The sequence below is a fragment of the Sorex fumeus genome, unplaced genomic scaffold (assembly GCF_029834395.1).
Source record: "Sorex fumeus unplaced genomic scaffold, SorFum_2.1 ptg000038l, whole genome shotgun sequence".
In the NCBI taxonomy this organism is placed as follows: Eukaryota; Metazoa; Chordata; class Mammalia; order Eulipotyphla; family Soricidae; genus Sorex; species Sorex fumeus.
In genome coordinates, this window is record NW_026606095.1 from 10782265 (window position 1) to 10854353 (window position 72089).

The 72089-nt window shown below is 43.4% G+C and overlaps 1 protein-coding gene across 1 annotated transcript; it reads right to left on the bottom strand.

Moving 5' to 3' along the window:
- Positions 1-1546: 1546 nt before the first annotated feature.
- CUNH9orf85 (chromosome unknown C9orf85 homolog) lies at positions 1547-54034 on the bottom strand. Its single transcript, XM_056118789.1, has 4 exons — positions 53892-54034; positions 30934-31040; positions 2963-3076; positions 1547-2444 (listed from the first exon to the last, which is right to left on the bottom strand). Exons 1-4 carry the CDS (start codon positions 53991-53993, stop codon positions 2294-2296), a joined length of 474 nt encoding a protein of 157 aa, XP_055974764.1. The 5' UTR covers positions 53994-54034; the 3' UTR covers positions 1547-2293.
- Between the last annotated feature and the right edge of the window lie 18055 nt (positions 54035-72089).

Below are 72089 nucleotides of genomic sequence, written 5' to 3' on the forward strand. Positions count from 1 at the left end.
AATACATCTAGGAAGAGATCAACAAGTTAAAGAGATGCATGGGAGATGCATGCTGAAAGTAGACTATAAAGAAAATATAAATATAAATATTTCTGAACCCCAAAGTCACCATCCAGTTAAAAATTTAACTCTAGCCGCATCACACCATTTAAAATTTTAGAATTCCTAGAGCAGCATCTCATACTCTACACCACTGATGTACTAGGAGCAGCACATCACATTGGATGGGATGTAAAGTAGAAGGGAATCAATCTTGTTGAAAAAAAAATATTAGCATAAAACGCTCAACCTGTAGAAATATGTTAGCAATCGCCATACAAGGGTTTAATGGCTCCAGGATGAGATGCGACAATCTTGGCAAAGTTTCTTCTAAGGAAACATTTTTGACTATTTTTAGTGATTTATTCATAATAAAAGGTAAAAGGTAAAGGCCCTCCCGTTGATCGTCAATTTGCTCGAGCGGGCCCAGTAACGTCTCCATTGGAGACTTTGTTGTTACTGTGTCTGGCATATCGAATACTCTCGGTAGCTTGCCGGGCTCTCCGAGGGGCGGAGGAATCGAACTCAGGTCGGCCATGTTGGCCGCTTGTAAGACGAATGCCTTACCGCTGTGCTATAAAATAAATTAGTTAGGGCCTGCTGTTGGGAAGGAGTGGGTGGCTGGAAAAACTCAAAATAATGGTGGTGGGAAGGTGTGATGGTGGTGGGATTGGTGTTGGAACATTGAATGTAATAAATTATTGTGGACAACTTTAAAACAAAAAAATCAAGGGGAAGGAAGAAGAGAAAAGGAAGCAAGGGGAAAACAGGGGGCTGGGGCTTCAGAAAACTTCAGTTACAGGCCATTTATCCAAAACAAAGACTCAACAACACTGGAAACAGAAGATCTAAGCCGCAACCACTGGAACTTTGTAATGTGCCTGTCAAGATGACACATGGGGGATTGGCATTGGGGTAGGTGGGGATGGGATATGGAACACTTGAAGGAGGGAATTTGACACTGGTGGTGGGATTGGTGTTGAAATATTATACACCTAAAACTAAAACTATCGATAACTTTGTAAATCACGGTTCTCAATTAAATAAAAAAATTATTTAAAAATGCTTTCTATACATATGTCATCATAAAAAAAGTTAAGGGATGTTATAGGTACATAAAAATATTTCAATTAATTAATAAAAGGGTCCTTGGGTCATATTTTGAGGTATCGGGGCGCTATTCTCAACTCTGTGCTTGAGGGGAAAGGGGTTATTCGCTGAAGTGGGGATCTACGTGGTGCCAGGGATTGACCCCTTGGATGTTGCAGATCTGGGTTTGATCTCTAGCATCACATATGGTGTCCCGAGCCCACCAGGAGTGACCCCTGAGCACAGAACCAGGAGTAAGTTCTGAGCACTGCAGGTGTGGCCCCCAAATAAAAGAAACAAAACCATTTTAAAGAGAAATTGTTATACATTTGTTGAACATTATTGTACAAAAATAAAAAGCTTTATACAATACATAAGCAATGCAAGTTACTTTTTAAGTTTTTTGCTGTGTGGGGACTTGAGCACAAACTACCAAAACATGTTTACTGATTATCAGTGTTTTTTTTTTTTTTTTCAAACATGGAGTCTTAGCATATGCCTGGCTAATGTTTACTAAGCACCCGAGTTTTTATTCACGGATTTTCCCCCAACTCCTTCCTGCTTCCCTTCATTATCATAACTGGGCATTGCACACATGCCTGTCTGAGGTGATTGCCAGAGTACCAATTGCCTGAGGATAGCAAGATAATAATGCCATCTGACTCTTTTTGTTTGTTTTGTTTTGGGGGTATACTGAGCTATTCTCAGGACTGACTCTTGGTTCTATGCTCTGGAATCCTCCCGGCAGGATTGGGGGAAACTACGTGCTGCCAGAGACATGTCAGCCACATGCAAGCCAAGCACTCTACCTGCTGCACTGTCTCTCCGGCCCAATGTCATCTGATTTTTACATTACATACTTTTAATGCAAGTATCAATCCTATAACTTGGTTAGCTTGATATTAGGAAGCATATTCTTCTGAATAATTCCCCATATTTATTCTGGCAGGCATTCTTGCAAATGCAACAAAATTTTAAAGAAACTCTGTGAAACGTCTATATTCAAATACCACCTGTAACATCCAACATCCTCCATATAAAATGTGCTTGTTTCTAGAGCTTCATCTGATTTCCACATTAGGATTTCACGAAATATTTTTTAGTAAAATACTTAAGAGCAAAACTTGTTCAGAATTTCATGTTTTGGACAGTCAACAGAATGATACTAATCAATCTCATTGCCATCTTCTGAGTCATCTAAATCAATATCAAAATCTAAATCATGACTTTCTTCTTTATTTCTTCTGTGGCTTCTTCTATGATTAGAATGTAGATTATTTTCAAGATCTTCCATCTTTTCTGTTTCTTTATTAAACCTGAAAATGGAAAAAAACAATTTCAATACTTCCTCTGGCTTTCATTATTGAAAAAAACCATTGTACTTTATTTCTTGACTGAAAGAAATTAATACATTAAGGAAAGGTAGGTCCCCCCGCCCCCCTTGGTTTTAGGGCCAACCCTGGCTGTGCTCAGGGTTTACTCCTGGCTGTGTGTTCAGGGATCACTCCTGACAAGCTCAGGGCTCACCTGGGGGCTTGTTGTTGTACTACAGCTCTGATCCCATGGAAAGTTGTTATATTACGGGTAATTCTTTCATAAAAGGCAATAAATGTGAACCTCATGGGTAAATATTCAAATTTCCTAGAAGTGTTTCACTGTAAAACAAAACAGTTTAACAAAAATCAAGACTTTCTTCCTAATTAGGTAGAAAAAAGTCTACATTAGAGAGATCTGTTGCAATTTAAGATTTCCCAAGCTACCGAATGTTTCCGGGAAGGAAATTAATGCACCAGTTACTGAAAGATAAAACCCAAAGATAAAAAGAAATACTCACGGAATAACAATGTCTTCCTTCTTTCCACATTTTGCACAAACCTCAAGCTCACACGCACACGGCCGACACATGATGTGATAAGAATCCTTCACTGTCTTCTGCAAACACTTAACACTAAAAGTGGAAAAGAAAATATTAAGTTTTAGAATGGCCTGATATTTACTTGGCAAAACAAGGATATAGCTAAATGTATAGATAAAATGCCTGAAAATTAAAAATAGTTTGGTTTCAACCTCAGATATTTATTCGTGGCACTTTATCATTATCATTATTATTATTATTAGGGCTGGAGCAATAGCACAGCGGTAGGGCATTTGCCTTGCATGCAGCCGACATGGCTGACCCGAGTTCGATTCCTCTGCCCCTCTCGGAGAGCCCGGCAAGCTACCGGGAGTATCTCGCCTGCACGGCAGAGCCTGGCAAGCTCCCCGTGACGTATTCGATATGCCAAACACAGTAACAACAAAGTCTCCAATGGAGACATTACTGGGCCCGCGTGACAAATCGATGAACAACGGGAGGGCCTTTTATTATTATTATTATTATTATTATTATTATTATTATTATTATTATTGGTTTTGATTTTGGTTTCTGGGCCTTACCCCAGCTTGCTCTTGGCTCTGTGCTTGGGGGATCTCTCCTGGTAGTGCTGAGAGGGAACTTACACAGTCCCAGAGACTAAAATTGGGGATGGCCGTGCGCAATGCAACTGCTTCACCCCTGCATTACCTCTCCAGCCCCGAGTGACAGCACTTTAGATGATGATTTTCACCTTACAGCTACAAAGTAATAACACTGAGGTTTATCTCTTTTTCTTAAGGTTGGGAGGGGGCAATGTCCTGTGGAGGGCCGAGGATGGTTCAGCTGCAACAGCATCCTCCCTGTAAGAATGCAGTAAATCCCATCTCTGCCATTCACCCCGCCTGTGCCAGAAGAGATCTCTCTGCTGCCTGGGACCTGAAGTGCAGCAACCAAGTGTGATCTCTGGTGAAATGCAGTCAGGATGATATGAGTTCTACAACTAAGAGGGCCCCATCCCTGGGAAGCACTGCAACAAAAATGTGTGAGCACCAGAGGCTGTTGAATATATGTGACCATCACAACAAATGATGTGCTCATGACCAAATGTGCAAACATCACAACTACAGTACGTGACGCTGGCAATCGCAGTGCGTGTGTGAGCCCTCCAGCAATCATAATCAAAGGTGAGTACAATCTCTGGTCATCACAAAATCCTACAACAATAGCCAAAAATGGGGAAGGAATTTTTTTTTTCTGTTATTGTTTTTGAGCCATTCCCACTGATACTTAGAGGGACCATACGGGATGTCAGAGATAGAACCCGGTTTGCTGAGTGCAAGGCAAGTACCCTACATTCTGTACTATCTCTCCAGCCAGCGGAAGAACATTTGAAGGTCATATGGGTCCTTGCATGGCACAAACAAGGAATGGACTCTAATCATTTCAGCCACTTTCCCACCGTATTTTGTTACTGTTAGATGCGACAATCTTCCAACATTTGTATAATATTGTTTAATTTTCTATACTACTGAAAGCAATCTACAAATTCAATGTAATCGCTCTCAAAATTCCAAAGACATTTTTCACGAAACAGAATGAACAATCCCAAAATTTGCACGGAACACAAAAGATCCTAAACAAGAGGATGAATCACGAGAAGAAGAATTCTGGTGGTGCTTCAAAACAGATAACAAACTACAGTGATCAAAACAATATGCTCGGGGCTGGAGCGATAGCACAGCGGGTAGGGCGTTTTCCTTGCACGCAGCCAACATGGCTGATACAGGTTCGATTCCCAGCATCCCATATGGTCCCCTGAGCACTGCCAGGAGTGATTCCTGAGTGCATGAGCCAGGAGTAACACCTGAGCATCGCTGGGTGTGACCCCAAAAGCAAAAAAAACAAAAAAAAAACCCAATATGCTCATGTTGTAAGACCAGATCAATGGGGGAAGAATAGAAGAGTCCAGAAAAAAAAAATCATGCATTAAACAGTCAATTAGCTTATGACAAGGAAACACAAATATAGAATGGGAAGCGACATTCTCTTCAGTAAGTGGTGGTGGAAAACGGGCAGTAACATGCAAAAGTATGAAACTATATCACTCCTTTGTACCCCACGAATAAAAGAACTTGAAATAGATCAAAACCTGATATCACAAAACTCCTCCAAGAAAAATAGATGCGAGCTCCCCCTCTATCAGGTTGGCAATACATTTTTGGATATGACAGCAACAGGCAACGAATGCGAAAATAAACAACCGTCGGGACATCGAACTACAAAGCTTCTGTATGCCGAAGGAAATAATTCACCATGCACGAAGGTAACTGAATGAATGAAAATACTTGAAATTCTAAATATAAATTTTACTAGTAATCCTCGGCGGTGCCAGGGCTCGTCCCCCCGAACCGTGCCAAAGTCGTGCGATGGTGAAGGGGCACTGTGGAATCCCGTGGGTTGCCCGCAGGGGTACAGGTCCCCGGGGGAAGTGGGAGAGTTGCATGCTCAGAAACATGGACCCCTTCGTGGTGATCATCCAGATGAGCCGGCCGAGGAAGGGTTGGGGGGGGGGGCACAGCCTGTGCGCGGAGGTGGGCACAGGGGCGGGGTACGGCTTGCCCCTGTGAAACACCCGTGAACCCGACCTACCGGTCACTGAGGATCGACCCCTGAAGGGACCAGGGGACACTCTGGAGGCACAGGAAACCTCCCAGACGGGAGTATAAAATGAGGCTCCCAGAACCATGCCACTGGACTTGGTGCCGGGCTGTGGGGCGGGTGAGAGCCCTCCTCACCCCAAGAGACCCAGCCCCGGCAGACCTCCACTACCCAACAGCCGCCACACACTAGGCTGCTTTCTGGACACATTATAAGACACTTCCTACCCATTTTCTACAATTACTACACCGTATCTGATGGGGTTCAGGCAGTAGGCAACAAATCATAGAGAAAAATATATAAATATATGCCTCTCGGAGAGCCTGGCAAGCTACCGAGAGTATCCCGCCCACATGGACAGAGCCTGCCAAGCTCCCGGTGGCATATTCGATATGCCAAATACAGTAACAAAAACAGGTCTCATTCCCCTGACCCTGTAAGAGCCTCCAATCCTTGGGAAAAGACGAGTAAGCAGAGGCTGCTAAAATCTCAGGGCTGGGAGGAATAGAAACGTTGCCGGTGCCTGCTCGAGTAATTCGACGATCAACGGGATGACGATTCTCAAAAAATTAGAAATTGAGCTCCTATTTGACCCAGCGATACCACTCCTGGGAATATATCCCAGAGAGGCAAAAACGTGTAGCCGAAGTGACATCTGCACTTGTTTGTTCATTGCAGCACTCTTTACAGTAGCCAGAAACTGGAAGAGACCTGAGTGCCCAAGAACAGATGACTGGTTAAAGAAACTTTGGTACATCTACACAATGGAGTACTATGTGGCTCTTAGAAAAGATGAAGTCATGAACTTTACATACAAGTGGTACAATATGGAAAGTATCATGCTAAGCGAAATGAGTCAGAAAGAGAGGGATAGACACAGAAAGATAGCATTCATCTGGGGGATATAAAATAATAAAATATGAGATTAATACCCAAGAATAGCTGAGAGCAACACCAGGAGAATTACTCCATAACTTAGAGGCCAGCTGGGTATTCTAGGGGAAAGGACAATTCAGATAGAAAGGGGAACACCAAGTGGAGGGTGTCTGGAGGATCCTCCCAGGAGGGGAGATGCAGGTTGAAAGTAGACTGGACTGAACATGTTCGCCACTCAATGCCTCTTTGGCTGATCACAGCGCCCAGGAGGAGAGAGAGAACAGGGGGGAATGCCCTGCCACAGTGGCAGGGGGGGATGGGGGGATGGGAGGATGGGGGGGAGGGATATTATCCTGGTGGTGGAAAATGGGCACTGGTGGAGGGATGGGTATTTGATCGTGGTATGACCGAGATCCAAGCACAAAAATTTGTAAATCTACAACTGTACCTCATGTCGTTTCACTAATAAAAAAGAAAAAAAAAAGGATTCTTAAGGTTTAAGCTTGAAGCTCTTTTAAGTCGAACTCGTCGTAGTTGGTACTCAAAGTGTTGGATCTCAATGCCACCCCATGGCTAGCAAAATGTAACACCCCTCCCCCCAAATATGTCCCTTAGACATAAAGATAATTTTGGCCTGTTTATTCTGAAGAAACAGCAGCCCAGCTGAAGCTGGACAAACTAAGTAACAGACATTTACGCTTACTCGGAAACCTCCCATTTGTACTGGTTACTTGCCTTCCCTGTGCCCCCAGGAGGAGGAAGATAAATACAATGAAATCTAGAAATTTCTTCTTAGTGGAAAAGTCACATAGTTCAATTTGTCTGACAATCAAATTCTTGTTTACTGTGTGTCCCAACTTCCCCTTAACCACCAGCCCCAAACATCTTTTGTCTCTACTGGGAAGATGGTGTTTCATGGGAAGTTACCCAGCTTTCCAAGTAGCCCCCCATAACAAACTTCTGTTTTTCTTCTGTGAACCTATCTTCCATTAGAGAGATGAGGGCTATAGGAGTATCTCAGCCGAGGCTCTAGCAGGGTTGAAAGGAAATTCTTCTACATATCAAACGTATTAGTAATCACTATCTGTCACGTTTGTAAGCACCGAAAAACAAAACGGAAAATTCTAGTCTTCTTTAGAGGGGTGGTGATTAGGGGCTTGGGGTCACACCCTGTGGTGCTCAGGGCTTCCTCCTGGATCTCTGCTCAGGTCCCTTCCGGTGGGACAGCACATTCAAGGTGAGTGCCTTACCCACTGTACTATCTCTCTGGCCTGTTGACTTTCGCTGCCATACCTGGCAATACTCGGGGATGAGTCCTGGTCTGGTGCTCAGGGATCACTCCTAGGCCACTGCTGAGTGGTGCTGAACCCCGACTTTCTGACCGTGAGACCCATAGTGCTATTTCTATGAGATGATTAAGACAACAACATCAAAAACAAAAACCATAATTTAAAAATCTCTGGAACCAAAAGAAGAGTAATATTTTCCCAGTGGTGGCCAAAATGTGCTGTGACAACATCTACACGGATCAAAGCTTTTCACTCACATTGCAGGCTTTTAGTGCAAGTGAGTATAAAGGGTTCATTGATGTGGCCTCAGAGTCTACATTGTAAGTAACCTTTCTAACAATTGCCACTTGTTGAGAAAAATGAATTTCATACTATTATCTCAAAAAAGATGATATGGAAGTTTACTTAGGGGTGGAGGGGGGCTCCCAAGGTAGGCCCAGTGCCCTCACTGATGATTCTCTGCCAACAGCGCAGCTAAGGATACAGTGCTGGAGATTACCAGGTCACACAGAGGTCTTGGGGGTGTTCGAGGTACAACTGGCAATGCTCTGGGGACCATGTGATGCCAGAGATCCACCGCTCTATCAACTGGACCCAAAAATTTTCTTCTAAAATTTACCATTTCCTCTTCTATGACTTCAATCTAAAGCAATTTTTCACAGTCCCAGTTTTCATAGCAAATACAACAGATACAATATAAATACAATACAACTACAACAGATCTCACTAGATGTCATAAAAACAACCCACATAAATGAAGCTCCTTGGGATCTTCAGTAATTTTCAGGAGTCTACTGCAGTCCTGAGAAACAGTTTAAGAGTCCCTGATATGGACAATGAGGAACGAAAGTTGATTATTTCTAGCACTTGCTAGAAAGAAAAGCCTTATGTTCCCTGGCCACGATTTTCTGGTGCAGCCTTCCTTTCCTGGTTGTGCTATTATACTTTATTTAACCTTTATCGTAATTCAGCTCTCACATATGTGATGACTACGTACTTTCGTAAACAGTGAGCTGTGGTACTCCACCCTTGGTGTACAAGAAACAGAAACTCAGTATTGACAGAGTTCCTTAAAGTCACATTACCTGCAGTGTGTCTAAGTAAGCTGTGCCTACATTTTTTGGGGAGGGAGCTGCGGGGAGAAACACTTGCTCAGGGCTTGCTCCTGGTGGAGCCCAGAAGACCAAGTACGGTGCAGGGGTTTGAGCCAGGGTTGGCCACACACAAGGCAGGCACCTGATCTATTCCTGGCTCTGAGTTCAGGGATTACTCCTGATGGGGCTCAAGGGACCTTGAACAGTGCTGAGGATTGAACTTGGGACCATGTGAAAGGCAAGCTTCCTATCTGCTGTAGTCGCTCTAGGTCCCTAACATAAACATTCTGAAACCATGCTTGAGCGTTTTATCACATGCTCTCTAGAGAGTGCCTTTTGTTTTTCTTCTTTTAATCAGATTACTGTGCATTACAAAGATCTTTATGATAGAGTTTCAGGCATACAATGTTCCAACCCCAATTCCTACACCGTGCTCACTACCCTCCACCAATGTCCCTAGTTTCCCTCTTGCCCCTAGTCTCTCTCTGTGGCTTTCTGTCCCCCATCGTCCTAGTGTTCCCTTCCCTAGCTTATTCCCTCAGACAGCACTGAGGTAAAGGTGCTTGCCCTACATTGGGTGGATCCCCAGTACCACTAGGTATGTCCTCCATGATCTCCCCCACAAAGAAAGATTCATCATCAAACTTCAGCTACTTTGAGTTTCAAGAAGTTACTGACGCAGGCAGATAGATAGAGGGGGCTCCCTGGCAATGAGTTCCTGGGATATAATGAAAAAACAAGACAGAATTTGAAGAAGTTACTCTGTCGCTCGTCCCAAAGCAGCTGACTGAAAGCACGATTGCCAGACCCACTTTGTGGACACCAGAAGTGGCATCTGGTAAGACTTTAGCTGCTCCTGTGTTCCTACACTCGGTCTTTCAAAGTTGGGATTGAATTGCCTCTTAGGACTGATCTGATTAGAACAATTCTTAAGAGAACAGAAAATACCTTTGACCAAGAATAGCTCAGAAAAAAAAAAAAGAGAGAGAGGAAATAGAAATTCCTAAATACTTCAGAGCTGCGATTTTATACCAAATCTTGCCCAAACCCAATCTCTGCCCAAACCGCACCAACATTAATGCTTAACAGTAGGCCTCATGGCCAAGTAAACAACTGATGGCAATAATGATATTCTATAGCATGCATAGATTTTTGAGCTCAGGCAGTCAAGACTGAAAGGAGAGGATCACAAAAATGAGATGGCTGAGTTTAGTAGACACTTTATTTGAGAAAATGAAGGGAAAGATACAGGAGCTGAGGCATGGGGTATCTTTAAGTAGGAAGCCCTGGAAAGGTGGAAAAACCTCTTTTTAGATTCTTTCGACTTGACGAAGAGGCCAGCACCTTGCACTGAGCTTAAAATATGCAAGATGGGAATAAAAAGAAGCTGGGGGGGGGGGGGAGGGAGAATCAAAGTTTGAAACAATCATCTTCTGTATATCCTGGGTGCATATTACTTGAGCCTTTTCTCAAGAGTTTTTCTTCTAATCTCACCCTGACTATTTCTCTCTCCTCTCTATATTGCTGTATCAGGGAAAGCTCCACTTTTACCTTTAAATATTAAAGATCAAAGTTTGGTTAAGAATTTACCAGGATTGGGGCTGGAGCATAATAGTAAAGCAGGTAGTAAGGCACTCTCCCGGCACACAGCTAGCTGGGGTTCAACCTCCAGCATCCTTCATGGCCTGAGCGCCGTTAGAGCTGATCCCTAAGTAATCAGGAGTACGCCCTGAGCACTGCTAGCAGTGGTTCTCCCAAAAACAAACAAACAAACAAACAAGAATTCACTAGGATTGGGTAGGAGTATAGGAGTTAAGGTGCTTGCTGTTCCTGACCCTGATTAGAATCCCGAGCTCGCAGAGTCTCTGATATGAAAAGTTACCTACACCAAAATTCTAGGGTCTTTTCCTCCGGCTGTGACTTGGTGACACAGCTCTCTGGCCACTGGCTAAACTTTAGAACCTCAACCCAATGCAGAAGGCAGGAACCCTCCACCCTATCCTGATGTCCCCTCTAGTCTGATCTTCAAGTCCATCTATGAAACTCCCAACTGTCTGGTAATCATCGTCATCTAAAGCAAATACTTTGCCACTGGTAGATACAATTTGTTCCCTTGTTCTGTCTCACAGATGAGTTAAGATTATCCAGTATTTCTCCTTTTTTTTCCTCTGGCCTTTTTTATTTAACATGATGCCCTCCAATCCACTCACGGTGTGGTACACTGAAAGAGTTTGTTATTTCTGATAGTCGTATAGTTTTCCATTGTGTTTCCATAGTTTTTGCACTCCATGCAAACAACTTCTTGATCCATTTATCTGTCACTAGATATTTTGGGTTGCTTCCATATCCTGACTGTTGTACTCAGTGATGCAATGAAATAGGTGTACACATATCTTTTCGAATTAATGTTTTTGTGTTTGGGGGACAGATGCAGGAGGTCCAGGGTCAGTCTCCAACACTTCGTGAGCTCCCACCCCCCACCCCCACCCCTGCTACTACCCATGGAAGCAGCCCCCAAGCACCACGGGGTATGGCATCCAAACCGTATTCCTTATTTTCATTGAGCTCTCTCTCTGGACTTGGAGTCCCACTGTTATTTATTAAGGAACCTCTACACTACTTTTTAGTTCCTGCTCCAGTATACCAGACCCTTTCTTCATATCCTCTCGCTGTTTCTAATCTCTCTGATACATGCCATTCTCCTGGGTGAGAGGTCACTGCAGTTTGGATTTGCATTTCTACATAGTCCCCTAATTTTTATTTCAAAAATTTATTTCTATTTAAAATGTTTTTTTATTGTTGTTTACTGGGCCACGTCTGACGGCATTCAGGGCTTCCTCCTGGCAGGGCTCAGGGGAGGACATAGGGTGCTTGGGACCCAAGCTGGGTCGGCTGCATCCAAGATGAGTGCCCTGTCGCCTGTACATCAATCAGTCCGGTGCCAGGTCACCTAATTTTTATAAAGTCACTTTAAAGTCACTTATCTTCTAAAAGATTATGAAAATTTAATATATATATAATATATCTTTGAGAGGGGAGGGGATGATACATTTCAGTATCACTAATTAACCACCTGTTTACAATGCGATCAAGGAGTCCAAGGTATGACTCACGGCTAAGAGCACCTGCCTAGCGAGTGTGAGGCTGCGGGTCTGGTCTCTAGAGTCACCCAGTCCGGTCCCTGGGATTCAGCTCACTGCAACGCCCAACAGCACAATGAGAAAGTGGAACTCCTGCCATGAACAGCAGCGACAGATGTGTGTGCGTTGCAGCCGGAATGTGTGACTCCGGAAAGCATGGTAGCCAAATGTACGAGCAGCACATTCTGTAACCTCTGTTCATCAAGAGAACAGCAGCAGTTAAGAGCAAGACAGGGGGGAAGGGGTCACCAGAAAAAGGAAAAGTTTAGGGGCTGGAGAAAGGAGTTAAGGCACCACCACATCGGGGCACTTGAGCACTGCCAAAAGCAATTTCTGAGCACGGAAATGGGAGTCAGCCCTGCGCACCATCAGGTATGGCCTCAAAACCCACACCCAAATAAAAAAGGGAAAACTCAGGTTCCGAGTTCAAGTCAAATCAAGGATATTCGACCTCCAATAGTAACACTGCCTCTTTTCCCTTTCTAAATCTGTAACAGCTTCCTTAACTTTTTCTGAAGATATTCAGCCACAAATGCTTAACAACTGCCCATCAACAAAACACAAATTCAAATTTTATGGCGTTTATTCCAAAGGAGAAAGAAGAAATCATTTCGTAAGCCAGACAAACTGTATTTGTAAAACATAAGGACGTTTCTATCATAACAAAACAATCTCTACATTCCAGAGTTCTAAAATAATTCATGATCTAAGATATATTCTCTGCAAGGCCACTCCTAGTTTCTATTAATGTACGTTACGTGGCTTTATTAGGAAAAAAGTGTACTCAAAGGCAGGGAAAAGTCGGCTGCTTCGAGCTGATCATTTTAGATTGATGGAGGATGGGAGCGGGAAGGAGGAGGATAAGAAATCTTCACACTGTTACAGAACACTGACCAGAAAACAGACTGGTACTTGAGGTGTAAGAGGGAACTGATAGTTTATTTAGTACGTGTACCCAACCAGACTAATGCCAGAAAGGTGGGTCCTCAGCCTCGTTCCTACAGAGTTTATATATAGTGTTTTCTTAGGGGACATGCAATAATAAACATATTTCATGGGTGCTATGTACTGTCACAAGTCTTATCAGATAATTTCGAAAAAGTTTCTGTAGCCCTTCGATCCCACCTTATCAGGCCCATCTGGTCCCTAGGAGTAATTTACTGCCTGCTTGGACCTGCTCAGCTCCTGGAGTGATTTGCTGCCAAAGAGAGTTGACGTCGAATTCCTACTTCTGCACTGCAGCTGGAAGTCATTACTACCTTTTAATTTTGTTCAAATTCTGATAGCATAATTGTAAAACTGTATTCATGCCAGCCACCTTTGCTATCACAAAATACCTACATTTTCAAATAACCTACAAGTGGGTAAAAACATGTAGAGATGATACCAACGAGGGCTCAAACATTAAATATTAATATCCTTTCTCTTGTTTTTAGGCTCCTTGCCAGCGGTGCTGAGGGCTTACTCTGGCTTTGAGCTCAGGGATCATTTCTGGAAATGCTGGGGGACCATTTGGGGTGCTAGGGATTGAACCTGGGGTGGTCATGTGCAAAGTAAACACCTTATCCACTGTACAATATCTACAGCTGGAATGGCACTTGCCTAGCCCTGAGCCCATCAGGAGTGATCCCTGAGTGCAGAGTCAGGAATAACTCCTCTGAGTATTGCCGAGTGTGGCCCCAAAACCACAATTAATTAATTAATTAATTAATTAAAAAAATAAAAGAATCTATAGACACAGTCTTCAGGCAATAAACATGTAAATGAAATCTCAAATTCCTTTTTCCTAGGCAAGGTTTTTTTGGGGGGAAGGGGCTTCTGAATATCACAAGAGAGACAGTGATACATTCAAAAGAACAAAAGCAACCGTTGCTGGCGCGGATGTGGCGAGAAAGGGACACTCCTTCACTGTTGGTGGGAATGTCCACTGGTTCAGCCCTTCTGGAAAACAGTATGGACGTTCCTCAAAAAATTAGAAATTGAGCTCCCATTTGACCCAGCGATACCACTCCTGGGAATATATCCCAGAGAGGCAAAAATGTGTAGCCGAAGTGACATCTGCACTTGTTTGTTCATTGCAGCACTCTTTACAGTAGCCAGAAACTGGAAGAGACCTGAGTGCCCAAGAACAGATGACTGGTTAAAGAAACTTTGGTACATCTACACAATGGAGTACTATGTGGCTCTTAGAAAAGATGAAGTCATGAACTTTACATACAAGTGGTACAATATGGAAAGTATCATGCTAAGCGAAATGAGTCAGAAAGAGAGGGATAGACATAGAAAGATAGCATTCATCTGGGGGATATAAAATAATAAAATATGAGATTAATACCCAAGAATAGCTGAGAGCAACACCAGGAGAATTACTCCATAACTTAGAGGCCAGCTGGGTATTCTAGGGGAAAGGACAATTCAGATAGAAAGGGGAACACCAAGTGGAGGGTGTTTGGAGGATCCTCCCAGGAGGGGAGATGCAGGTTGAAAGTAGACTGGACTGAACATGTTCGCCACTCAATGCCTCTTTGGCTGATCACAGCGCCCAGGAGGAGAGAGAGAACAGGGGGGAATGCCCTGCCACAGTGGCAGGGGGGGATGGGGGGATGGGAGGATGGGGGGGGGAGGGATATTATCCTGGTGGTGGAAAATGGGCACTGGTGGAGGGATGGGTATTTGATCGTGGTATGACCGAGATCCAAGCACAAAAATTTGTAAATCTACAACTGTACCTCATGTCATTTCACTAATAAAAAAGAAAAAAATATATATATATTTAAACCTTTAAAAAAAAAAGGAAAAAAAAAGAGAGACAGTGATATTTCATGGCTGACTCTAACGTGCAATTTTTATAAAGCTTTCTACCATCTCTGGTGTTTTTTTCTTTGTCAGGAGTCATTCTCAAGTCTAGGGCCCTTTCAGACTAGGATCTTATCATAAAAATTAAATCTAGCATGTGACTTCCTTGGACAGTTGAGCTCCAAATGACTCAGTAATTTTCCCTTCCCTTTTAAATATTTTCCCCTTCCTTCCGTTTTTGGGCCATACGCTGAGCTTGGCGATTGTTCCCAGCTGTGCTCAGCAAACCATGTAGAACAGGGGACTGCACATGCAAGGCAAGCACCTTAAAGCCCCTTCTGTTCTTTCCGTCTTCTTTCTGTGTTTTTATCTATTTATTTATTTTTTAAGCTTTACCCACAAACTTGGGCTGGAGCGATAGCACAGTGGGAAGGGAGTTTACCTTGCAAGCGGCCGACCCGGGTTCGATTCCTCTACCCCTCTCGGAGATCCCAGCAACCTACTGAGAGCATCTGGCCCACATGGCAAAGCCTGGCAAGCTACCTCTGATGCGTTCGATATGCCAAAGACAGTAACACGTCTCATAACAGAGACGTGACTGGTGTCTGCTCGAGCAAATCGATGAGCAACGGGAGGACAGTGCTACAGTGCTACCCACAAACTTGCAGGGAAGCTACTCTTAGCACAGTGCTCTGGGGGGGTTCCACCTGGGGCTAGTTCTTCCACAGGTGCTCTGTGGACTACTCCAAATAAAGTGCTCAGGGGAGTATGTGTTACCAGGGATCAAGCCTATGTCTTTCACATGCGAAGCACGTGCTCCAGCCCTTCAGGTTATCTCTCTGGCCCTGCAACTGTTTACACTTTCTGAACATATGCACTGCATTATAGCTTTATACCGGGGATGACTCAAGAGTCTTATCAGAGGACACTTTATTACAAGGAGCAATGTTTCTGGAATGTGAAGAGCTGGCGAATGTGCCCATTTTTTGTTTTGTTCTGTTCTGGGGTCACACCCGGTTGTGCTCAGGGATCACTCCTGGCTCTGTGTGATTAGGGATAACAACCTACCCGGGCATCAAACCCACACTGACTTGTGTGCAAGGCTACACTGTCTGGACATGCTCATTTTATAACACATTAGAATGGTGGCAAATCAAAGTGCTTCCGACATGTAGATTTTAGAATATAATTTAAATCAAGGATGTATACTTTGATGCTAGAAAACCCTATCACATGGAGAATCAGGGGTCAACCTGAAAATCGATCACTATATTCAGCAAGCATTGTTCTTCATAGCGAGGGATGAAAACTAAAACTCACTACCTGGAGCAAAAGCAACCTGGAGAGTAAGAGGCAGAATTCAGCTGTCGAGAGCATTATTGGGACTGGTTCAAGGAGGTCATGTCAGAGCACTGGCTCAAGGAAGACATTCAAATAACAAATGCCGACAGGTGGACAACCACAACGACCCAGTGGCAACAACAAATACAGGTCGGAAACAAAAGTAATCCTGAGCTGAAGGGTTGTATTTAAAAATGAGCGTCGTAAAGGTACATTTTATTAAGTTCAGAGGTAAAGCACTTTTTAATTTAAAAATAAAGGCATGGGGTGGAGAGACAGAACAGCATGTTAAGTGCTTGCTTTGCACATGGCTGACCCAGGTTCAACCCCTGCAGCTACATAAAGTCCCTCACTGCCGGCCCCCTCCCACCTCACACAGGAGAGATCCCTCTCAGAACCAGGAGAAAGTCCTAACACCACCATGTGGGGCCCAAAAAGAAAAACAACAAAAAATAAAATACAAAAATAAAGGAGTTAACTGCAACGGACCCCAGGGTACGACACGGGGCATATCCCCGAAGCACCCCAGGGGTGGTCTAAAAGCTCCAAAAAAACTGCTAAAATCCCAGATCTCTGTGTTCTAAGGGTTACTTCATCTTCACCCCCTATGCTATGATAGTGGAGAAAGAAAATTAGGTTTCAACAATTAGGCTTCTGGTGATACAGCCTAAATGGAGATACAATCATTAGGAAGATTTCATTACTATATGATTAATAACTGTCTCATGTAAGAGAAAATACATTTTATTTTCTGTATATGAAAATAAGATATTTGCGTAACATGTGGTATTTATGTGGTAGATATATATATATAAAATGTATGTAAAAAACCCACTAATTATGATACTAGAGAGGCAGAGAGTTAATACAAGCAATACTTGGCTTGCATGTAGTAATGTTGGTTAGATTACTGATGCCCTGAGCCCCTCCAGGAGTGATCCTTGGGCACAGAGCCAGGAGTAAGCCCTAAATACTACTTGTGGACCCCAAACAAACACATAAAACTCAATAAAGAAATAAACACATAAAAATTATGCAAGAATATTTGTAAAGAGGATGCACAAAGCTTTCCAGCAGCCCTCACAGGACAGTGTCATTCCTCTCCCATTCACATCTTTCTATGCAATATTCCTGTTGTCATGTTAGTTTGACTGAAGCATATATATTCCATTTTTCAAACTACCAAATAAATAAAATGAAGAAAAAATAAAGCACCACAGAGGATGTGAAGGTATGAGGGGTTGTAAAAGGTGAATTAAGGAAGAAATCAAGCTCTCATTATTCGCAGATGATATACTATACTTAGAGAACCCTAAAACCTCTACCAAGAAACTATTAGAAACAATAGACTTGTATAGTAAAGTTGCAGGCTATAAAATCAATACCCAAAAGTTCATGGCTTTCCTATAAGCAAATAATGAGAGAGAAGAAAGTGACATAAAAAAAAAGCCCATTCACAATCGAGCCCCAGAAAATCAAGTACCTAGGAATCAGCTTAACTAAGGAAGTAAAAGACCTGTACAAAGAAAACTACAAGATGCTACTTCAGGAAATAAAAGAGGACACGAGGAAATGGAAAGATATACCCTGCTCATGGATCGGGACAATTAACATTGTCAAAATGGCAATATTCCCCAAAGCATTGTACAAATTCAATACGATCCCTATAAGGATACCCATGACAGTCTTTAAAGAAATGGAGCAAACACTCCTGAAACTCATATGGAACAATAAACCCCCACTAAGAGCTAAAGCAATTCTTGGGAAAAAGAAAATGGGCGGAATCAACCTCCTCAACCTCAAACTCTACTGCAAAGCCATAATAATGAAAATGGCATGGTACTGGAACAAAGGCAGAGCTGCAGACCAATGGAACAGGGTTGAATATACTGACACTTCCCCCTAAACGTATGATCACCTAATCTTTGGTAAGGGAGCAAGAAATGTGAAATGGAGCAAGGAAAGCCTCTTTAACAAATTGTGCTGGCAAAACTGGACAGCTACATGCAAAAAAGTAGGCTCAGATCTCTATCTAACACCATGTACAAAAGTAAGATCAAAATGGATTAAGGACCTTAACATCAGACCGGAATCCATAAAGTACACTGAAGACAAGGTTGGCAAAACCCTCCACGACATTGAAGCTAATGGTATCTTCAAAGATGACATGCCACTGGCCGAGCAAGTGAAAACAGAGATAGACAAATGGGACTATCTTAAACTAAGAAGCTTCTGCACCTCAAAAGAAACAGTGACCAAAATACAAAGACAATCTACAGAATGGGAAAGGAAAGCACAGCGGTAGGGCATCTGCCTTACAAGCGGCCAACATGGCCGACCCGAGTTCGATTCCTCTGCCCCTCTCGGAGAGCCCAGCAAGCTACCGAGAGTATCTCGCCCGCACGGCAAAGCCTGGCAAGCTACCCGTGACGTATTCGATATGCCAAACACAGTAACAAGTCTCATGATGGAGACTTTACCGCTTGAGCAAATCGGTGAACAACGGGAGGACCGTGACCGTGACCCATCCATTAAGGGGTTGAAATCAAGGATATACAAAGCACTGGTTGAACTCCACAAGAAGAAAACATCCAACCCCATCAAAAAATGGGGTGATGAAATGAACAGAAACTTTCTCAAAGAAGAAATCCGAATGGCAAAAAAGCACAAGAGAAAATGCTCTACATCATTAATCATCAGGGAGATGCAGATCAAAACCACAATGAGATACCATCTCACACCTCAGAGACTGGCCCACATTCAAAAGAACAAAAGCAACCGTTGCTGGCGCGGATGTGGCGAGAAAGGGACCCTCCTTTACAGCTAGTGGGAATGCTGACTGGTTCAGCCCTTTTGGAAAACAGTATGGCCGATTCTCAAAAAAAAAAAAACAGAAATTGAACTCCCATTTGACCCAACAATACCACTCCTGGGAATCTATCCCAGAGAGGCAAAAAAGTACAGTCAAAATGACATCTGCACTTTTATGTTCATTGCTGCACTGTTCACAATAGCCAAAATTTGGAAAAAACCCGAATGCCTGAGAACATATGAGTGGTTAAAGAAACTTTGGTACATCTACACAATGGAATACTATGCAGCTGTTCGAAAAGAGGAAGTCATGAAATTTACATACAAGTGGTTCTACATGGAAAGTATCATTCTAAGTGAAATGAACGAGAAAGAGAGGGACAGACAGAAAGACTGCACTCATTTGGGGAATATAAAGTAACAGAATGGGAGTCAAACATCCAAGAATAGTTGATATAATTACTAAGAGGTCTGCTCCACGGTTTGGAAGCCAGCAGCACATGCTGGGGGAAAAGGCAGCTCAGAGAGAGAAGGGAAAACCAATTAAAGGGTGTTTGGAGGACTTGCTCAGTATGCGAGATACGTGCTGAGAGTAGATTATAGACCGAACATGATGGCTACTCAATACCTCTATTGCAAACTACAACACCCTAAAGGAAAGAGAGCAAAAGGGAATGCCTGCCACAAAGATGGGGTGGGGTATGGGGGGGATAGGGTGGGAGGGCTACTGGGATCATTGGTGGTGGAGAATGGGCACTGGTGGCGGGATGGGTACTCAATCATTGTACAACTGAAACCCAAGCACGAAAGTTTGTAATTCTACAACTGTACCTCATGGTGTTTCACTAATAAAAAAAGGTGAAATCACTGTGGAAAAATAAAAAGATTCTTGCCTGCGGGGCCTGGGAACAAAGACGGGCTGAGGGGACAGAGGGGACAGGGAGACGCTGGGGTACAGGCCCTTATATTTTCATTGCTGTGCAGCAGATCTTCGGGACTTTTTTTTGGTATTTCTTCTGGCTGGGCAGCCCAGAGATGAACTATAGAAGCACCAGAAAGGTTCCAGGTTCCAGTCACAGACCTCTGCTGTGGAAGTTGGACACGGGAGCAAGTGCCATGTGAGACAGGAGTTGGTCATCATTCAGTGGGCTGAGGACCACGAAAGGGACAGGCAATGTGCACAGGTAGAAGGAAACAGACCTGGACATCAGGCGGGGGCCTAGAAGAACTCACTTAAACTGTACAATAAACTCTAGATTCATAAAGAAAGAAACCACAACCTAGACAGACAAAACGTGGACACATGCAATGGAATGATTTTTACCTTGACAAAAGAAGGAAATGCTACAGCTGTTATGACACAGATGAAGCCTAAGAACATTAGGGTACCTGAAACAAGTCCATCCCCCAATGGCAATTCTGTACAACTCCATCTGGATAGAGTCCTTCAAAGCAGGAATGTTTTAGCAACAGAAAAGCAGAGTGGTGATGCTGAAGAGTGGAGGGAAAGAGAACTGTTATCAACTAGGTTCAGAGCTTCAGTACGCAAGGTGGAAAGCTGGTTGGGAGCCTGGGAGCAGGACAGGGAAAAAAGGTGGGGGAAGACCTGGAGCCTGGGGCTAGAGTGATAGCACAGAGGGTAGGATGCCTGCCTTGCCTGTGGCCACCTCTAACATTCCATATGATCCACAGAGTTTGATCCCTAGCATTCCACAGCCTGTCAGGAGTGATCCCTAAGTTCAGAGTCAGGAGTAAGTCCTGAGTCTAGCCAGGTGTGACCCCAAAACAAAACCAACAAGCACAAAAACACAAAGAAGGTCCTGAAGATCTGCTGCACAACAATGAAAATACACTTAGCACTACCAAAGCCATATCCATAAAAAAATTAAGATGATAAATTTTCTGTTTTTTAAACCACAATCCAAAATATAAATGGTAGGTAGAGAGAGAAAAATGGATAAATGGAAAGAAGAAATTTAAAAAAAATTTAAATATAGGGATTTCTATAGGAACAATTATCTTTAAGGCCTTTACTCTGGCAACTTTGCTTAGTAAGAAACATTTTCTAGTGAAGAGGAAGGAAGCATCTGATTCCAGAGCAAGCAGCCTGGGAGCATTAACTGTTTAGCAACATGCGAGCCCTTCCATCTCATTTTCCTCCAAATAGTACTATTTTTTTTTCTTGTCCTCTCATAGGTAGAGGACCTTCCTTCCACCAGAGAAGACATTTCAAGGCAGAACTTCTCTGGGAAAAAAAAAATTGGCCTTCTTTTCTTTTTTGTTTCCTATTTCTATCAAAACCCAACTCCTTATAAGATGGAGAAGGACAGAGAAGGAAAGAAACTGAAGTGGGGGAGGGGGACAAGAGATACAGAGGGAACAGGGGTCGGAGGGATCCTCGGGAGCTGGAGTGTTAGCACAGTGGGCGGGGTGTTTGCCTTGCATGTGACTGACCCGGGTTCAATCCCTGGCATCTCAAATGGTCGCCCGAGCACCGTCAGGAGTAATTTCTTAGTGCAGAGCCAGCAGTAAGCCCTGAAAACATGAGATCCAAACATCATCAACACCAAACTTAAGAAGGTGCCCGTGAAGGTGGCAGGCTAGGGAAGTGGGGGGTGGGGGTGGGTGGGAGAAAGGAAACCGGGGCACCCTGGTGAAGAAAGAAGACACTGGGGTGGGATTGGTGCTGGAACACAGTTTGTCTAAAACCCAACTGACTTTGTAAATCACAACGCTTTAATAGAATTTAAAGAATCAAATTAAAAGGGTTAAACAATAAAACAACTTTCCGACAGATGTCCTTTAAACTCCATAGGTGAATCAAGTCTTCTCTGATCCACTTCTCTTAGCCAGTGGTTCAGCCCCAATTCTACCACGGGGCAACTGGGTATATAAGTGAGGGGCATATGAAGCAGAGCTGGGTAGAAGAGACTGTATTTATTTAATGCAATCCAGCGTAAAGAGGCAAAGGCTGCACTGGACTGGCCAGTGGGAACAAAACTTGAGGTTAAAATTTAAAAGCCATTTAAAATCCATTAAAATGTAACAGCACAGAGGGGCCAAATCACTAGACTAGAGGACCAGGGCAGGGGGCGACTGTTCAATGACAAGGAAACTGTCGCCAGCATGTCATGAAACTGTGAGGCCAGAAAGACATCCCTTGAGCAATATCGGTTTCAACGCAGTTTACACTACTCCTTCCCTCTTTGCTGGGAAGGTGAACGGGCCTTTCAATCAGCAGTCTTGTTGAACCACGCTCGGGGCCGCCTTCTCCCGAACTGGCTGAACTCAAGGAACACATGAGTAAACCTTGTTCTTATTTATGAATATTACAGCTAAAAAATTGGAACACGCTGTCCTCCCGCTGTTCATCAATTTGCTCGAGCAGGCCCAGTAACGTCTCCATTTTTGAGACTTATTACTGTGTTTGGCATAATGAATACGTCACGGGTAGCTTGCCAAGCTTTGCGGTGCAGGCGAGATACTCTTGGGAGCTTACCAGGCTCTCCCAGAGGGGCGGAGGAATTGAACCCGGCTCAGCCGGGCTGGCTGCATGCAAGGCAAATGCCCTACCACTGTGCTATAGCTCCAGCCCTGGAACACACTATACTAAGTTATCCATGATGTTTCCATGGCTGACCCTGCCAGTGATCCATTTTGTATTTAAGAAGGTTTAGCCCCCAGGTGTGAGGGGCCTGGGGGCTTTCCTATGCATGGTGAGGCTTTGGGCAGCATTCCTGGCCTATACCCACCATGTAACACGTCCAAGTATCCCAGTCTCTAGTCATGATATTTTCTTTCTCTTTTTCCCCATGCTATGCCAGCTGCGGAGGAGAAACAGGTCCCATGCATAAACCACAGAATTGCTCTGGCTCCTCCCATTTAAAAAAGCCTCTAGTCTACTTTCAGCCCGGCCACAGAGGCAGGGTGGGGTGGGGGTGGTGGGAGGGATACTGGGATCATTGGTAGTGGAGAATAGGCAGTGGTGGAGGGATGGGCATTCGATCATTGTATGACTGAAATGTAAGCATGAAAGTCTGTAAGTCTGCAACTGTACCTCATGGTGACTCACTTAAAAATAAAAATAAATAAATAAATAAGAGAGAGGAATGTGAAAAAATACTTGACATCCCGTTACTCATCTATTTGCTCGAGCAGGTGCCCGTATCGTCTCCACTCGTCCCTGTCACGTGCTAGTCTAGCTCAATGGCATCTGCTCACTCCAGGAACACGAAGAGCCTCAAACTGTTCATTCAGGGTCTTGACGAAGAAGTCTGACCATCTTATAGGTGGGCGGCCACGCAATCTTTTGACGCCCCATGGAATCCAGTCGGTAAAAGCACTAGTCCAGCGACTGTCTCCAAATCGCATTACCTGTCCGGCCCATCTGTTTTTTGATGCCTTGGCAAATGAGACAGCATTCCTAATACTCACAGAGGTAGGAACTCCTGATTCCTTCTCTCACTTGAGTGAAGCATGATACTCCAAGCATAGCTCTTTTGATTCCTCTTTGGGAGACCCAAATAGCGTTCTGATTCTGTTTTTGTAGGGCCCAGGTCTCTGAGGCCTATGTTAATGCAGGAAGAATGGTGGAGTTGAAGAGATGTGCCTGGAGCCAGAGGTTCGCCATCCTCTTAGCTATTTCTTGGACGCTCTTGAAGGAGTTGCATGCCACTCTCTTCCTCCTGCGCAACTCAGGTGCCAGGTCATTCGTCATGTTGACTTCTCAACCTAGGTACACATAACTGCTGCATTCGGAGATGTTCGTTCTGTTGAGAGTGAAAGGAACGTCAGAAACAAGACTGTTTCTCATAAAAACTGTCTTCGTGAGATTTAGCTGTAGTCCGACCTTTCCACACTCACGGTCAAGCATTTGTGCTGCTTGGTGATCGTTTGGTGTTATTAGAACAATGTCATCAGTGAAGCGGAAGTGGTGTAGTTGCCGACCGTCTATCTTCACTCCCATTCCTTCCCATTCCAGTGCTCGAATGACGTTCTTGAGGGTGGTACTGAAGAGTTTCGGTGAAATGGTATCACCCTGCCGAACCCCTCTCTTGATGTCAATGATCACCTTCCTGTAGAATGGTGAGATCCTGGTAGTGAATCCGTAATACAGCTCACGAAGGATCCTGATGTATTGAGTTTGAACGCCCTGTTTGGCTAGAGCTTCAATGACCACTTCAGTCTCAACAGAATCAAAGGCCTTCTTTAAATCAATGAATGTTAGACAGAGCGGCATCTTGAACTCCTGAGAAACCTCAATGAGCTTCGTTACCGTGTGGATATGGTCAATCGTGCTGAATTCTTTTCAGAACCCGGCTTGCTCGCATGGTTGTTCTTCATCTAGTATTCTGCCAATCCTATTCAGGATGACTCCAGTGAACAGCTTGTAGATGACGGATAACAGGCAGATCGGGCAATAGTTGCCAATGTCGTGGATGTCTCCATTCTTGTACAGTAAAACGGTCCTGCTGGTTTTCCATTGGGACGGAACCTTGCATTCAGACAGCTAGCGTGTGAAGAGCCAAGCCAGTGTATTGATGAGTACTGGTGGCAGATTCTTCAGGTGTTCAGGTCTGACCTTGTCTGAACCTGGTGCTGTTCACTTCTTTACCAACGCAATGTCGTGTTGGATTTCATAAGGGAGAATGTTGGGAACGACATATCCATCCTGCGGAATTTGTATGTGGGCAGGTGGACGTGGCTATTGAAGAGATCTGAGTGAAGTCATGGAGGATCTTCTCCATTGCCCTTCTAGAGGATGTGATGAGCACTGATCCATTCGAATGCCTAACAACCTGAATTGGGCGATTACACTTGAACAGATGTGGCTCACTGCCGGCAGTTTCTATCTTCATTGTTGATGCACCAACATCCAATTATGATGAAGAAGAAATTGAGAAGTTCTACATGGAGCTGGAGAAGTTCTATAAAGAAGACCACACCTCCTACAAGATCATTGTTGATGATTTTAATGCCAAGATAAGACTGAGAAGATCGGCTGAATAAAATAAAATATTAAAAAAAAAGTTCTAGACTTTCACAATTGACACATGACACTTAAAAAAGCCTCCAGATATTGCCGAATGTTCCCTGGTAGAAAGAGGGAGGACTCTATTACTAGAAACCTTGCCTGCAGTTGAGAATTGCCAATATAGAGGATGGACAGGTCCATTTGTACTGTTTCACTGGGGGCCACACAGAGCAGAGCTCAGGGTCATTCTCTGTGTTAAACGTTCCTGTGGTGTCCGGGGACCATTCCCTAGGCCACTTATACACAAAGCATGTGCTTAGTCCATGAGCTAGCCTAAGAGATCCAATTTGTTGTTGTTTGTTTGCTTATTGTTTTGGGGCCACACCAGGAGATGCTCAGGGGTTATTTCTGGCTCTGCACTCAGGAAACACTCAGGGCCCATACAGGATGCAAGAGATCAAATTCAGGTGGGCTGCATACAAGCCAAGAGCTGTGTTACGGCTCTGACTCCCTAGGGATACAATTTTAAACTGAAGCTCCAGTATGATGGTGACTTGTGCTATCTTAATTTATTTCTCCTTTCTCTTCTAAGATGGCAATGCATTAAATGTGAGCTAACAAAGTGGTATGTTGTTAACAATCTTTTTCAGAGTCAAGCTAAAGATTATAATACAAATCTGGATATTTGTCTAGAATTTTTTATATATTAACAAAAAAGTTTGTGTTGTTACCTGAACACAAATCATAGAATTTCTTAGGTGCTACCCAAGGTATTTCAGGCCTGCACGTGCATAATGCAGTACTTAGTGGTATACAGCTTCCATAAATAAATAGGTGACTTTTGTAAAAAATTAGTAAGAGTTTTGGGTTCAGGTGATGATGAAAACAAAATTCATTCAAGAAGGACTTTCTGAATGTATAATGCAATGGTGAGAAACCTGCTGTGGGAGAGCAGAAAAACAGGAAAATCAATTTGCATTTGAATCTTAACTGCTTTACTTTCAGCTCTTGGTTAAAGACATTCAATCCCTCTGAGGCCAGAATAATGAAAAAAAAAAAAGGCCCATTCCATGTCTTTTTTTTGCATCACTTGAATGAAGAATGAAGAAAGGGGCAGTATTTCACTTTTTTTTTCCCCCTTGCTGTTGATGTTCTTGAGCTATGCCAGGCATTGCTCAGGGGACCGACTGGGGTGCTAGTGACTAAACCCAAGGCAAGCACTTTACCCACTGTACTACTGCTCCAGCCCCAGCCCCAGCCTTTTACTAGTCACTTGTACTTCCAGGACCTGACACATCCTATAAAAACCTATAAACGCGATAAGTAAAACATACCATGACGAATTTAAGAGCAGTAGAATTCATATTATAAGTGCTCCTGCTTCTTCTATAATTTAACCCCAAGGCCTGGGTTACCTTCAGTGCTGAGGGATCATTTGGGACGAACCAGGAATAGTTAGGAATGTATTACACTCCTGGGTTCTTTTTTTCAAAAGTCAAAAGCAAGGCACTTTAAAAATGAGGCCCTAGACATAGGACTTTATACTTGTACTTACATATATTAGCGACTGAAAGTTAATTTTATGATCTGACACCAGGCCAGCCCTAAACTAAGGAGTGAGCAAGTTCTTGTCTCACTATCAAAAGACATGAGTCACCATGGGTGGGGAATTCTGGTACTGACTATGTTGACGTCCGTTTAATAAAGACTGATCACACAGGGTCTATAAATCAGAGACAGAGGCTAATCTTGACACTTGACAGAGAAGAAAAGCTATAGAATGTTGATGGGCCAGAGCAATAGTAAAGCAGGTAGGGTGTTTGCTTTGCACGTGGCTGACCTGGGTTCGATCTCTGGCATGCCTCTGAGTACCACCAGGTAATTCCTAGGTGCAAAATCAGGAGTAACCCCTGGGCATTGGCAGGTGTGGCCCACACACACACACACACACACACACAAAGACTTAGAAAGTTAAATAGTATCTCTCTGAGCCATTTTGCTTCATTTTTCATGTTGAGGGGAACACTTGATCTTTTCATGTCACTGCACTTAATGTGTGAAGGGTATTTTGTTCCCTTTGCTCTCCAATCATCATCCCATCCTCCTTCAGCAAATACAGTTTTCAACTCTCCTCTTGGACTCAGGTCATCTATTCTTTTCTAAAAGTCTCTGGGGATGGCTAAGGGTTGTTCACAGTCACCGGAAGAAACTGTTATAAAGAACATACTTCTAAAAATTCTGCAGCTTGTCAGCTCACTGAAAAATGAAAAGGAGAAATCTGAAGTATTTTTTTGCTGAGCTTAAACACAATACATTGGTTTGCCTCGGAATATGTAAATCTGAAGAGTTCAGATGTCAAACTTTTCATGGATCTGCTGCTTGGTATAAGATCCCATGGGCAACAGAAATTTGTTAATTGTGTGTTCTGTGGTGGTCAGCAGCCAAATAAATTAAATACATTTAATTTTCCCCTCTATTGTCATAAGTAATTCGAAATGAAATATCATGACTAGCTCTTCCTCCACCTAAATTTTGTGTTCTGCTAAAATTTTCCCCTTTTGACAGAGAGAGTAAGAGGGAATGTGCCAGCCACAGAGGCAGGGGGTGGGAAGGGGTGCGGATGGGGGGAGGGATACTGGAAACATTGGTGATGGAGAATGGGCACTAGTGGAGGGATGGCTACTTGAACACTGTTTTGACTGGAACACAATCATGAAAGTTTGTAAGTCTATAAATGAATCTCACGGTGATTCATTATAATTAAAAAAAAAAAATTTCCCCCGTTGGCAGGGTGGTGGGGTGGGGAGTGGGTTTGGGTCATAACCCATTAGTGCTTAAGGAATATTCCTAGTTCTGTGCTCAGGAATGACCATTGGAGGTGCTTGAGGGAATGTAAGTGGCTCTGGAGAATAAATTGGAGTAGGCCAAGTGCACGTAAGCACCCTTCCTTCTGGATTCTCTCTCTGGCCCCTCAAATTTCCGTCAGGTATACCACTTAGTTTCGCAATTCGAAACAGGCAGTCGAGTGAAAACATTCTTGATCTTGAAATCAAGACAATGTTCAGGAAGCTAGAAAATGAACCTGCACAGAAGATGAACCTTGTCTCAAAGTCAACTTGCAAAACTTCTAATAAAGGGCAAAGTGAAGGACTGGGGAGAGAATATTGTATAAGGTGCTTGTTTTGCACACTGCTGACCCAGGTTCGATCCCTGGCACGGCCTTTGGTCCCCGGAGCATAGCGCCAGAAATAAGTCCTGAGCAGCACTGGGTGTGGCCCCCAAACAAAAGGCACATTTATAAATGATTGCCGCGAACAAAACATTTAAAACTGAAACATTAAGAACTGTCAAATAATCTCCACTAGCTGGTATTAGAGTTGTCAACGTGTGAAACACCTAAAAGGAATTTTCAAGTAGCAAAAAATTACATACCATATTTATTATTTCAACTCATGTTACAAATGTAAAATAAAATTTTCTTTCATCAAGGAAGACAGAACACATTTCAGACAGATGTCATCACAAATAGCTTAAAAAGAGAAAATCATGCAATCATACACAAATGTGTTCTAAAGAGCTACTAAACAGAAAACCAAATAAGAATGTACAATGTAGAAAGACTTCATATAAAGTCTCTCTCTCTCTCTCTCTCTCTCTCTCTCTCTCTCTCTCTTTCTTTCTCTCTGTCTCTTTCTGTTTTGGGCCATATCTGGGGGTACTCAGGGCTTACTCCTGACTTTGTGCTCAGGGGTCACTCACTCCTGGTGGACTTTGGGAATCATATTTGGTGAAGAGGATGGAACCCAGACTGGGTGCATGCCAGCTAAGCAGCTTATCTGTGGTACTATCTCTCCAGCCCCACTTGTCTCTTTCAGGTAGCAATCACCTTCAACATTCAACACCATCCTTTCTCAGCTACGCAACAGAACACAGGAAAGCAGCAACAGGATGTAGATAGGGTGAATAAAACAGAACCCGAGGATTATGAAAGAACGGTGAGTGGCATAAGAGTGATGAATCAAGTCCAGTGTCCTTCCCTTGAGATCAGCCAGGAATAAAACTGCCAGGCATTAATCTAGCAATATCTTCTCTTGATTTTTATTGATGCTTTACTGATGTTTAATCTAAGCCTGTTCACTAATCTTCTGACCAAATAAAAAATCAGAAGCCTGTCTCCCTGAGACTGGGGTGGACAGCATATCATCTTAGAACCCTGCCTGGCCAGTGAAAGCTGCCGAGTTCTGTTTCTAGGGCGGATCCTGGAGCTCCACTGCTCAAATCGGGTTTCTCTGCTGCCTGGGATCCCGATGAGGGAAATGACATCTGGCTGCGTTGCAGTCAGCTCTGTGGAAGAACCGTAACGAAAAGGGTGCCACTCCCGGTGAACATTGCTGAAAGCTTTTCCAGCACCAAGGTTAGGCCCTGGTTAAGTACCTATATGAGCACTGTGGCAACCCCTGGCAAGCACCACAATTAAAGAATGTGACCCCCAGTAAGCTCATGTGCAAGCATTACCATGAAGGTATCAGGGCTAAGTATGTGAGCACCACAGCCTGATGAGTACCAATATGCAAACACCACGACTACATATGTGAGCACCATGGCCAGGCTTACGTGCGGCCTTTGGACATACGAACATCGAGGGAGGGAAGAGTCTTGCTTCGGAGCTGAAGATCGTATAGCAGTTAAAGGACTACCTGGTGCCACACATGATGATAAGAATGACACATGCAGATGAGCACTGTCAGGAGTGAAACCTGAGGCACAGAGCCAGGAGTAAGCCTTGAACATCGCTTGCTTTAAATGCTATTAATCCCAGTTCAATCCCCAGTACCACATCTGGTCTCCCAAGAGTAACCTCTGAGCAAAGAGGCAGGGATACCCCTGAGTACTGCTGTGTTTGGGCTCCAAACTCCAAAAGTCACACTCCTCCCCCCCAAAATCCGAAAAAAAAAAAAAACAAAATTAGACTCTTTATAAATCTTTTTTTTTTAGAGATAGTCCATAATAAATGCTTGTGAGTGGGAAATATTGTCAGTGGGATAGAGTTTTAGTTTTTCAAAATCTTATCAATAGCATACAGAATTTTACAAACAAGATTTCTCTTCTCTGCCTACTGTGATGTCTAAAAACGGATGCATTATTTATGTAAGAATGGGAAAGAAAATGATGAACCTCGTTTTTCAGTGTATTTGCTTTCACAGATACCAAGAGTTTCACAAAAGCTGAGATCCAGCATAACACTGTCCTCCCGCTGTTCATCGATTTGCTCGAGCGGGTACCAGTAATGTCTCCATCGTGAGGCTTGTTGTTACTGTTTTTGGCATATCGGATATGCCACGGGGAGTTTGCCAAGCTCTGCCACGTGGGCGGGATACTCTCGGTAGCTTGCCGGGCTCTCCGAGAGGGGTGGAGGAATCGAACCCTGGTAAGCTGTGTCCAAGGCAGACGCCCTACCCGCTGTGATATCGCTCCACCAGCATACAAAGTAAAATTCTAACTGGGAGAGGCTAGGAAGATAGTCTAGTGGACTGGGCACCGCTCCACCTGGCTTCAGTCCCTGGCATCACAGCCCTGATCACCATTAAGTAAGGCCCCCCAAACAAAACAAATCTGATTTGGAGGACTTCTTTCTCTATTAGCTTATTATTTGTTTAGACACATTCTTTAAAATTGAGAACGGAGGGGCTGGAGAAATAGTACAGTGGGAATGGTGTTTGCCTTGAGCAAAGCCAAGCCCTGTTGGATTTCTAACACCCCATATGGCCCCCCCCAAGCACAGTCAGGAGTGATCCCTGAGCAAAGAGCCATGAACAAACCCTGCGCACCATCAGGGGTGGCTCAAACCACGCTTGCCAAAGAAGAACATGAAACAACAAATGATGATACATATCTTACTGCTATAATATAGGATGTCTTCTGTTTACAATACTATTAACAATGATTTCTCATGGACATAATTCCAACCTACCATTTTTTAGGCTTTGATAATGGCTTGTATTTGCTGTATTTGACACGCCATTCCAGGACTTCTTTGCAGTGATGACATACTCCATCGTGAACCTTTGAGTTAATTTTCTGAAAAACAGAAGTAGAGACCATGAGCCAACACAGTCAGACCCAAGCAAAGCAGTCATTCCAGCCTTCTGAGCCATCTCCCTAGACTGCCTTTTGTATTCGTATACAAAGGAAAATGCTTTAGAAAAGTTATCCTTACTACCCTGGTTTTTTGAAAACAAAAAAATATCAGTTTCTTTTGTTGTTGTTGTTTGTTTGGTGCCACACCTGGTGATGCCCAGAGCTTACTCCTGGCACTCAGGGATCACTCCTGGTAGAGCTTGGGGACCAAATGGGATACTGGGCATGGAACTAGGTCAGCCACATGCAAAGCAAGTGCCCTACCCACTTACGATGACTTGGGCCCTGAGAAAAAATCTTTTCACCCTAATCCTTTTCTCAAAACATGCCGGGAAATGGAGAGAATGAGAACAATTTAAATCTTGGTGTTTTCTACAGTAGCTTTATATTTTAAATATATTCTTTGGATTTAGGACCAGGACTAAATATTTCTAAATATTTCCAAAAAGTACTCTGTGGGAACTTGGTCTTTGCCTCTTGTTGATATAATGCCTATACTGAAAACATTTTAATTTTTCTTTGCTTCCTTTTTTTTTTTTCTTGTTTTTAGCTTGGGCTGGGGGAGAAGCATCACAAAAGACAATTCTTTGATATTGAGTTAAAAGAATGATATTCACAGATTATCTGAAAGAAAATAAAACCTTCCATCATTCTTGTGACTCCTTAGTGTTCCATACAAGTAACATAGTTTAGTTAGATATTTATTCAAAGAGAAAAAAACTTTCAAAATTAGACTATGAATGATATTTTTGAGTTTAGCACCGTGGGGAAAAAGACTGTTACCTATGAACTTTTTATGGGTCTTCTCTCTCTTTTTTTTTTTTTCTGACCTTGATGGAGTCTCTGGGACAACACACTCTGCATATTACTATATTCTTGCATACAAGTCTAACTGTTGTCCAAGTGCAGATTTGTGTGTCTGGGAATGTGCCTACACACCAAACTATTCCTCCTGAGTCAGGGAAACATATGGTGCCAGGAATGAAACCTGGGTTGACCACATGGAAGGCAACTTGCCTCAACTATCTCTCCAACCACATTTTTTCACTTTTGAATTGCGAAGAAGTGCCCAGAACTAAAGTTCACACATCATCAAATGATTTCACTGGCCTCTACTGCCTGCAGTATCTTACTAAAGGTGTTACGCATATTTTCCTAATTCAACAAGAACGGGAGTAAGCTAATGGCTTGAACGATGACTGCAATATGAATGCAATATAAACTTTCTATTTAGAATGTTCTTAGAATGCAGATCATTTCATTACATCCGATTTTATTCTGCATAAAAGACACTCTGCTTGTTAACTAGGAAGCATTTTGGTTTCTTGATTGCGGCTGTGTCCAATTTCGGACCAGTTCGGCTTGATTTACAAAGCTGTACATAGTTTGAAAACTGGTTTCTTTAGGGTGGATCAACAGTAGAACAAAACAGGTCTTTGTGGAAACTTGTCCCGTGAAGGATGTGAAGGGCAGCGTAAATGAAGACGCTACACAGAGTTCACATGACTAATAGCACTACTACAGAATTAACTTTGATTAAGAAATGAATGAGATGCAGCATGCAAATGCACGGTACTTTTACTTCAGATCATAAGAAATAAAGAAAATCATGAACCACATTTTACAGTATTTTGGCAAAATAGGAAAAGTGGATTCCAGAAAAGTGAGTAATGAAAGTTAAATCCTAGTTCTAGGAATCATTTCGCCCGGAGCAAAGGAGATGGCGATCTCAGTTGTGTTTACAACTAAGTCTGCTTCGGCAATTAATTTTAGCATATTCCTCACGGTGGACAATCATAGGTTACGGTTAAGCAAGTCCAAATATAAACTCAAAACTTAATGTTATAAATATCAAAAGACTTTAAAGGTGATTTATTTTAGCAAGCAAAGAAATTAGGTCTTTAGGAGAAAGAAGTCTCCAGTGGAAGATTCTACTGAATTTTACAGCCATAGCTAAAGAAGAAAACCTTCTTAATCGGGTGAATACTTGATTTAAAAAGTTGAAAAACAAAAAGCGTTAGAGAGATAGTACAGGGGTTAAGGTGCTTAACTTGCAACGCAGCTGATCCTGACTCGATCTCCAGCACCACATAAGGTCTCCTGAGCACTGACAAGAGTGATTCCTGAGCACAGATCCAAGAATAAGACCTGAGCACAGCTGGGTATGACCCGGACAATATCTCCTGCCCTCTAACCTCACTAAAAAAAAGGAGAGAAAATTGCAAGTAGTGGACCCAGCCCACAGTCACAACCACTTCATTTAGAGTTGGGGGCTAGAGAGAGTACAGAAATTCAAGAATTAGGCTCTAGCTTTGCATGTGGCCAACCGCAGTTTGATCCTTGGCACCCATGCTGCCAGGGGTGATCTCTGAGTACAGACAGGAGTAAGCCTTGAGTACCACCAATGTGGAGCTACCCACCCCCACCCCCATTGCCCCCATAAAAAAAAAAAAAAGGCAGGGCTCAGGACATGGCTCAAAGGCTGGAGCAAATGCTTCACAATTGGGAGACTGGGTTTAATCCCCAGCACTAAATCCCCCCCCCCCCCCCCCCCCCAGGTACTGCCAGGAGGGACCCGGGAGCACTGGGAGCAGCTTCTGAGTACTGCTGGGCATAGCCCTAAAACAAATGAGATTTGAACATTTTTTTAGCAGCCTGTAAAACATCATCAGCCTTCTTCCTACCTGACACAGTATCTATAGAATTAAAAAAGAGTCCAGCTCCTTAGAAGCAGCAAACATATCTCAGGAATTCATTCCCTTTTAGTGGTGAACAGTATTCCACTGTGTGGATATCCTCTAATGTTTATTCATTCACCCTCGGAAGTACATTCTGACTTGTTGCTAGCTTGGAGTAATGATGAGCATTTGCGATTTTGTGTGTGGACACATTTTCATTTCTCTTAGGTTAGCATTTATAAATGGTATTGTTGAGTGGGTATTATTGTATTATTGTATTATTGTATAATCTTCTGCCTTCACTTCGTAAGAAACTAATGGTTCTGGGCTTGGAATAGCGGTCAGAGGGCTGGAGCACTCGCTTTGCATGCAGCTCTGGGGTCAAGCCCCAGCAAGCCTGAGCCTCCCACTACCAGAGGGAGAAAAAGAAAAGAGCCCAAAGCATAAAGAACCTTTAAAGGAATAGAAATGGCATAGTCTTTATCGTTTTTAAAAGAGGGGTAAAAAATACACTTCTTATAATCAAGTTCATATCACACTTATGGGCACTCAGCACACTACCACTATACAAGTAAGGGTACGAATACGTTTACTGACATAAGACTTTCAAACCTAGGAACTCTGTTTTTTGGGCCACACCCGGCAGTGCTCGGGTATGGCCCAAAATGTGTGGTGTTGGGGATCGCAGCTGGGTCAGCTACATGTAAGCCATGCATGCGAACTGCATGCAAGCCTTACCTGCTGTACAAACTCTATTTTAATGTAATAAATAATTGTAAGAATGTCTACTTCTCTCAGAAATACCGTATTTGGATAAGTGACTGAGTCTTACTATTTTTATATATTTTATTATTAAAAAAATTGAACTAGTCATATAAATAGCCCAGAAATACTTTTGAAGTGAGTTCTAGGAGTATTTTGGCTTACAGTTATTTAATAACATATATAGCTCTAAAACTACTATGGATTTCCTTCTTTTTAAAAACTTACACCCAAAGTTTTCTAAAATTAAGTGTTCTTAACAACTACTAATATTTGTGTTTTTCACAAAAAATTCAGCTCAAGTATCTTTCCAGCAAATTATCCAAAGATTCTAAAATATCTGATGTGTATATGCATGTACATACATGTACATGATTAAACAGTATTTAATTTTGCCCTATGTAAAATTTTAATTCAAGACCTGAAAGAACAATGAAATCTATTTCTACTCTAAGCTAAAATTTTCTTCCCTAAGTCACCAGAAGTGAAAAATATATATTAGATATAATCAAAGTGTTCTTGTTCAAGATCCTTACAATCAAGCTCTTTCTAGACAAGAAATAATATTTGATTCCCTTTCCCACTTTCTTTGTTCCTGCTGGAATCTTTAATAAATGACATCTGTGAAAATAAACAATTGCATTTTTATCCAGATACTGAATATTAAATGAGCTCTGGTCATCCCGAACAGAGGACTATTCTCCCAGTAAGTGGGCAGGGCTATTGTCAGTTCCAATCACACAGAGAGAGTCTATGTACCAACGACCCATACCACCTACTGACTTCTCTCAGCCATCAGCAAACTACCCAGAATTTCCCGACAAGCAATGGAGACGGAAATGAAGCCACACCCATCTACAGGCAGAAACATGCATCTGTCGCATCTTCTGGCAGCAGAGAAACCTGTAAGGGATGCACCTTATTCCCAAAGTAAAGCACGCATACTTTTCTATTCTTTCCATTCCCTTTATTGCTCATGCCGTGATGACTGGAAGACACATGCTTGGTTGTGGTACCTGTGCACCGAACTACAGGAAACTTGGTAGCACACTCGGTTCAGGAAGCACCAGAGCCGGGGGAACCCTGCTCACGTCATGTGAGCAGCACCAGGGATAAAACTCTCAGCCTCATGCTTATAAGGTGCGTGCTTTTGCACCCTGATGTGCATATGTGTATATGTATACTCTTACCCTGTCTCTACTCTGCCTATGACCCCTTTTGCGCTGCATTTGCAGGCTAAAGTTCAATTCTTTAAACTCTGGCTTTGTTTCCTAAGAAATCCTCCACAGTTCTCGGTCAACTCAGAAGACAAACAGAATGCCTACTAAGATCAGACATACATTAAATACTCGAGATCAAGTTTGGAAAGGTTGCGTCAAGAAAATAGCTCAGTTTGTTGGAGCATATGTTTTGCGTGCAGGTACTGGGGGAGCTGGGTTGCTTTTTTTTTTTTTTTAAATCTTTATAGTATGACAGAGGTACACAAAAGATGCCCCAAGATAAAGTACTACCTAAAACTGTAGCACTGTAGCACTGTCCTCCCATTGTTCATCAATTTGCTTGAGCGGGCACCAGTAACATCTCCATTGTGAGACATGTTACTGTTTTTTTTTCCCTATCGAATAGGCCATAGGGAGCTTGCCAGGCTCTGCCATGCAGGCGGGATACTCTTGGTAGCTTGCCAGGCTCTCCAAGAGGGACGGAGGAATTGAATCCAGGTTGGCCAAGCGCAAGGCAAACGCCCTACCCACTGTGCATCTTCCCTGACAGATTTTTATGAGGTAGTATTAGGTAGTTATCCCTACCTTAGAACTTATTTGCCAAGTTAAAGAATTAGGTTTATTCAATCTAAAGACCTGATTGTTTAGATACAATCCGAAGTGGCAATTAAGTGCAACAAAATGGAAAGGTGGCAAGGGATAAGGATATTACTGTAGTAATCTAGAAACAGAGCATTAAAAAATGAATGTGGTTATGGCAGTGGGGGTAGAAAGACGGGCACAGACATGGAAGACAGTAAAGAGGAAATATCTAGATATAGTAAATGGCTGGAGAAAGAAACTGGAGCAAAGCTGAAACTTTGGGAAATGGGTAACTTTTTAAGCCAAGTCTCAAATTCTAGGGTATATGAGACATTGCTGGAAAGCATATTAAAAAGCAGATTTCCAGGGGCTGGAATGATAATACAGTAGGAAGGGGACTTGCCTTGTATGGGGACCAGTCAGGTTCAATCCCCCGACCATATACAGTTCCCTGAGCAATACCAAGAGTAAGCACCACTTGGGTTAGCCCCAAAACTTGATCACTTGATACCCCGTTATTCATCGATTTACTCGAGCAGATGCTAGTAACGTCTCCATTCATTCCTGTCGCCTGCTAGCGTAGCCCAATAACATCTGCTCATTCTAGGAACATGCAGAGCCTCAAACCGATCATTCAGGGTCTTGATGAAGAAGTCTGACCATCTTGTAGGTGGGCGTCCACGCGATCTTTTGACGTCCTGTGGAATCCAGTCAGTAATGGCTCTAGTCCACCGGTTATTTCCATCAACCTCAAGAATCAGGGACGGTGTCTCATTTGCCAAGGCATCAAAAATCAGATGGGCTGGACACGTAATGAGGCTTACAGATGACCGCTGGTCTAGCCCCAAAACAAAAACAAAAAATCCTATTTCCAAGCCAGGAGACAGTGGAGTGGGTATGGCGATCGCCTTGAACGTGGCTGTTCAAGGTCTGATCCCCAGGACTACATATGGTTCCCTAAAACACTTCCAGGAATAATCCCGGAGCACATAGCCCAGAGTAAGCCCTGAGCACTGCTGGGTGTGGGTTCCCCACACCAAAACAAAACAGATTTCTAAGCCCCACATTTTGAGAATCTAATGTTATTACTCATGTGTACTTATTGCACAGAACAGACTTGGAGAACTCTAATTTAGACACGAGAGAATGTTCTAGAGAAAGAAAGCTCAGACAGAATGGGCTTCTAGGATAATAACAGCTCCATGCACCTTCTCAGAGTAAGCAAATGTAGAAAAGATGATCCTTGGAGAGGGTCAAAGAGAGAATACAGAGGTGAACCATATGTAGTTCTGAGGATTAAGGTGCTGGCTAGTATGTGGCCGTGGTTGCCAACACTGGTTTGAATTCCTGTAATACATATAGTAAAGCGTGCACTGCCAGTCGTAGCCCCTGAGCACAGAACCAGATGTGACCCCTGAGCCCCTGCCAGCCTCCTGCATAAAAAAGGCGATTCTTGGAAAGCTAGTCATGCAGATTACAGTATCAACCCAAGTGCCAAATACAGGAGAACGTAGTTACCTGAGTACTCTTAAGTATGGTTTGAGACGCATCTGTATTAAAGTTGTCTGAGAGACACGACCTCAAGATTGACAATTTCTGGCAACCTGGCAAATTCAAGATTCTGAATTTCCGGGTGCTATCTTCTTTCCTTTTGAATTTTCTCCCCAGCCCAAAAAGGGCTGAGAATTTCACTTTCTGACTCTGTGCTAATGCCGTCACTGCTCCCTGCGGAAAGCACACTTGGCCCTTTCGTGCACACACCGAGCACACAGGGAGGCCCTGCTGACCTGCTTTTCACTTCAGACCGTCCTGGAGGAACTCAGCTTGCATGGCAGGTAGTCCTCCAAGTCGGCCAGGGGAAATGCCACATGCAGATTTCAATGTTTTCTTAACCTTGTTTTGAAGGTAAACAATTCTATTACCGGGGGTTTGGGACAGCCTAGTATTAGAGGAGAGACTTGTAATGGCAGGTCCAACAGCAAACCATTCCAAATGAGACTAGACATCTCTTCCAGAAAAGAGCAGAGGAGCGGCTGATTCCTAAGCTAGCTGGTGTTTAAAAACACCGCTGCAGACAGCTGAAGTTGACATTTCCAGAGAGAATATGTACCCTATCTCAGCTACTGGAAGTAGATGACATGCTTTTCCTTAGAAACAAAGCCATGATTACGGCGCTGGGGTTCCTCACTTGGCTGTGCTCAAGGCTCACTCCTGGCTCTGTGCTCAGGGGTTACTCCTCACAGTTGTTCGGGGACCGTACGAGGTGCCAAGGATTGGACCAGGATTGGCTGTATGCAATGCAAGTGCTTTGATGATTGTACTATCTCTTTCACCCCAGTTATGATGATTATAGCTGAAACACCACTGGGCATGGGAGTGAGAAGTAAACACTGTGACGGAAGACACCGACACAATACCTTCTACTTGAAAAATCAACATTCGCAGCTAACTCTGTATCTTGCTGACTCACAACCACATTAGAAATATATTTTACAGACATGAAGAAACAAATTCAAGTAGGTTTCATTATTTTTGTTTGTTTGTTTTGGGACTGTACCTGGCAATGCTCAGGGCTTTCTCCTGGTTCTGAGCTCAGGAATTAGTCCTGGTGATGCTCAGGGGCCTGTATGGGATGCCGGGGATCAAACCTGGGTCGGCTACGTGCAAGGCAAATGCCCTTCCCATTGCTCTATCTCTCCAGCCCTTCAACAGGTTTTAATAAGTCACCTATAATTACGTATCTATTGAGTAATTTGACAGACCTCAAGACCACTGACTTCAAATTTCACATTCTTCTCCACTATTACATACCGCCTCTTTTTCAGAAATTAAAACTTGATCGTAGTTTTCAGAGGGTGGGGTTGGGGACATGCCTGGTGGTGCTCGGGGACCAACTCCTGGCTCTGCTCAGAAGTGACTCCTGGTGTTGCTCAGAGATAGGTGGTACCAGGGCCTTATCAGCCTGTTCTCCTTCTCTCTAGTCCTTACCATGATTTCTAAATGCACCACCGAGAGTGTCACTCCATAAAAGATTTCCCACCAATGACAAAAGAAACCCTTGAAAGTTAGTACGACAGTTTGGAATAGGAAACAGCTGAAACTGTCTGCAGAATAACCTCCAACCTGGTGAGAAAAGCTGTATCAATTGGGGTCTACATGAACTATTTATTTAAAAGGAGCCTTCCCAAAGTTTTATGTTAAAAGACAGACATCAGTCAACCTAATCATGAACAGCTTCATAAGGGTCTATTTCACAGTGATTCAATAAAACTGTCCTCCCGTTGTTCATCGATTTGCTTGAGCGAGCCCAGTAACATCTCCATTTTTTTGAGACTTGTTGTTACTGTGTTTGGCGTATTGAATACGTCACAGGTAGTTTGCCAGGCTCTGCTGTGCGGGCGAGATACTCTCGGTAGCTTGCCGGGCTCTGAGAGGGGCAAAAGCTCCAGTGGCGCAATCGGTTAGCGCGCGGTACTTATATATATATATATATATATATAAATAAAATATGTATATATATCATTAGCCCCGCCCCCCCCGACACCCACCCCAGGTTGAAGAGTGTTCAAAGGTCTGGGGTTCATGCTTTCATGCAGGAGACCTGGATTTGATCATTGACCCCTGAACACTGCCAAGAGTGATCCCAAGCCAGGAGTAACCTGAGGCACTGCCATGTATGGCCCCTTCCTCAATTAAATAAATTTAAAAAATTTTAAAGGCGTCACCTCCCCCCATCAAATTTAACCCTAGGCTTTTACCTACATGACTAAGGTCTATGACTCAAAAACAATCGCACTGCCTTGCACAGGAACTGTCCATTTTAAATTTCAACTTTCTCTTGATCACCAAAAAAAAAAAAGTATTTATATTAGTTGTTTTTCTGATTTTCTTGGAGAGAGGGGTGCTTCCAAGTGGTACTCAGGGGGCCCAGATACACACACTCCCTGCGTTTATTGTCCTGACTGAGCTGGCAGTTCAATCTTCAGTTCAGGCCTAGGGAAGATTTCGCGCCAAAATGAAAGGAGACCCAACTAATACATGTATCTGTATCTTCTCAAGAGAGCTTGCCCTCCACTTATCATCTGACTTCCTGCTTGGTGGTTTACAGTTCCTGGTTGTGCTCTTTTGCTTTCTAAAGTCCTCGAGTGATTTCACGGGCATGGGATATGTCTGTACTTTGGTCAGGTGTCTAGACAGAAGCATGTTTAAGAGTTACTTATTTACAAGGTTTATTATAAAGAGGGCCTTTTAGATTTTGTTAGAAAAACAATAATAGCAAACTAATTTTTGTTTGTTTGTTTGGGGGCCATACCTGGTGGTACTCAAGGTTTACTCTTGGCCCCGTGCTCAAGGGCCACTCCTGACAGGGTTTGGGGGACCAAATGGGGTGTTTGGGATCAGACCTAGGTTGGCTGCTTGCAAAAAAAGCAATCAGACATTTATAAACCACAAACCTAATCTACGAAAATTCTCCCTGCTATATTTTAGAACATTCTTGTGGTTAGGGGCAGGCATAATTATCTTCATTTTATAGATGAGAAACCTTAAGTTCAGAGAATTATGAGACATGCTTCAAGTCACAAAATTAAACAAGGGCAGCAGACGCAGAAACCATAAAAAGATGACTTTTAGATTAGGACAGTCTATTCAAGTTATAACTAGAGAGTGTTCTCTTACAAGTTTTAGGGTGTTCTACATACTAAAAGGGAAAAAAAGCACAATTTCATGGAATACTTATTTCAATGTGTACCATGCTTTGACTTGAATTCTAGTACTAGTATATTGTTTCACAAATAAAGCCGAACCTGCTAGCTTGCTCCTAAGGCAACCATACAGCACTGAATATATTTTTTATTAAAAAGCAAATATATATGTATATATATATATTAGATGTTTAAAGAGTACAAAGTAAAATTTCAAAGTTAGAAAAATTCATTACTAAGCAATACCCTAAAAGAGACAAACTTTTGTTTATCTTGTTCTGCACAAATTTTTGGTATACTAAAATGCACAAATTTTTGGTATACCGACACCTTAAAAATATATTGATAACTAACAGGTGAGCCATATGGGCCAACTATGTATAATTCAACTGGCATGCAAAAAAGCACTACTCAAGTAGCAACTGTGTCATATCATGAGGCAACACACGTTTTGTATAAGCACTCATTCAAACATAGTCATAACTTAAGATCTTGTCCAACCGGTATGGTATGCCCCAAGTTAGTGATCTTAAAAGAGACAAACTATTCACCAATCATTGTTTAAGATGTATTAAACAAAAAAGAAAGATTCACTTCCTCCCAAGTGCATATTTTAGGAATATGTTTTGAACTTAGTCAAGCATAGGAACTTCGAATGTTCACTGAGTAAATGATTTTATCTTTTACAATAAATCAACATTGGAAGTAATTCACTTTGGGGCAGGCATACAAGGATAATTACCATACTGAAGCTAATTAACTGCTTCAAAGATAGCTGCCCTATTCTGATCACACTAATATATCTTAAGAATAAACCAGTTGCTGACAATTGATTTAAGGGTCAAATCATACCGGCAAAAAAAATAAATATTTGTGCCATGATTTTATAAAGTTCAGTATTCATGCTATTACCTTAGTTGAGAGTACTGTCTCATATAAAAAAGAGAAAAAAAGACAAGAAGATAAAAAAGCTAAGGGATAAAAACAAAGGCGTTTGAATGAAGGATGCAAATCACCTTAGCAAAATACTGTTGCGCTTAATTTCTATATCTTTTTAAGAATCTGGATTTATTCTATAGTGCTTTTCGTTTTATTCTCAGATCATCCTTGTGTGGGAAGAAGAAAGTGGTGTTGCCATTTATTGTTATTCTAATGCGAAAGGTGATATAACTTACCCCAAAGTGACTCACCCACACAGAGAGTCTGAAGACTACTCCAGTTGTGCCCTGATTCTAAGCTTAGTATTCCAACATGTCAAACAATCAAATGTGTGACAGGTTACAATTAAGCACACATCACAGCCATCTCTCTGCTGTCTACAGAAACAATTCCAAAAAGTATGAGGTAGTTGGTATTCAACACTATGTTAGGCATCTCAAGGATTCAAAAGATTTGGGGTGGACAGTGCCATCCTCACTGGGTTCAAGGTTTAAGATCTGATTGGAGAGTATAACTTCTTGCAGGCCCAATCCAGTGGGTAAAAGCAAGAAAGTCATGCATCTCTACTTGTTATGGCAAAACTGCAAAGGCATGTCATAGAATAGGGAAGATGTTTTGGCCTCCACCCTCTTTCCTCCTTCTCATCCTCTCCCCTTCCCTCCCTCTCTCCCTCCTTCATTTTTTGGTAATACCCAGCAGTGCTCAGGGATCACTCCTGGTCCTAAGTTTGGGGGACAAAATGCAGTGCCAGGTTTGAAGACTGAAACCAAGTTGGCTACACGTATGGCAAGTGCCTTAGTCACTACACTATCTCTCCAGTTCTGTGGACTCACGCATCATTGACTTGGGAGGAAGAAGCCACCCTTGGTGATGCAGTGCTTGGTGCAGTGTCAGACATTGAACCTGAAGCTCCCGCATATAAATCATATGCCTCGGTCTTTGAGCCATCTCCCTGGATCTCCTACATTCTTTTTAAATTAAGGGCCATCCCCAGCTGAAGATGGCCAAGGAGGAGGCTGAACGGCTCCATGGCAATACCTATCTATAGTGCCGAAATGGCAGTTTTTAATGCCCGAGCCATGCCTGGCAGGGCTGGGAGGTGAGGAATGGGAAACTGGCATGAGATGCCAAGGATTTAACTCATGGCCTCTTGCATGCTAGGCATGTGTTCTACCATGTGCATTATCTCCCAGGTACCATCACTGGTTTGTTTGGTTTTTTTTGCCTTTTTTTTGGGTCACACCCGGCGATGCACAGAGATTACCCCTAGTGGTACTCAGGGGACCATATGAGATGCTGGGAATCGAACCCAGGTTGGTCGCGTGTAAGGCAAACGCCCTACCAGCTATACTACGGCTCCAGCCCCTAATTTTAACTAACAGAAGAACGTAAGTTCTCAAAAGACCAGACTAAATTAGTAACACACAGGCTAATTCCAAACAAAAGCGACTCTTTCACGTCCTTCTGTATTTCTAACACTGACACAAGACTTTCCGAGAAGTGGGATTTATCCATGAACAGAAGCAGAAAAGGGAGCTGTGTGTATAGTCATGCAGACCACTGTTTACGGCTTTTCCGAGGTGGGGCACTCGCTCCTGTTGCACGCATGAGACTTTGAGGAAGGTTCTGACGCCTCGTGCATGTACACGCAAACACGCACGCACGCACGCGCACACACTCTTGAATCAGTGAATAAGGGCTGGAGCAATAGTACAGCGGGGAGGGCGTTTGCTTTGCCTGCGGCTGACCGGGGTTCGATTCCCAGCATAGCATATGGTCCCCCGAGCACCTCCAGGAGTAATTCTTAGTGCAAAGTCAGGAGTCACCCTGTGCATCGCCGGGTGTGACCCAAAAAAAGCAAAAATAAAATCATCGAATAAAAAGCCTTTTTTTGAAATACAGTAACCCTGATAATAGATAAGAAATACAGTGATTCAAATAACCACTTTTAATGAAAGGTGAAACTCCACGTTTTCAATGTTAGATTATCTTGGGGAAAACAAAGATAAGTTCATCTTTCCAGTCAGCTACTCGGAGTTACAAAGCTTAATGACATTTTATTGGTTTTTGTTACTGTGTAGCAAAAAGCCAACCTCACGAAAGGCATCCCAATTGGAAAGACAGATGAAAGGGCGAGGGCACATGGTTTGTATGCTGGGAGTCCAGATTTGATCTTGGGAACCACATGATCCTGCACAAGCTGAGAATAGACCTTGACCACCACCGGGTGTGGCCAAAACCAAAGCAAAACAGATAAAACTGTTGTCCAGAGTAAATCCTTAAGATTAGAGGCAACTACTACAGTAAACCAGGGAATTTTAAATTTAAATTTACTAGGGTATAACTAACCCTGAAACAACTATACAGAGGCCAAAGAACCGCCACTCTCAATAGCAAAAAGATGTATCAGCAGCCCCTATGTAAAAGCAACCATAATATTGTTTTTAAATATGGATGCCAGGTGATGGTCTCTTACTATTCTAATTTTATTAAAATCTAGATGAAATGTTAAGTTACATAAACATTCAAGTTTATAGGAAACAAGTTACTGCGGTGTCTTCGGATAAAAGCTACTGTATACAGTACATACACATTTACAAGTATATACTATGTCATCTGTATTACACAAATTGATGACTTCAGTGGTATGAGTAATTTCCAGACAAACAAGTGAGCCGCCTAATGCTGAGGGCAGAATGTTTAATAATCTATGAATCCTCGGAGTAAAGCAAATCATTAAAAAAATCCCAAAGATGGGGCTGGAGAGATAGCACAGCAGGTAGGGCATTTGCCTCGCACGCAGCCGACCCAGGTTCGATTCCCAGCATCCCATATGGTCCCCTGAGCACCACCAGGAGTGACTCCTGAGTGCAGAGCCAGGAGTAACCCCTGAGCATCGCCGGGTATGACCCAAAAAGCAAATTAAAAAAAAATCCCAAAGATATTTACCCTTTGTCAATCCTTGCCTAGGAGAGGCGCTGAATAAAGACAACTGTGTTAGGGCCAGAGAGGTAGTACAAGGGTGAAGACACAGGCAGTGCAAGAGCCAATCCTGTTCAATCCCTGGCAGCAGATGGTCTCCCAAGCCAGCCCCATGGCCTCCTGGGTAATCCTCAGCAGTGCAGGGTCTAGATAGCACAACATGCTAGGGCCTTCACATTTAACTGCCAGCCTGCTCGGCCAAGAATCACCAGGATTGGCCCCTAAGGCCCCAGAGTACTGTTTGAACAGTCCTCTTCTCTATCTACCCAACCAAAAAACCCCCACGTAAATCAACACATATCTGTAATCAATAGTACAATGTTGATGAAAACAACTCCATTTTCACCATTTCATAATTCACAACTTACAACTGCAGCTAGATGTACATATTACACACCACACGCAGTTTAAAGATGTATGAGGTCCTATTCTCTAAAGGTGGTATTTTTTTTATGCAAAAAAGAAAGAAAAATGAGAAATCTATACTAACAACCAGTTGAAACAATCACCTGTGTGCAGAGGGCAACCGATGCCACAAAGTTGCAGAGAGACATTCCAGAGGGATTAGCCAGGAAAGACATAAATCAGGGACCAGCATGTGAGCATGAGGTGCATTGTAGTAAGACAAAGGGATGGGCTAGCATGATCTGAATGCCTAACTCGGCATGACTGGGAATGCCATGTGAGCATTCCCATTGGCCTTACTTAACCTTCGCTGTACACTAAATCCACGAAGATCCTGATGAGTTAAGAAACGCGTCCAAAATTACACGGCCATGAAGCAGCACAGACTTCTACCTAAATCTTCACCCTAAGAAAGTTTTAAAAATCCCACCTGGAATCTGGCAAAAATGAACAAACAGAACCGACCCAAGTAACATTTAAAGATACAAAGCAAGATAGTAACAATGGCCCCAAAGCAAGATGATGGTAGAACGAACGGATCCACACACTTGATTTGAAGGTGGGGAAGAGGGGTTTGAGAGGAAGGGGCGTTAGGGTCCTTGGGAGAGGGAGGTAGATACACTGGGGATGGGCGTGGTATTGTAAATATGTGCATAAGAAACAGTTATTCATAGTACTGTAAACCACACAACTCAAAAATAAATTTAAAGAATAGTGAAACAATAAAATAACCTGATCAGAATCAATCCATATCTACTTAACCCGAGTGACAGCCTAAACTGAGAGTACAGGAAGAGGGTTAATACAAATTGCCTCGGCAGACACTGGGCATTCTTGATAATCCGAATCTCTAGGATTCCTGCTCAGAAGAAAATCAATAAATTAAATAATATTAATAATGATAAATAAATATAAATATATTTTAAAAGAATAAACATCATCAAGTAGGTAGTAAATATCAACTCTGCTGCTTAAAACAAAGGCCAATCTGAAGTTCCAGATCTGGAAGGGATCAGCAGAAAGATGTCCTATAAAGGCATGGACTGAATTAAAGAAGAAATGATCTCGGGAGGATGTCAAAGAAGCAAAATGCTGCCCAACTGTTTGAGATGCAGAAAAATTTTGGCAAGAGTGGTCTGGGTGGAATTATGGCTGCAAAAAAAGATAAGCGACAGGTGAGAGTGCATGACCCCTGGCACTGCATCTTCCAATTCATCTTCCAATCTTCCAATCCATCCTGAGCCCCACCATCTTCCAGTCAGGGGATTACTTCAGCCAAGGAGGCAGTTCAAATGTAGGACTTTTGCATAGCAACTTTGAGGTCTGAGTTCTCTCCTGGACACTACACAATGACATCAAGCATGACCTGGTCCAAGGTCCATATTTCCCAGCTAAGTTGTTCTGGGCACACCCCTGGAGCATCAATGTGGAGGCTGCTGTAACCACAGAAAGTATCTGAGAGGCTAGAGAGATAATACAGGGGTTAAGACACTTGCCTATGGGGCTGGAGCAATAGCACAGCGGGTAGAGTGTTTGCCTTGCACGTGGCCGACCCGGGTTCGATTCCCAGCATCCCATACGGTCCCCTGAGCACTGCCAGGAGTAACCCCTGTGCATCGCTGGGTGTGACCCAAAAAGCAAAAAAAAAAAAAAAAAAAAAAAGACACTTGCCTAGCACGCAGTGGACACCAGATCAATCCCCAGCCAGTATTGTCTTCTTCCACCCGGAGCACTGCTGGGTGTTGCCAAAACCCCAAAAATAAATTTTAAAATGTATCTGTTAGGGACAGGACAATGTTAATGATAATGGAGAGGTAAAGGTGGGAATCAATCAAAAGCTTTCTATAAAAAAAAAAGAAAAAATAGGATATAGAAATAAGTATGGGTTGTATCTAAGGATCTTTTCTTTCTTATCTGTGGTTTTGTGGACATACGTGGCAATGCTCAGGGTTTTACTCCTGGATATTTGCTTAGGGATGGCTCCTGATGGGGTTCAGGGAAACATATTGGGTCCGCTGCATGCAAAGTAAGCACTCTGCCTGGTATACTACCTCTCTAGCTGATATTTTTATTTTGGATTGGGGATGACATCCTGCAATGCCCAGGGGTCACTCCTGGCAGTGCTTAAGGGACCACATGTGGTTAGAACCAGGACTGAATCAGGGTGTATGAAAGGCAAGCGCTTTAACTTGTGCCCAGTTCCACAACTTTTAAAAAGACATAAGTCATTAAGGCAAGAATGGTGATGCAAGAGAACATGGATGGCCAGCTGAGAGAATTAAAGGCTTTAAGCCATTGGTAAGCAGACGGAAGGAGTTCCAGGGCACAGAGGGTGAGAGGTACTGTATTCACTGAACAAGAAGCAGCTGAGTATGTGGACCGAGGCAAGTAGTTTTGTTGATATGCTGGTGGAGTGAAAGAAAGCTGGATCTGGGGCGGAGAGATAATACAGGGGTTAAAGCTCTTGCCTTGGACGCAGCTGACCCTGGCTTGACCCCTAGCACTCCATGATGTGTGGAGCCCAACCATCTTACAATCAAGGGATTATTTCAGTAATACACATCAGAAATGAAGACCTAGGGGTTGGAGAGAGAGTACAATGGCTAGGGTGCTTGTCTTACATGTAGCTCAATCCATGACACCACGTATGATTCCCTGAACAACTTCAGAAGTGACTTCTCAATACATTGCCAAATCCTAAACACTGCTGGGTATGGCCTTCCTGCTCTCTCTCTTCACCACCCCAACTCCCTCCAAAAAAACACAAAGGAGTCTGGATCTGAGCAGGGTAAGAATTCTATCAGACAAGCACCAGACAGAGAAAGAAGAATAAGGTAGTTGAGGTATGTGCAAAATAGCATTTTAACTGATATTATTATAAGGATTTAAAACTAGACAAAGGTGGAAAGAACACAAATGAGACCAGCAACAAGTGGATAATTTAATAGACAGAAGCATCTATTAAACGGAACTTAAAAAAATATCTTAATGGGGTCAGAGCGATAGTACAGTGGGTAAGGGACTTGTCTTGTACATGGTGGACCAGGGTTCGATCCCCAGCATCCCATATGGTGCCCTGAGCATCACCAAGAGCAATTCCTGAGTGCAGAGGCAGGAGTAATCCCTGAGCATCACCAGGTGTGGCCCTGACACGCCCTCCCCCTGCCCCCAGCCAAAACCATTGTGTGTGTGTGTGTGTGTGTGTGTGTGTGTGATCTAGAAGCTACAATAGCAGATGTTGGCTAGATCAGCCATGTGAATGAAGCAATCACTTAAGTATGATGATAGGTACCATGGGAATACAGTGAGTGAGCCAGGTACTCATGAGGAGGTGTATAACCATGAGGTGAGTACAGGTGTGGGGCAGATAACTGTGTGATGGCATAAAACCAAGGTTTCTGAATGAGGGAAACACAAACTGAGGCATCATGACAAAGGGTTCTAAACTTGATTGTGACATCAAGAACAAAACAAAACAAAAAGAACTTCGCTGCTTAAGGACTACGGGAGAACATAGTTCCCAGATAAGTTTTCAGATATGACAAGAAAGAGAAAAAAATTATTTTGCAGCAGTATGTCTTCATAGGATCACAATAAACTACAAATTACAGGCGGGACATCAAAAAGACTGGAGAAGGTACAATGAAAAATTGGGGGCTGCCTCGGGGAAGGAGATTAACAAAGCCAAATGAGGGAGAGATTTGCCAGTAACAATGGCTAATCTGGGAATCTGGGACACTAAAAGTCCAACCAAAAGAACAAACACTTCAGGGCCAGAGATAATAGAGCAGGTAAGGCTCTGCCTTGCATGTGGTTAACCCGGGTTGGAATACCTAGTACTCCACATGGTTCTCCAAGCACTGCCAGAGGTCACTAAGAATGACCTCTGGGTATGAAAGGGGGTGCCCCCGCCAATAAAACACTCTGTATATCCTTCCTAAGAGCACTGCAGTATCTTCCCCCCAAAGCCCTTTTCTTCCTAAGAGAGCAACTAAAGAATCCGAGTGATAGTTCCCTTCATGAAGGCGGCCTTGCTTTGCACACATCAGACAAGTTCAGAAAAGGAATGCACATATAATGCATTCAATATGTCTAAGTGCTATTTGGCTTTTAAGGGCTAAGAAAAATCTTGGAATAGAATCTACGGTGTGTGGGCTATCTCTTTCTCCCCCTCTTCACTGCATTTCTTCCTTTCACCAAAGTCAATGGTGAGAAAGAGCACCCAGAAGGATGGCATGAGAGGGCATCAGGGCTGTTCTGGGGACAAGCAGGGGCCTCTGTACACCTGTCTGTGACCCCACCAAACACATGTGCAGGTGTGGAAAGAGTCCTCCAGCTTAAAATAACAAATGCTGCCACTGCAGCCTGGAGCGCTCAGCCCTGAGGTTCTGTGTCCAACAGCGCCACTCCATACCCGTGTTTCTCGAAATGGGAAATGACCCATTTGGGGGAGGAGAGAACATAAACCATGACTTTCCTTCTCTCTGATGAAATGATCGGAGAGTATCAGAGAAGTCTTTTATTTCTAACCATGTTCTTGAACTTTCTGTTGAAGTAAGTGTTGACAGTTACAAACTTTTCATAATTCAACGATGAGTACCCTACCACTTAGCAGGAGTAGCCTAAGAGATGCCATCAAGACAAATTCATTTCAGTCACCAATGAAAATACGGGAATGGTTTCGAAGGAAACAGTTACTATTGAGTAGGCCTCAATATTAAGAAACATGTTATCATTTTAGAGGTTTCGAGTTATATCATCTTGAGAATGCTGGTAATTGGGAATTATCCCCAAACATCCCCAAACATTTCACATGAAATTATTTTTCATGTGAAAGGGAGAGAAAGTAAAAGATAAATAATAATCAAGAAAATATCTGAAAATACTATAAAATTTAAGTTTGATCTCTCTTATATGCGGGATAAAAAGAACAGAGCAAGGGACTAATAAATGGTCCAAGGCAACAAAATCTGAATTGGTTCCAGAACTGAGTTTACCCAGTGGGAGGGGTCCTTGGAACACTGCTGGTGGGAAGCAGACACCGCTGGTAGGTTGGGTGCTGACACTTGTACGTTTCAAACTCTATCACTAACAGTATTTAAAAAAGAAAAAAAAACTGCCTCAATAAAAACCAGGGAGAAAAAAAAGAAAAAGCTTAACTACCATTATTATTTTGGGGAGGTTCAGGCTAGGGTTGGGGGTTGGGCCCCCGACTGTGCTCGGGAATTAATCCTGGCTCTGTGTACAGGGATCACTCCTCACAGAGGTTGAGTTTAGGGAACACGGGTTTAGGGAACCCATGGGTTTGGGCATGGGTTTAAGGAACATAGGGAATGTTGTGAATCGAATCTGGGTTGCCCACATGTAAAGTAATTATTCTGGACTCCTGTGTTATCTCTCCGGGACAAGTGTAAATATTCTTATGCATACCATGATGTCCAGCAAACAAGAGATTCAAGTTACCTCACCTTGTCAATTGAAAAAAAGTACCGTTAATTTTTCTTTTTTTTGAGAGGGTGAGGGGTTCACATCCGGCGATACTTAGGGCTTACTTCTAGTTCTACGGTTAGGGATCACTTTTGGTGGGCCCAGGGGACCATATGAGGTGCCAGGGATCAAACTTCGATTGGCTAAACGCGAGGCAGATAAGTGCCTTACCAAATGTATGACAACTCCAACCCCATTACGTTTTATAGTAAATAAATGAGGGGTTGGAGAGAGATAGTTAACATAAATCCATTTAATAGACAGCATCGTTAAAATATAGCAGAGTACAGCCCAGGAAAACTTCCAAATGTTGGATAAAAGATCAAAGGAAGTCTCAGGTGATCTCTTGAGAACCAGAGATGGTTAACTGGAAATCAGAGTCAATTATAGATCTGCCCAACGACCGATTTGTTCTAGGGCCACCTACTTGTTTAACCCTTCCCTGCTGACACCCATCGATTGAGAAACAAAATATTCCCATGACTGCCACTTCATTACTCACACCAAAATGACTCACACAAGCTAACACCTGTTTCCTTTTGGGAACGGGTGCTTTCCCTAGAAAAACTTCTCGATGAAACGTCTGTCATGATCCGATTTGGATTTCAATAAAGTTCTGACAAACTGGAGCTGGGGATGGACAGCAGCCCGAAGGGTGCTTGCCTTGGTCGTGGCTGACACAGGTCTGATCCCCCAGCACAGTTAAGGAGTGATCCCAGAAAATGAAGGCAGGGTAAGCCCTGAGCACTGCTGAGTGTGGCCCCCCAAACAAACAAACAAACAAACAAAACAAAATAGTTCTGATAAACTTTGGACATGTTGGCCTTTGAGAACTGCAGGTAACTAGTTCAATAACCTGCTATGAAGACTGCCCATGATTGGTTATTCATTATATGAATAAGCAGCCTAATATTTTTTCTTCATCAAAATATTCCTGGGTGCTTTTGCCAGAACTTCCAAGAATAAAGGTGGAAACTGTACCAATAAATGAGATTTCTCCTGTTTCAAAAGTGGCAAAACTGGGACAGGAAAAATAGTACAGCAGGTATGGCACTTGCCTTGCCCATGCAGACCCAGGTTTTATCCCAAGCATTCCATATGGTCCCCAGAGCACCTCCATAAGTAGTGCAGCAGGGTCAGGAACCCCTGAGCATCACCGGGTATGGCCCCAAAACAAACAAACAAAAAAAGTGCCAAAAGTGACTGGACTTAAGACCCAAGAACACATCCGAGATCACACTGATCTTGTGTGCATGCTGTTCCACCCTGGTTTTATCCCCAGCACAGATAGCATCAATAAAATGCACAAGAAAAAGCTCAAGACTAAGAAGAAATACCACAGCAAGAAGTGGTAACCTCAAAAGATGGGAGCTTAAAAGTGCAAGTGCAATGAGCTACGCTGGAGCTGGAAGTTTCCGAAAGTGATTTTTATCATTCTATGAAAGACAACCTTGCAAAGACAAGATTGCAAAAGTTTCGCAAAGACACGAGAGTAAGAAAACAGGATAGACACAGACATCTATTTGCAACAGCACGGCCTTTTTATTCAGGTTTAACCGTGATCAAGGCACGGACTTGGGAAAGTTCTCCCACACCGAGTAAACTTTAACTCCAGCTTACGTGCACATCAGGTTTATCTGCTGTGACTGTAGCCCCCCTGACGTCTTTGTCTTCAACTATCTCCCTACAGTCATGAGAGCAGGCGGGGGATTGTAACAGCACATGTAGACGCTACGTGAAACTGAAGAGCTCCTATCTTCCCGTATTTACAAAAATACCGCCAAAGCAAAATGACAAAAAATACAACCAAATAAAAGGGCAGGTTTACATGAATCAAACCTGATCCTGCAATCTTTAAATCAAAACAGAAATTTAGTTCTGTTTGATTTGATGAAGCCAACCCACCTAGGAGCTTGTGGTGTTTGTTATTTTTTTTTATTTTTTGCTTTTTGTTTTTTTGCTTTTTGGGTCACACCCAGCAATGCTCAGGGGTTCCTCCTGGCTCATGATTCACTCAGGAATGACTCCTGGCGGTGCTCTGGGGGGACCCTATGGGATGCTGGGAATCAAACCCGGGTCAGATGTGTGGCAAGGCAAACGCCCTCCCCGGGGTGCTATCGCTCCAGCCCCAGGAGCTTGTGGTTTTTTTGTTTTTTTGTTTTTTTTTTTTTTTAAGAAAAGAGTCATTAACACCCAGGAATGGCCGAGATTAGTACCAGGAATTTTGCTCCAGGACTTGGAGGCCAGCCACATGTGCTAGGTGAAAAGGAAGCTCAGATAGAGAAGAGAGCACCAAATAAAGGGTGTTGGGAGGATCCTCCCAGGGTGGGAGAGACGTGCTAAAAGTAGTCTATAGACCAAACATGATTGCCACTCAATGCCTCTTTTGCAGACCACAACACCCAAAAGGAGAGAGAGAACACAGGGGATTGCCCTGCCACAGAGACAGGGGGATGGGGGGATGGGGGTGGGAGGGATATTATCCATGGTGGTGGAAAACGGGCACTGGTGGAGGGATGGGTACTTGACCATTGTATAACTGAAACCCAAGCACAAAAATTTGTACGTCTATGACTGTACCTCATGGTGTTTCACTAATTAAAAGAAAGAAAAGAGTCATTGCATAAACCTGGCACAAAAATCTGTGCAAGACACCTGTGTCCCGCTCCGAGTTCTTCCTGGGGCAAAATAATGTGGGATCCAGACGGGAAGTGGACAGGATGGACCCACTGTGCATCCTGGGCCGCTGCTGGCTGCGGAGGGTCCCTTGCACGCGCTCCGCGAGCAGACACACGCGCGTCCAGGTCGGAGCGAGGGCGTGGGAACATGACTTTCGCGAGGGCTGCGCCTCTGCCAAGCCAGACTCCCTCTGGGCTCCGGCCCACACTCACTCGCCCTCGCCTTCCTCCTCGCATTTCCTTTTCCCCTCCACTGACCCCTTCCTCCTTCCTTCCTTTCTTCCTCCCTTCCTTCCTGGAGTCCGGAGCGAGCGAGCGGGCGGGCGGGCGGGTGCAACAGGCCAGAGATTCCTACCTTGGTCTGCACACTCTTATCAAACTTGTCATTTTGGAAGCTAAACGTGTTCTGGTGCTTCTGGGGCCGGCAACGCGCCACGTTCCCTTTCTGGGAGCTCATCGCCCGCCGCCGCCACCACGACGACCACCAGCACCACCAGACACGGGCCCCGGAGACCAGGCACTTCACCCCCACGGAGCGGCGGAGCGAAGCGTGTCCGTGACCCGGAAGGAACCGCGGCGACCTTCCCGACCCCGCCCCCGCCTGCCCACGTGACTCGCTGCGGCGGGGCCCGGGGCCCCTTCGGCCGGCGCGGCTCGTGCACGCTCTCGACCCCTCCCCCTCCGCGCAGCCTCTCTGTCTCTCTTTCTTTTTTTTTTCCCCCCTCCGCGGGGCGTCGAAGTCCCGCTTTCTCCGAACCGAGAATTTCTTTTTTCTTTTTTTTCCTTTTTCCTTTTTATCCCCCGCCCCCCCCAACGGCCGGAACGTGGCGGTCCAGCGAGGCGAAGGGGCGGGGAGCCTCGCTCCCATTGGCTCTCCTTTTCCGCAGTCCCCGCCTCCTGCCGACGGGGCTCAGCCTCTCGCGGAGCCCGCTCGGCTGGGCGCCTTCTGATTGGCGGAGGGCGGCTAAGCTGCCAGGCGCCCCGCCCCTCGGCCCGCTCGCAGGCTGGGGAGCCCGGGTCAGCTCGGGGACTCGGGTCCAGTCGGTGCCCAACTCCTGGGTGCTGCTGGGTGCTCCCTCGATTTCCCCTCCTCCCCCCCGCCCCCCAGCTGCGCGCCTGCATCCCGCCGCGAGAGCCAGCCCCCCACCCGCCGGCGGCCGGGCACACGAGGAGGGGCGTCCGGCCGGGAGGCTTGCAGGAGAAGAAAGACCTGGCCCGGGTCTCGGCGGTGCCCGTCTGCGCGGAGCCCGGCCCGGGAGGCGGCAGCGGCCGGGGGCTGCGACCACGGCCGCGCGGGACCCGAGGCCCGAGAGCAGCCGAGCCCGGCGGCGGCGGCGGCGGCTCCAGCCGCTCCAGCGCCCGGCGCCGGAGCCGTTAGTCAGCAGAACGCGAGCGCTGGTGGCCGCGCCGGGCCGGGGCGAGGCGAGCAGGGAGGCGAGAGCCGGGCGTGCGCGCTCCAGCCGGCCCGGGCGCCGCCGGGGGGCTGCAAGACCCTCGTGCCCGCCGCGGCCCGTCCCGCGCCCGCAGGTGGTCGGGCGAGTTCCCCGGGGCGGCGGCGGCGGCCGCGCGGCTCGCCCCTCGCCCAGGACGACGCGGCGGCCGCCGTTCTCTGCTCCGTGCCCTTCGGTGCCTCCCGCCGCCAGCGCGGGGCCCCCCTCGCCCGGTGCAGGTGCGTGATGAGTCGGCGTGGGCGTGGGCGTGGGGGTCCCGGGCGGGGGGCGCGAGGCCGGCAGCCGCCGCAGCGCGCCGGGGACGGGCCCCGAGCCGGGTGGGGGGAGGGGAGCTCGCGGGAGGCGTCTTTGTTGTTGGCGACCGGGATCCCTCCGGGCGCCCCGGGGGAGGGCGGCGGGCGCTCGGGGGGCTCGGGGGGCTCGGGCCCAGCGACGATCCGCCGCCCGGGGGTCCGCCGAGGAGCCCGATGGGAATCGGGGGCGTCGCGGGTGGGCTGGTGTGGGGAGGGGCGCCGAGGGACGAGCCGGCGGACGGACGGACGGGTCCTTTGCAGGGAAGGGGGGTGGGGTGGGGTGGGGTGGGGGTCGCTCTCGAGGCTTTTTTTTGCACCGCGCTGGACCCCCCCCCCCCGAGAAGCCGGGCTGGCTGGGCTGGCTGGGGTGGGGTGGGGTGGGGTGGGTTGGGTTGGGGTGGGGGGCGTTGGCAGGGGCACCTCCCCCCACCCCCCCCCAGCCGTGCCTGCTCCTGGGAGCTCCGCGGTGCCCCCTCCTCGCGTGCCCGCCTCGGTCGGAGATGCCACCTGCAGCCCGTGCGTGGTGTGGTTGCTCGGGGTTGTGTATTCCCGATCGATCGGCTTCTTTTTTTTTTTTTCTATTTTTTTTTCTTTTTTTTTTTCTTTTTTGGATCTGGCTGCGGAGACTGAACTTGGAATCTCGAGAACCTGTTTGTTTGCCCACGGGGAGGGGGGAGCTTGATCGGGGATGGTTTCTCCCAGTAGGAAAATTAAGATTTGTTTTCGACCCCCTATATATTCCCTTTCGGTTGGATATATATATATATTTTTAAACACACACACACACACACACACACACACACACACACAAAAGTTCTATGAAGTTGGATTGTACCAAGAACTGGGAGTTCGATTCCCGGCTTTTTTTTTTTTTTTTTTTTTTTTTTTTTTGAGAAAAGACATGGTTTGGGCTTGATCCCAAGTCTGCCAATCCCAGGGGCATGGGCTTTGAGAGGGTGTGTGTGTGTGTGTGTGTGTGTGTGTGTGTGTGTGTGTTTCGAAGATGCTCTCAGTCTTTGGGTTTGGTAAGCAAAATGATAACATAACCGAGTCCAAAAGGGGTGACCTTTACATTTCAGCTGCTGATGAAAAGCTATTTCTATTATATAATATCTGTGATTCACAGTCTGATCTTATTGATCCTCTTTAAAGGCTCCAATGAGAATTTTTCGGGATCGGTGTCAGCATTCGAAACGAATGAATCCGAGCCTGTCATCTGTTTTACATGAGCTGGGAGACCATTAAGAAAATCGACTTTTTTTTTTTTTTTTTTGTCCACGAAGAATTTGTTTCTATGTACGTGATAAAGTTTATGTGGCTGACACCGAATGTCTAATCGTAGACCGATAATTTTGCTAATTATCATGATTGCCATTCTGCTAATTTGGGGCTGCACCACTCTGCTTGTTGGTGAAGTTTTATTTTGGAGGTAGGAGCCGTAGAATGGTGCACAACTACTTCTGTTTCAACTAATCAAAAGAAAATCCGGTAGTGAATAGCACCCTTGCCCTTATTTTGACTTTTACTCTAGTATTCATAAGGTTGAGTGGCAGGGATGGGGTTAAATTTTTCGCTGGCCAGGCTGTTTAATTTTGCTCCATGCTGTGTATGCTGTAGTTAGTGGCTTGTTTCCTTGAATACCTTTGCCCGTTTTGAATGAAGTTTGTATGAAACGTCACCTAAAAAAAGAATTTTCTATTTCCTGTGACAAGCAGAAATCGCATGAAGCATCGTGGCAAAATAATGTTTTTGGTAGCTTAATGAACGCGCAAGAGTTAGGCAATTAGTGTCTATTCCAAGTTCTGTCACTGAATCGTTCTACAACTCCAGGCAAGCTAACCCACATCTGAGTCAGTTTCTCCATCTGTAAACCAGGGCTAATAAAATATGCCACCTGCTCACTTTTTAGAAAGGCCAGTGAGAACCAACAGTTACTCTGCTTATGTGACATTGCCTTCGTTATCAGTGATTTTTAGTGCAATTCTCTTATTTTATAATAATAATACGAATTTCAGTGCCTTTAGTGAAGAATTAACTACAGAAACAAAATAGGAAATTGATAGCTCATAGGATTTGGTAAACTTCAGCTTTCTCCTGTGTTTTGATCGGGGTGGTATTTCTACAATCAGTGATGGCATTTGAATAGAGTGGCAGATCACCTTGATTGGTTTTCTTTATTTTTCATTTTTGATCTTGTTTTTGGGGGCGCTCCTAGGACTGTGGTGCTGGGATCAAACCCAGGCCGCCTGTATGCAGAGAACATGTGCTCTACCCTTTGAGCTATCTCTCTGGACACTTGATTGTTTCCTTACGGGAAGCTTTCATTTCTAATACATTCAAGGGTTTGCACTTAACTCCCAGAAAATTCTGCTCCTGGTTTTACTACCCTGTAAAACATTCTCACACGCTTTGTCTTATTTGCCTCTCAAAGGAGCTTTGTGAGTTGGAAGAGGGAAACTGATGTCCTAAGTCACTTTTCAGATGAAGTAAGGACAGTCCCTCGAAGTATCTTTTGATATCCAGTCCTGAATCCTTTGCTTTTGAATAATGTTCTGAAAATACTTAGATAGACCAGGCAGATTTTGCTATTGTGGTTGAAATAAGAAAAAAATAATAGCATTGTAAATCTCGGCAACGTACACCATATAGAATATTCATGTACTATGACCTGCTGAAGAAATAGAACTATAAAATAGTTTCCTCAGTACTTTGTCACCTCTTAAATCCTATTTGCTCTATCCAGTTTACCCCCAAATTGACATATATCCTTCCTAGTCTTGTGTTTATGAGCATTATATAGTTTTGCTTTGTTGGAAGACCCTATAAATACATATACATATGTATATATATATCTTAATTTATAGCTTGCTTTCTTCCAACTTGCCAAGATTTGTTTATGTTTATACAGGTAGCTAAGTTTATTTTTACTACTCTATAGTGTGTGTTTAGTTGTATGACTGTTGTCAGGTGTCAGCTGATCATATTGGTTGTTGTCAGTTGTTTGCTTGTTTGAAAAGTGTTCTGGAGTTAGTCTTGTATCTCTTTACTTTTATAGGTGTGCGTGGCTTTTTTGGGGTCTGTTTGTTTTTTGTTTTGTTTTGTTTTGTTTTGGCGCCATACCCGGTGATGCTAAGGGATCACAGCTGGTAGTGCATGGAGGAACATCCTTGGTGTTAGAGATCAAACCATGGTCAGCTGCATTCAAGGCAAGTGCCTTAGTCTCTGTACCAATCTCTGTTCCCTAGGGTCTAATTTCTTAATCTCTGTGTGGGTGTCAGTTAGGTAATTGAATGTGGAGTGGAGGTAGGGAGTGTTGCAGAAGTTTGTTTTAAAGTAAATTTGACTTAGTTTTATTAATAAATATTTTATTCGTGCACCTTTTTCCATAGCCAATATCAGTAGCAATCTTCAGTCAAAAAGAGGTGAGGAACAGAAAAAGTTGAGGAAATCCTGCCCGAGGGTAGTGATTCTAGATCCTGTTACCAGATGTACTTTACAACTTCTCTCAGTATCCCAAAACTGCCCTGCAATGGGGTGCGTATTTGTTAACCTACATTCTTATATTAAAGAAAGTAATGGTTGTACTCGTGTAATAAATAAGTCATTCATAATACTGCTTCACTCAACACTCTCTTACAGTATAGTATTACTGAGTGTTATAGATTGACCAGCAGCATCAAAATTCTGAGTGCTATTAGAAATCAGGACCTTAGAGATTCAATTTTATTTCATTTATTTATTGTTTTGGAGCCTCACCTGAAAGTAGGCAGGGCTTATTTCTGTGCTCCGGGGTTGTTCCTGGCTGTCTCTCTGGCCTTGTGTTGATATTCTTTTTCCTTGCTTCTTTGGTCTGGGGCCACACCTGGCTGCGCTCAGGGATTATTCCTGGCAATACTCAAGGCACCATATGTCGTTCTGGGTGTCGAACCTCGGTTGGCTGCATGGAAGGCAAGTACCTTACCTGCTCTACTACCTTTTAGGCCTAGTTTGATGTTCTTCTGTGTCGTTTGAGGGGCCAAACCCAGCGATGCTCAGGGGTTAGTCCTGACTCTGCACTGAAGGAATCACACTCCTGGCAGTGGCCCCTGGGAGACCACCTGGGATCTCGGGGATCCGACTCAGATGGGCTGCATGCAAAGTGAGGGTCTTATCCACTGTGCTATTTCCCCAGCTTCTTGAGGCTCAGTTTCAATCAGATTCACATGTGCAGGGCCAGATTGCTAGCACAGTGGGTAAGGTGCCTGCCTTGCACAGGACCGACGAGGGTTTAATTCCTGGCACTGCATATGGAACCCCGAGAACTGCCAGGAGTGATCCCTGAGCATGAGTCAGGACTAAGCTCTGAGCACCAGATGTGCCTCCCCCCGCCAAAAAAAAAAAACACAAACAGCTCTGAACCCCCAAGAAACAACCCCCCCCAAAAAAAAATCACAAATACACTTTTTAAATTAAGAGCAGTCCTGGAAGAGATGGTAGTCATGCCTTGCACTATGGAGCAGTTAGCGCAGCTGCTAATGCTGATGAAAGCAGGTGTTGATCAGGCAGTTCAAACAGGTCTGGTTCTATTGTTGGTGATGCATCATTTTTTTAAAATATCTGTTACTGCTAAGGTTTAAAAGTAAAAATGCATTCTTCTCTCTTTACAGTGGTTGGGATTATCAAAAAAAAATTTTACTGATTTTTTTTATCATTATATTTGTGTGCAAGGTATCGTCATGTTCTAAGCTCACAGTGTTACGGTACTGCACCCACCACCAGAGTGCTGATGTCTCTCCGCCACTCTATCTAAGTCCTTTTTCGCTCTCTCTTCCCACTTTGGCTTCCTCGGATATTAGCAGTATCTCTGGGTTATCATTGACCATGTCTCCCCTGGCCTCGTTTCTTTATACTCCACATGGGAATGAGATGAGCTGGTATTTGTTGGTTCTCCTCCTCCTTACATAATTCATTGAGCATAATGCTCTTTGATTCCATCCAAGTGGTAGCAAAGTTCCAGACTCGGTCTTGTCTCATATCTGAGTAGTATTCCATTATGTATATATGCCACAAGTGCATTGCCCCCTCATCTGTTGTTGGACACTTGGATTGTTTCCAGATCTTGATTCTTGTTAATAGCACTTGCAGTGAACATAGGTATGTTTATAACTTGACAAGTTAATGCTTTTGTCTTCTTTGGATAAACGCCCAGGAGTGGAGTCATTGGGTCATATGGAAGTTCTATTTAGTTTTTTTTGACATATTCCCATACTTTTTCCCGTAGATGCAGAACCAGACAGCGGTCCCACCAGTGTAAGGGTTCCCTTTCACTACATCCCAGTCAGGACTGATGGTTTCCCGACTTTTTAGTATAGGCCGTTTTGCTCATGTGATGCTTGCGTTCATTTCACCCTTTGGATGTGCATTTCCCTTGTAAATCGTCACAGTGAACATTTTTTTATATGCCTGTTGGTCGTGTGGGATGGGGCTGCTGAACTTTGTGAGAGCTTTATATATCTTGTGTGTTAGCCAGAGAGATGATATGCTAATACATTCAGGGTAGCATGTTGAGTTTTAGGCATGGTTTCACAGGAGAGAAACTTTCTGGTTGGATGTAGTCTCGTTTGTGTATTTAGTCTCATTTGTATTTAGTTGTGGGGGGGGGGGGGGTGGCACACCTGGCATTGCTACCCCTATCTGCACTGGGGCACAATATGGTATGGGGCTTAGAAAGGAAGTCTCCACGTGTTCTCTAGCCCTTTGGCCCACCTCCCCTAATTTATTTTCTCTTGTTGTCTTGCCAGTTGGAGCAAATCCTGGAAGACTCCGTATATAGTACACTGCCTACGTTTTCCTCAGTGTACTATATAGACTTGGGTCTGATCTTGAGGTATCTAAGCTACTTTGAATGGACTTTTGTGTACAGTTTGAGATAGAAGTCCACTTTCATTTGTTTTGAATGTGAATAGCCACACCATTTGTGGTAGAAGCTTCCCGTGCTTCTCGGAACGCGTCTGCTCTGTTGAAACTGTTCATGTATCTGGGAGTTAACCTCTGGACTCTCAGTTCTCTTCCATTTGGCCTGAGTGAATGCATTCTTAAAAGCCTTCATTTCTACTGAATTGGTACACATATACTTTGTTGATGGATCTGTTTATAAAATATCTGACCCTATTTTTCCCTGCTAGTTTCTTTCTGTAAAGGAGTACCCCCAGAAAATTCAGAAGTATCGGGACATGGACCAACATTATCTTTGTATGGGGGGGGGGGGCTATTCAATAGATCCCTCCCCTGCTGTCCAACCCCCATTGTTTATAACAACTAGAAAGCTTGCCCTAGGATGCATATCTAGCAATAAGTGGCTAGAGCACCGTGTGTGAGCAACTTGATTAAATATTTTGTCTCAAATAGTTGTTTCAGCAATTAGTGGTAGAGAATGTATTGAATTAACAAATTTTCTAGCTTTGTATTTACCTATTTATTTATTTCTGTGTTTTTGGAGGTTTTTTTTTACCTCCCAGGTAGTGTTCAGGGGGTGACTCTTGATGGTTCTTGATGAGTGGTTGTGCCTTTCGGTGCTCCAGAATCAAACCCGGTAGCCTGTACTGTTTTCTGACCCCACTTCCATATAATTCAAATTTCTTGAGATTTGCCACTCTGAGGAGTATGAAATATTGTTACATGTCACAAGTCTCTCTGCATTTCGCCCTGTAGTTGAGAACACTGATTTGTGTTATATTCTGGGTAACAGTATTTGATATTGTTTTACAGATATCTTCTTGTAGATGTTTAGCTTTGGTATTCAGCTTGAGCTTAACATTTAGCTTTAGCATTTCATGACTAGAAATTCTAATTTTTTTTAAAGAAAAGAAACTGTGAATTTCAGTGTCAGTTTTATCATCCTTTTATGATGGTACTTTTTCCTTCTCTCTCCTGAGATTAGATTCTCTTATGCTTATTTCAAACTTCTTACCACTTTTTTTATTCACATTTTGTCTCAAATTCAGTTCACTTAGAACTATTTTCCTGTGACTTATTTGTGAATCTGAATTTACTCAAAGATGACTGTCCTGTATATTGAGATGATGTCCTTTTTAATCTTAATGTTCTTCGTATGGAATTATAGATTGTATTTCGTTTGTAATATTGCTTTGTAGTAGACTGGAGAGATAGTACAGGGGTTAAGACCCCTTCGTTGTCCATTGCTAACTCCAGTTCGATCTCACGCACCACATGTAGTTCCCTGAGTATTTCCAGGAGTAAGTCCTGAGCACAACCAGGTGGGGTCCAAAACCAGCAACAAAAATATTTATGCTATAATAAATATTCCTTTGTCGCAAAATTAGAACTTAGCACTTTTTCCTTTTTAAAAAAACGTAACTGTGGGACTGGAGCAATAGCACAGCAGGTGGGGTGTTTGCCTTGTACGCGGCTGACCCGGGTTCAATTCCCAGCATCCCAGATAGTCTCCTGAGCACCGCCAGGGATAATTCCTGAGTGTAGAGCCAGGAGTAACCCCTGTGCATTGCCGGGTGTGACCCAAAAAGCCAAAAAATAAAAAATGTGACTGTGTTTTGGAATCCGTACAGTTTGAGTGTTGTCAGAGAAAATGGTATAATGAATTTTATTAAGAAATCTACAAATCATGAAGGATGTCTTGCAGGATTTTGGTTTGTCTTAAATAGTTTAATTGTTATTCAAAGAAGCAAGACATGCCCATTTTGAATGCTCTGAGGAAGTAAACTTTATATTATCATTGCTAATCATGTTAGGTCTTTTCTGGAAGGCAAAAAACAAGTAGTAGAGTAAAGCTTAATACACATGAAACCCCAGTTATATTAGTAAGAAGGGAACATTTATATCATTTTTAGTGTTTGAGATTTTATCTTTTTCTACTTTTAGAGGTATAATTTCTAAACACTTTCATTTGGCCTTGGTTCTTCATTCTTGCTTTTGACAAAGTCGGTGTATGATTTTGTTCTCTTCCACAAGATGGGAAGGGTGTTAACAGCAGATGAAGGTAGGAATATTCCCCATCTTCTGAAACACGGTTTGCCTCTCCTGCTCACTGCAGAATGAGAGGAAAGATAAAGGAATGTAAAGAAGAGAGGTATAAAAAGGTATATGGATCTTACAAAAGACATTTTATGTTTGATCAAACATTTCAAATTTGAGATTGAATAAAATTGTTATAAGGATTAAAAAAAATAGCATTTGTTTTGTTTTGGGGCAACATCTGGCAGTGCTCAGAACTAACTCCTGGCTTTGTGCTCAGGGATCACTAGTGACAGGCTCAGGGGACCATATGCACTACCCTCTGCTCTCATTGCAGTCCTCCAAAATAAGCTTTTTAAATACAGTCATTGTGCTTCTGTAAAGCTAAGCTTAATTTTAATCAACAAAAAAATATTTCTTTCTTGAACCTTGGTTTGCTTTTAATAGCAAATTGTAAAATACTTAATCTGCCTAGAAAAGAAACATCGCTCTTAATCGAGTCTTTGATTTCTTATGTCAACCTAGCCCCCATTTCATATCAAGTAGTCATTTTCCTGTATTTACCTGAAAATCTATAGTTGCTTTCCTTGGTAAATGGAAACTGTCTTCCCGCGGGAACCTAAGATTTCTTTTGAGGAAATACGATTTTTACAATCTTAAATCAAATTAAAATTTAGGTACATTGTTTTATCCACCAGCTGCCCTGCCCCACCCCCTTCTACCCAAAAAATGAATAAAGTTTGGGAACCACGACTTCAGGACCTGTGGTTCCAAGGGAGCCACAGGTGAAAATCATTTAAATAGGGGACATGACATGGGACCCTAGGGGTCTCTAACCTACCCTGAGGGAAGAAATGAAGAGAATGTTCAGTGAGGGCGTTAGTCACAAAGGTACTAGCAGAATCTTGGGAGAGTCGCAAACAGAGTGTAGTCGCAAACCTGTATTCCTAGCTCTCCCACTTAGTAAGTTCTGTGAACTTGGAGGAGTTAATTGACTTAACAACTTGAAGCCAAGTTTTCCTCATGTGCAAAAGGATGATAACCTGAGAAAAGTATTATTAAGATAAAAGGAGATAACAAGATAAGGAGGGCAAAGATAACACCTAACTCTCCCCCCCCCCCAAACTTAGTTCTCATGTAACACACTATACTTAATTTTCATAGCATTTATCGCTGTGTAGTAATCTGTGCCTTGAGTTCGTTCATACTTTGGGGGGAAGGACTTTTGGGCCACACCCACCAATGCTCACTCTTGGCGTACTCGGGGGAAATACTGAGGATTGAACTAGGGGTCAGTGGGGATTGAACTGGGGGTCAGTTGTGCTCAAGCACCTTAGTCTCTATCTCCCTGGCGCCCAATAGTTGATAAAGTTTGTTCCCACTTGTTCTTAAAGATGAATGGGACAAAATTTGTCAGTGCAGTCATGGGCCTACCACCTTATTTGGTTTGGGGACAATATCAGTGGTACTGAAATGATACCAGACTTAGAGGATGCTCCTATGTGACTTGGAGGACTTTGTATTGCTGGGGATCAAACCCAAATTTCAACGTGCAGAATATGCATTCTCCCCCTCTGAGCCATGTCCGTTGCCCAGTGTATACTACTTTTGAACCTTCAAAATTTTTGATGTCATCTCAGGCAGATTTATTGAGAAAGGATTTTATATTGACAGAAAGTCAAGTAGAATTTGAATCGTATCTGATAGCACAGTGAGTAGGGCGTTTGCCTTGCACACGGCCAACCAGGCTGACTCGAGTTCGATTCCTCCGCCCCTCTCGGAGAGCCTGGCGAGCTACCAAGAGTATCTTGCCCGCACAGCAAAGCCTGGCAAGCCACCCGTGACATATTGGATATGCCAAACACAGTAACAACAAGTCTCACAATGGAGACGTTACTGGGCCCACTCCAGCAAATCGATGAACCACGGGAGGACAGTGCGATGGTGCAGTGCATGTTTAGGTGTATTTTCCCAAGCTTCTTTCTCTTGCCCCCCAATTTTGCTAATGTCGACTCTTTAAATTACAAAAGTAAAAATAGGCATCTTATTATAGTGTTAGAGCGTCATCTTTGGTATGCAAACTATAATATTAATAATGACTTTATTTCAGTTTTCTCCAGGGAAGTTTCTTGGTGCCTATAGGGGGAGTGCTAGAACTGGAACTGACAATAGAGTTAGTCTTTACTCTTCAAAATGTCTTTGTGGGGCTGGAGAGATAGTACAGCAGAGAGGGCATTTGCCTTGCATACAGCTGACTGGATTCGATCCCCTGCCCTCCATGTGGTCCCCTGATCACCTCCAGTAGTGATCCCTGAGCTCAGAGCTGGAAGCCAGAGAGCCCTGAGCACCACAGGACATGGCCTCCAAACAAGCAGACAAAATGCATCCTTCTGAGCCAGAGACAGTATTGAGGTTAATTCCTTGCATTGCATCAACCTAGGTTTGACCCTGGCACTGTCTAGGGTCCTCTGAGCACTGCTGGGTGTAACCCCAAACAAACAGAAAACACACTTCTAAAGAAAGTCGTGGGTGGGTGGGTGTGGAGAGACTCATCTTACATAGGGCACATAGGACATAGTCCCCTGGCCCCCACCAGAAGTGATTCCTGGATGCAAAGCCAGGAGTAACTCTTGAACACTGCCAGGTGTGGCTCCCCTCCCCCACCCCCCACCCCCCAAAAAAAAGAAAAACCAAGAAACTGAGAGGAACTTAGACGAGGCGGAGACTGGTAGCAGGGGCAGGGACCTCACACACATTGGCAATTTAGAAACGTGGTATGTCTGTATATCTAAATCACGAAACAAATTGAAAGCTTGTGACTCAACTACAATCACCAAACTTTAAAATGTCCTTGACAAGGATGCAGGCTGTGGGTGAGAGGGAAATTGGGACATAGGCGGAGGAAAGTTGATGCTGATGATGGGACTGATGAGGGAACCTTGTATGGCTGAAGTTCGACTATGAATAACTTTGTAAATCATGATGCCTCAATAAAATTTTTTTAAGTGTCTTGGGATATTTAAGGTTTATTTTTAGGGTATAATCACATTAAAGTATAGGATTATGAAATTAAGTATAGACGTAATGTAGGTCAGGACGAAGGAAAAAGCAGGCATTGAAATAATCTAACCTCATATAGGCAGGTCTCCATTCCAATCTCAACAAACTTTTAAATAAATAGGTGCCCCCAGAAATACATAGAAGATATTCATCAGTCACAGTAAATTTGACATATGAATTTATATGTAAATGCTTTAAAAACGATAAATCTTAAACAAGAAACATGAGTATCAGTTGAAATGATTTTTAGAATAAAATTTTCCATCTGCAAACTGTGACCCAAGATATACTGTTTCTGATTAGAATCCTGCTTGGTGCACTGATACTTTTCACTCTTTAGTTTAGCCCTTCCCACCCCCCCAAATAAGAGATTATTTTTCTGTACATCAGTTAGTAGCAAGAAAATAATAGTAATCTCTAACTTATGTTGGCAAATTTATGTCAAATGTCACAGTTTAAATACTGTGTAGAGGTTTTTTTGTAGACCTCAGTAGAGCTTTTATTAACAAATATTAATATTAACAAAGGAATAAAAAAGACTTGTAAAAATCAAGGGGCTGAAGTATTAATACAGCAGGTAAGGCCTTTCATGCAGTCCACCTGAGTTCAATTCCTGGCATCTCAGATGGCTCTCTGAGCACCAGGAATAATTCTTGAGTGTAGAACCAGAAGTAACCCCTGAATATTGCCTGGTGATTTAAAAAAACAGTTTTTTTAAAAAATCATACATAAAGGATATCCTAATGTGATTCCCTTAAGTAAGAGTAGGTGCTAGAGAGTACAGAGATTGCAGTGCTTGCTTTGTTGCTTGCTGTACGCGTGGCTGACCCAGGTTCAGTCTTCCGTACTGCATCCGGACCCTTGAGCAACACAATCAGGTGTTGCCCAAAAGCCAAAGCCCAAGAAAGGAAAAAGTCTCCCTGGGTAATGACCTCTGCTTTTGTTTTTGTTGTTGTTAGAACCACAATCCTTGTCCTGCTAATTCGCGTGCAGATACGTGACACTGGAGACATTATCTAAATGGGTCAGCAGGGAAGACTCAAGGAAAGAAGACTGAAAGAACAGCTTTTAAAGTAAAAATAGCCAGAGACATAGTACAGAGGTTAAGGTGCTTGCCTTGCATTTGGGTGCCCTGAGCACTGATGAGTGAGGGAGAGGGAGAGAGAGAGAATGGTTTGTTTAAGTTATGTTTGTAAGGGAAGTGGAAGTTAGTTACCAGCAGAGAAGGCATAGTGCACGGAGCCTGGAATTCAGATGTCACATTGATGTTCCCAGCAACTCTGCAGTGTTAACCGATAACACAGTGAGGAAGCAGAGAAGTAGTGTGTCTAACGCCAGACAACTAGAAGATAACGCTGTGATTTCATTGCAGTTCTGACTAGTTCCAAAGCCCAGTAATTCTAAGAAGTTTTAATGGGGCACTAAAAGAATTTTTTGAGAATTACAAGAGGCTTGCTTAACAGTACACTCATTCAGAGAAATAAAAGCTTAGTGTCTACTGGCACATTTTTAATGTGTTTTATTTTCACATAAAGGATCTTAGAAAAGGTAGAAGTGTAACTTCTAAATAAAGGGCAAGCCATTAAATTTATTAAACCCACTGTTTTTGTCCTTAGTTTTTTTTTATTTTGCCAAAGAATTATGAAAACTTTATCATAGAATAGTGCCAGCCCTTAAACCAACCTTGGAGATCATGTTTTTAACATTATTACCATTGTATTTTCACTTTGATTGTTACAACCATTCTATTTCATTTTAATTTTTTGGAAGCTCATTTTATTGTCTATTTTAGAAACTTTCATATTCTGTTTTGCTACAAATTTATTTCTGAGGCTTCCCATTAACAAACTTCTGAGATATTAATAAAGTGATAAGTTCTGAGAAATATTTAGCACTAAACCACAAGCTATTTTCCTATTCATCTAGCTTTTGGGGGCGGGGGGTGGGAAGGGGTAGGTAGTGTGTCATTAATAGGACCCAGGGCCTCATATACAAATAAGTGCTGTACCACAGAGCCACATCCTTGACCCTCAATTTTTCCTGTTCATTTCTGCACTGGCAAGCTCCCCGTGACGTATTCGATGTGCCAGACACAGTAACAACAAAGTCTCCAATGGAGACGTTACTGGGCCCGCTCGAGCAAATCGATGATCAACGGGAGGGCCTTTACCTTTACCTTACCTTTCCCTTACCATTTCTGCACTATTTCTGGGTTGTCATTATTATGGGTTATTTTTCAAATTATTGTAAACCATCTTAAATCTGAAATCATCATAAAACAATATCTCTTTAGCAAGATATTGGCTCTCTGCTGCACTTTTTGTTCTATTTTGTTCTATGTTCTGAGGCTGAAAGATTGCTTCTGCCTGTGAGGTAATGAGAATAAGATAGAAAGAGAGGAGGGAAGAATCTCTGTTCAGGGGCTTAGTGCCACCATTGTTGTTAACATTTGCTCCAAATCCTTTGAAAATAATTAGCCAGGCATTCCCTCATTGTTCCCTGAGTTTAATGCTAAAGTTAGAGAAGAAGGAAATAACACTGGTTCTTGTTGTCTGAGCTTCCCAGTGATCTGTTAGGGCTTTTTTTTTTTAAATTTTTCTTTTGTTATCTTTGAATGAAGATAGACTCCACCAACTAAGATTTTCAGTAATATGGTGAACCTTCCTAGTGAAATGGCAAGGTAAAGCACCTAGAAAGATTAGACTGCTTAGTCTGTGGTAAATATTTGGATATTATCGATACTGTTTTGCTTAGGAACAATAGATACACCTGAGGGCTCCAGACAAAAATTACTGAAGGGTGTAAATTCCTCCCACTAACACACATTTTTATGTGAAGACATTGTAGTCAGAGAATGTTTGTATTCCCCAGTAAGAACTTAAATTCTTTTCACAATAACTCATGTTAATACCTTCTAAATGGCCTTGCAAAGTGATAAACTAGAAATTGGTTATCTTTTTTTTTTTTTTTTTGCAAAATAATCCTTTGAAGAAAGAATTTTCCAGTCTTGTCAAAGGATGTGTGTATACATACATGTGTATATGTGCATATGTATCCAAATATGTATACATATATACATACACGCACACATAAATATGTTTTGGGGGGCCATACCCAGCAGTTCTCAGGGTTACTCCTGGATCTGTACTCAGAAATTGCTCTTGGCCGTGCTCAGGAACCATGTGGAATGGCTAGTATCCAGCCAGAGTCCGCCACATACAAGGAAAGTACTGTACTCACTGTACTATCACGCTGGCCCTCTTGTCAAAGGATATTTATAATCAGACTTAATACATTAAAATATTGTGTTGGCTTTTTATAATCAAGAAATGTGCTTGCCATGTAGCAGTTAAGTGGACATTATCAGGTAAAAAAAACATCTATTAGCTGTTTGGTAAATTATACATGTAATTATCCCCAACTCAGTAGTCTTTTTATATAGTTCTTTTTCGCATCTGCTATTCTTAGAAGTTTACTTCTAGTGTGTTGCATTGGGTCATTCTGGGCAGTGCTGGGGGAGCGTTTGGTACCAGGGGTCAAACCTGGGCTTCCTGCACGCTGATAGGACCCTCTCATTGATGCTTTTGTATTTAACTATGTTCCCAGCTTTCCTTTTGTTTTGAAACGGTCCTGCTTAGAAGCTACTTTTATATACTTTGTGTTTTTAATAGAATATACAATCAGAGTGGTTTCTCTTTATGTAGGGGAAAGGGGAGGAAAAGAACGGTACCTATTTGTATGAACATCAGATATGATGTCCCAAAAATACAAACAGCTCACAGAAGAGAGGAAGGATTCTTAATAATAAACTGTTCTTGCATCAGAGAGATAGCTCAGTGGGCCGAGTGCCATGTGCCCAAGTTGGATCCCCATCTCCAAATGTTCCCCCAGCAGTGCCATCAGTGTTCCCTGAGCACCGCTGGTTGTGCCCCACCCAAAACCAAAGTTAAGAAGCTATTCTTCCTGAAAAAAGCTTGGATTCAAGTCGTCATGTCTTAGAATTGAGACCGTTTTAAGGGGACAGAGTCCATTTTAAACAATTTGAACTAGAACCTGAACTTCCTAAGCCCCAGGCTGGTGCTATTTCTACTATGCCTGCCTTAATTTTATAAAAACAGATATGCATTTTAATGTGACACAGTGCTCTTTAAAAGGCAAAACCCACGTGTAATACAAAAAATCATTACATGCGTCTGCTAATTTCATATTTAGGGTGGCATTTAAGTAGCCCAATTGATGACCTATTTGGAAGGATGACAACTACATCTTTAATGTTTGCTTTCTTCCTCATACCAAACTGATACTTCCTTGACACTGAAAATACAATGAATGTGTAGCCTGCCAGTAAAGCTGTCTATTAGATTCTTCTCAAAATATGTATTGAGAATTTGCCTCAACTCTGTTTTGCAAGTCTCTGTTCCCCTTTTCTCCGTCGCTTTTTCTCCAGTTACATTAGTGGGCATACAGCATAAGAAATGTTGCTTTTCTGTCAGCTTTCACGGAAAATATTTTTCACAAAGTGCTTTCCAGACCTAGGCTAGAAATTACCTCAGAAAGAAAGAAAGAAAGAAAGAAAGAAAGAAAGAAAGAAAGGAAAGCCTATAATTGTGAATGTATTCATCTCTGTAAAATAGTACTTCAGTAATGAAAACTTTTTATTTTATTTTGTGTCCCAGGAAGTTGTGTCTGTCACTAATTTTGGACAATTTTACCTTTTCTCCCCCTTCCTTCCCTTTTGCTGTTGTGGTTGGGGAGGTGGGTAGTAGTGTTCGCACACTTTGGTTCCAGTACTCTTCAGGGATCGCATGCTTTTTCCTTGGGATGTTCACAAAACTCCGTTCACAAACTGTGTTGGAGATTGCACACTCTGGCTGTGCCCCCTGCATGGCACTCTGAAGATCGGGCAGGGCCGGGGTCTCTTGGCCGCAAGTGCGACACTTGCCCAGTTGAGCTCTCCCTTTAGCCATCAGACCCTAGCAATTATTTTTAAATGCACTAACACCGACTTTTAGTTGAAGGATGTGGTTTATATACGTCTTCTGCAATATGAGTGAGAGCCATTTGCTCTTGTGCTGCTTTCTTGATAGTGTATTTGAGATCGCTCTACACAGCAGATTGAGAACTGTGTCTGTGTGTGGGTTATTTTTGTTTATTGCTTTCTGGTGTTGCTGGTGTTGCCTTCATAGCACCAATCACTGTGCTCAGCTTAAGCCGTTGGTATTGCCAAATTCTAATGTGACTCCGAGTCATCATAGGTGTATATAAGTATTTGCCTAAATAGATGCATCATTCTATCCCATTTATGAGAAACTATAATGGTTTTCTGTATATCATAAAGTCGGGGTGCCCTGGAGCCATTCCCGGAGATTCATAACCAATAGGGGGCAGGGTGGAAGGGGACATTGCAGTGTCTCTGGGCTGCTCCTGGCATGCTGCTTGTGAAACCCTGCTGTGCTTGGAACTGAACCTGGCCTCCTATATGTTAAAGCATGTGTTCTGCCCCCTTAGGATGTTTCTCACCCCCTGATATTGTCAATGGTTCTACTGCTATCTAGTAATGTTGGATTTGAACAGCCTAGTAGCACATTAACTTGTTTTTGCGTGAAATTGGTTAAATCGTACCTAGTTCAGAAGTATTCATGTACCAAATGCCCACTGTAGAGAGCAGTATATAAATTGTATTATCCTGATAGGTTGCCATTTTGGGGTTGGGTATGTTAATAGGAAATAAATCATTAAACCTTAGAAATTATGCATGGAGGCATTAGAGAGACTAAA

Bases quoted from the DNA above. Each gene is read 5' to 3' on its own strand.
- CUNH9orf85 (XM_056118789.1), bottom strand. From the start codon at position 53,993: ATGAGCTCCCAGAAAGGGAACGTGGCGCGTTGCCGGCCCCAGAAGCAC. The intron at 31,041-53,891 runs GTAGGAATCTCT...TCTGTTTTTCAG, and splicing joins ATAAGAGTGTGCAGACCAAG to AAAATTAACTCAAAGGTTCA. The intron at 2,445-2,962 runs GTGAGTATTTCT...TTCCATTTTCAG, and splicing joins AAGGAAGACATTGTTATTCC to GTTTAATAAAGAAACAGAAA.